The 72,089-nt window shown below is 38.6% G+C and overlaps 2 protein-coding genes across 5 annotated transcripts; one reads left to right on the forward strand and one right to left on the reverse strand.

Annotated features, from left to right (window-relative positions):
* Window positions 1-11,282: 11,282 nt before the first annotated feature.
* LOC127516797 (uncharacterized) lies at window positions 11,283-36,131 on the forward strand. Of its 4 annotated transcripts, none has more exons than XM_051901672.1 (2): window positions 11,283-12,533; window positions 35,650-36,131. In XM_051901672.1, the coding sequence occupies exon 1, from the start codon at window positions 11,592-11,594 to the stop codon at window positions 12,528-12,530; it is 939 nt and encodes a 312-aa protein (XP_051757632.1). In that variant the 5' UTR covers window positions 11,283-11,591; the 3' UTR covers window positions 12,531-12,533; window positions 35,650-36,131. The 4 variants fall into 4 exon arrangements, with proteins under 4 accessions (XP_051757632.1, XP_051757630.1, XP_051757631.1 ...); XM_051901670.1 differs by lacking the exon at window positions 35,650-36,131 and adding an exon at window positions 15,644-16,013; XM_051901671.1 differs by lacking the exon at window positions 35,650-36,131 and adding an exon at window positions 15,652-16,013.
* Window positions 36,132-38,393: 2,262 nt separating this feature from the next.
* Window positions 38,394-42,922, reverse strand: LOC127515671 (uncharacterized). Its single transcript, XM_051899556.1, has 5 exons — window positions 42,476-42,922; window positions 41,366-41,556; window positions 39,731-41,291; window positions 39,195-39,392; window positions 38,394-38,453 (listed from the first exon to the last, which is right to left on the reverse strand). Exons 3-5 carry the CDS (start codon window positions 40,733-40,735, stop codon window positions 38,394-38,396), a joined length of 1,263 nt encoding a protein of 420 aa, XP_051755516.1. The 5' UTR covers window positions 40,736-41,291; window positions 41,366-41,556; window positions 42,476-42,922.
* Window positions 42,923-72,089: the final 29,167 nt, after the last annotated feature.

Genomic DNA, 72,089 nt, shown 5'->3' on the forward strand with positions numbered 1-72,089 from the left:
CCAACTGGTATGTGACCTCATTAATCTGTCTTAAGATTTTAAATGGGCCTACATACCTTGGGCTGAGTTTTCTTCTTGGTAGCCGCAACTTGAGGTCCCGTGTGGAGAGCCAGACCCTTTGTCCAGGTTGGTAGGGAGGATGTGGGCGACGTCGCCTATTGGCCTGGATCTCCTGGTTCCTGATAGCCCTTTGCAGACGTACATGCGCACTATCCCACACCCTCTCACTACGACGAATCCAGTCATCAACTGCGGGTACTGTAGAAGGTTCTCCTGACCACGGGAACATGGGGGGTTGGTATCCCAGCACACATTTAAATGGAGTGAGACCAGTGGAGGAAAGTTTTAAAGAGTTTTGTGCATACTCTGCCCATAGTAGAAACTCAGACCAGCGATGCTGTTCACGACCACAGTATGACCGTAGATACCTGCCAATTTCTTGATTCAATCTCTCCACTTGACCGTTGGACTGAGGATGGTATCCTGAGGTCAAGCTGACATTGATGTCCAGCTGTTTACAGAAAGCTCTCCATACTTGTGAGGTGAATTGCGTTCCCCTGTCAGAAACAACATCTTCAGGTATGCCATAAACTCTAAAAACATGTTAGAAAAGTGCTTGAGCGGTTTCCATGGCAGTGGGGAGGCCTTTCAAAGGTATTAGACGGCAAGCTTTTGAGAAGCGGTCAATGATCACAAGAATTGCTGTGAATTCGTTTGATGGCGGTAGATCGGTGACAAAGTCTATTGAAAGATGTGACCAGGGTTGTTGGGGAATGGGCAAGGGCTGTAGCAAACCGGATGGTAATTCTTTTGGTGTTTTGGACTGGGTACAGACTGAACAGGACTTGACGTAGTTAGCCACATCTTTAACCGTGGATGGCCACCAGAATGAGTTTTGTGTGAGATGGAGTGTTCTTGAAATACCTGGATGACCTGAGCAGAGTGATGTATGGACCCATTGTATGACCCTTATTCGGAGATTTGTAGGAATGTAGTGCTTGTTAGGAGGACAACCTTGTGGCGTTGGTTCATTCTGTTGCTCTCTTTGGATCTCGTCCATCAGATCCCATGTAATGGGTGCAATGATAACTGATGAGGGTAGAATAGACTCAGGTGTGGATTCTGCTTGTGGATGATCATGTCGTCTGGATAGTGCATCGGCTTTGCTGTTCTTGCTACCTGGATGGTAAGTTACAGTAAACTGGAACCTCGTAAAGAAAAGTGACCAGCGTGCTTGGCGAGGGTTTAGTCTCTTTGCACTTTTGATGTATTCAAGATTCTTATGATCTGTGATTACCTGGAATGGGTGGGTGGAACCCTCCAGCCAGTGTCTCCATTCTTCGATTGCGGCTTTCATAGCTAGAAGTTCTTTATTGCCAACATCATAGTTGCGTTCAGCATCGTTGAGTTTTCTAGAGAAATATGCACATGGATAAAGCTTGCCTGGCTGTCCGTGACGTTGAGAGAGTACCGCACCGATTCCACTGTCTGAGGCATCGACTTCCACAACAAACGGCAGGTTGGGATCTGGATGTTTGAGGATGGGTGCTGTCGTGAAGCTGTTCTTAAGTTCTGTGAAGGCTTGGGTGGCACTCTCAGTCCATTTTAATTTTATAGGTTTACCTTTCAGTAGAGAGGTCAGTGGTGACGCTGTAATACTGTAGGTGCGGATGAAGCGTCGGTAGAAATTAGCAAATCCTAAGAAGCGCTGAAGTTCCTTGACTGTAGTTGGTTGAGGCCATTCCGTAACTGCTGTGATCTTGGAATTGTCCATTTCTACACCATGGTGCCACGAGATGACTGGGTCGTGAACAGATAGCCAAGGGTATCCTAGGATGATTTCATGGCGTGGGGAATCAATCACATAGAATGAGATGGTCTCCTGATGGAATAGTCCCACCTGAAGTTGCATGGGCAGAGTTTGTTGAATGATGCCATCTCCAATGGGCTTGTTGTTGACAGCGTTGACCTTGAGTGGTGGATTGCAGGGCTGTGTGGGGATGTTGAATTTTTTTATGAGGTCTTGATGGATTAAGTTCAATGCAGATCCGGAGTCAATCAACGCTGTGAATTCAAAAGAATCGTTTTCAGTAGAAATCTTGACACTGGTAGTGAGGGACTTGGCAGTAAGGAGCAAAAGATTGTCAACACTCACCCGGCTGCTAGCATTGATGTTCCTCCGGGCCTTCAGTGGACATGCAGCGTTGAGGTGGCCTGCCTCTCCGCAGTAAAAACACAGATTGTGTAACAACCGTCTTGATCTTTCTTCCATAGAAAGCCTTGTAACTCCTAGCTGCATGGGCTCTGGGTTGGATTGAGCAGTAGATTGGACTGGGTTGGAATTCTGAGGCATTTGCTGGATTGACATGGTTCTCATTGATGGTAACTTGGATTTAGCAGGGTTATTGCGCATGAGATTATCAATCTTGATTGCTAGTGTCACATATTCAGAGAAAGAGTGGTTTTCACCCTTGCATGCCAGCTCTGCCTGTAACTCAACATTCAAACTGCGTTGAAATACGGCCTTGAGTGCAACGTCATTCCAACCACTCTGCGCGGCGAGCGTTCTGAATTCAATGGCGTAATCAGCAGCTGATCGGTGGCCTTGAGTTAACTGCATGAGCTGGGTTGAAACATCCTTCCCTCCCGCTGGATATTCAAACACATCTCTGAGAACGAAATATCTTGTTGAACGAAATATGTATAGGGTGTTTGGAACAATTGATTAGTTCCCCAGACTGCCGCGGCCCACTCGATCACTTTGCCAGTTAGTAGTGACATGAGAAATGCACATTTTTTCTCATCAGAATCAAAATCATCCCCTTGATGCTTGAAAAAGATTTCTACTTGACGGAGAAATCCTTTACATTGCTCTGCTGAACCATTAAACTTATCGGGTAAAGCAAAGCTTACCTTCTTTGGCATAGTGGGCGGTAGTGATCGTAAATACTGCGTGAGATAGTCGTTAACCGCTTGCGCTTTGCCCAGTTGTTCTTGGTATTCTTTGAGGATGTCGCTCTGATAAGCAAACGCGGCCTGCAGATTAGAAACTTCTGCGATGGCGAAGTATTATGTAATGACGCTGAGGCGGCGTTAGAATTCATAATGTAATCCACAGCAAACAAATCCAAATCAACAGGCAGGTAGCATAAACGTGAGGCAGGCAGAGGTAGAAACACAATAAAGCAGTCCAATCCAAACAACAGAACAAAGGGGAAATCCAAAAGGCAGAAACAGAACTAAACAGGCAATGGTCATTCACAAGATAGTGATTTGGGACAGACATTATTTTATTTATGCAAATTCTCAAAAAGAATTCTGGGATGACCTTTATGTTTGGTTTAATTTGAAACATGTAATACGCGTAATATGCGACTTTGATTTTAAAACCATAAAATATGTGTCTTTTTCTTTCAATTATGATGGTGAATTTTTTGGTTAACAATATTGTGCTGTTGGCCAATTACTTTAAACATGAATGCAGATTCTTTAAGAACACTCCCACTGTAATGATGGGTCGGCAGAGCGGGGATCCATTTGCAGCTTTATTAAGAATAGTAGATACACAGGTTGACAGGGGCAAAGGCAAGAGCATAAACAGGAACAGGCAATGGTCGAGGCAGGCGGCAGACAAACAGTATCAGGTCACAGGCGGAGATCAGGGCAGGCGGCAAGCAAACACAGTCCAGTATACAGGCAAGGTTCAGGGCAGGCAGCAGAGAATCACAACGGGTAAACAGTCCAACAGTAACAGAATAAACAATCCACAAGAAAATGCTCAGAGATGATCACCGGGGCAAATCAAGACTTCGCAATCAGGTGGTGTGTGTGTGAGTCTTTTATAGTCCAGGTAATGATCTGCAGGTGTGTGTGGCAATTGGTGATTGGTGTGGAGTGTGCATGTGGTTGGAAGGGAGGATTATGGGAAATGAAGTCCAGGAACTGACAGGAACAGACGGTGATCGTGACACCCACATTCATACTTTTCCATAAAGATTTAATGATCTTCAAATCTTTCAGACTTATGTGTAACAAAAAAAAAAAGCTCTTAAACTCTGTAATCTTCTGAAGGTATTCTTTGATGTTAACCCCTTGTGTAACATGTTATTTATGTGTTTAATTTTGTCTTTTTTTTTTTTTTTTTTACATTTCTTTAGTTTTATGTTTGTTACAAATTCCTAATTTTGGTCTAGGGCTAGAAGGAGTAACATTGAAATTGCGATCAATATTGCATGTGCTGGTGATGGTGGCAAAAGACAAAACACACGCTACACAACTGCCAATAAACATAATTTATTTTACAATCAGAAGAAAAGGCGTGAGATAATGATATTAACGATATAAACAATGGAAAGGTAACAAAATAGCAAAAAGAAAAATATGTACAATATTTACATAAACAATAGAAGAAAACTAAAATAATAAACCGGGGAAAAAGACAAAAGTGGCGCCAAAGAAAAGAAAAGAACAAAACAAAATCAATCTAACTCAAGTTCAACATCTAACCCAACTAATGGAAAGAAACATAAGAAAAGCAAGTCTTCAGCTTATTGTATGCCATAACTTACCTACTCTCTCTAAACAAAACAAAACATACAAAAGTGGCACTCACTCCTAAACTGATGTGTCTGTACATGGAAGTCACTAGGTGTTGCAACATGTGCGTCACGTGACACACTACCTGTCCATTTTCCCATAGGGCGAGGAGAAAATCAATATAATCAAAGTAAGAAATGATAAGAAAACAAATGGAAAAAGGAAACGAAATGACAACTCAAAACTGTACAACATAAGAGTGTCATTAAACAAAGCAAAATTAACAAAAGGGCAGATTAAACAAACACAAAAGAACAGGAAAGCAAAGCTGTCTGTGCGTCCGTCCTGTCGCCATACAGGATTGGCAGCGGAAAACATGCTGTCACGCAAACTAATGAAGATTGACAGCTTCCCGAACCAATAGCCGTCCCGTGTAGGCGTGCCTAAGAAACTAACAGGAGGAGGGAGAGAAAGAGAGAGAAAACACACACACAGGCACAAACAAGTACCGGGACGTAACAATGTTGTTTATTCTGTTTGCTGCCATTTGGACTTGGCTTTGTCTTTTTGAGGTTTGTTAGAATTGTTTGATCTTGTATGTTTCTTCAAGCAATAAATACAAGTTTGAGCATGTTGTTCACATGATGTATAACAGGTAGGCCTATTTGATTGTGTTTAGCAGGATATCATGTCATTACTGGAGCAAGAGCTCCGCCTGCTGGTTTAATTTCATTCTGTATTCCTCAACTCCCAATTCAGTGTTGCTTTATTTATTGTGATTTATTTGTAAGCACTGCATTTCATGTTTGAGACGTTTATTTAATAATTCGTTGTTATTTCTTTAATTTAGAAACCACACACACTGAATATCATAAACCAACTGCTTGTGGATTTGATTGGAATAAATAAATGCTTGGAAACAGAAGCTGTCGTGAACGTTTGCCTATGAACCTTCTGATCGAGGTTGAGGTCTAGATGTTGAAGCCAGTGAATCCACGCACATACATCTTTAACAGTATTAGTATAATAGTCATCTTATGGTCAGATAAATAACATTGAGCCAAAAGTTATAGAAATGAAATTACAGTAATGAGTGATTGACATTTCAGCACTTCAGCTCATACTTGCAGGTTTTTGAGAAAAGCAAGTAGAAAAGGAACAAACGTTTGTAACCTCTCACACAGAAACCCATCTTATAGCTATGATATCCATCAGGAAAAGCCACTCAGGACAGGTACAGACTTTAGGACCTGAGAATACTACTACATTGTTCTTAGCGCACTGTCTTTCTTAAAAAGAAATCAAATCATTAATCATAATTTGCCTGGCTGTTTTTTGAACTTTTTTTTTTTTTTTGTGTGTGTGACATTAATTAAAATTTGTTGTCTTTTTGATCAGCTGCTGTAGAAGTCAAACTGAAATCTGAGTAGTAAGTATGTTTTAATCTCATATCACCTCTGTTATAGAGATTTTTGAATCAGGCCTAATGGAGGGGGATCGGTCACTCTTCGAAAGAAAGCTGCGAAATAGACGCTATTTCCCAGGCATGCAAAGCAAAACAAGGACAAGTATAAGCTACTTTGGACAAAAATATGTCAAAATATCAGTCTTTTTACTACGAGTTTTTACTTAAATGCAGTCCGTTATGTCTTAAGCAAACATAAACAGTTGGAAAATGTAATTGAATGCTTGTCAGTTTCTATTGTGTTTCTGTCCGAACTCGGGTCTCCGGTGTGAAAGTCAGACTCTCTATCCTTGAGCCACTGGAGGACGCTGAACCCAATAGTAAGAGGTTAAGATTTTATTAAGATTTATTTTAATAAAAGTTCAAGCAAACAAAAATCCACAACTGGAGCAAAAAACAGCAAATTGTGATTCTCAAATAAGAGAACCAGTCCAAAAAGGGCAGTCCACAAAAATATTCAAAAGATCTTAAAGCAAAAAACTACAGAGGAGAATGTCCACAAAAAATAAAACAAAGAAAGTTATAATCCAAAAGCAAGACATAATAAAATGTCTCAGAGTTAAAGAACACATACTCAGACAACTGGCTTTAGAACAACTAAACATCAAGCAAAGAATCTGGGGGACAGAGCCACTTAAATACACACAGAATCGAATGAGACACATACTGTAATAACACTGATTACTAGTTGAGTAAGCTGGGCATGAGAGCACTATGAGGCCCTCTAGAGGCCAAAACACAACACAAGCAAAACACTGACAGGTACAGTCGTTTAGATGCGAGAACTTTCACTGTTCTTATAGTAAATACTCTAGCACATGTTCTACACCCTCAAACTCGAAACTGTTTTACAAATTGATTCATAGCCAAAAACTCCTTATTTTTGCAGAACTGAGAAGCAACTGCCTAGGGAAGGTAGACCAAAAGTCTTTTCAAAAAATCTTTTGTCAAAGGAGACAATTTGATTTGTAACAATTTGATTTGCACATCAAAATCCTCAATCGTCTCCCTGAGGGTAACGTTAAAATTCTCATGTAAAATGTGTGTCATCAGCAACAATTTTCTTTGCTTGTCTTAAAATAGATACCTCATACAGCTCCTGTATAGGTTGTTGTACAATTTTTAGAGCAGTATGTACACATTACGATTTTGATTGGACAGTCAGGTTTCCATACCGTGCTGTAATACCATATCTTATCAAACTCTCAAAGAGTGATAAAACAGAAATACAGTAGTCAACATTTGAAGTGGATCAAGACCTTTCATCAAATTGTCCTAAAACCTTCTTCTTAGGACAACTTAGTTCTTAGGATCTCAGTTCTTAACTTTTTTGATCCACTTCAAATGTTGACTACTATAAAAGCTTCTGATTTACCCCAAACACTTTTAAATCTAGAACACAGACTGTTGATGTGAGAAGACCAACATAAACTGTATAACACCCAAGTATTTATACCATTAAACCTGTTCAATAATATTACCATGTATTATTACAGGGCTATGATCTCTCACATATGAATATGAATTCATAATCAGTTCTTTGGTATTTGAACTTTTGGTAACACTTCAGAATAACTCACGCTATGAAGCATTAGTTAAGCATTAGTAAAAAGTTAGTTCATCATTTATAAAGCATTAATAGACATTAGTAAGCAGTTTATAAATACACCTATAAATGCTTTGTTCTTGATTTATAAGCATATCTATAATGTATTTAATAAATGTATTTTCATACTTTATTAATGATCAATTTATCATTTCTAAATTAAGTATTACATTATTTACAAACCAGTTATTTAGGAGTTGTCAGTGGTTCATAAGATCGTTTATAAAGTGTAAGGAAATGATTAATAAACAATTTAAACATACATTTATACATCTTATTATTTAGACATATAGTAATAGTTACTCAGTGTGTTAATAAATGCTTTATTAACACATATTCCTGCTGTAATTGATGATTAATTCAGGTAGTTATAAAACATTTAGTAGTTGTCAGTTAACCATTTTTGAGAGCTCATCTAAAGTGTGGACTATTCATGCCTCGTAAAGCTTATATAAAGTAGATTTAAAGGATACAGAACATAGAAATATTTATTTCAAGGCAAAAAATTAAACTTTACGATGGGTAACTTGATATAAAATTAAAAGTAAACCTCTGCAATTTCACAGAAAATAAAAATCCCTGTACTCCTCCAGAAAACATAACTGTGCAGTAAAATGAAACTAAGCTTTTGCAATCTGATATAAAAATACATTTCTGTAAAGTGTAAACATTGCTGAATAAAATTTTACCAGTGCCAACACTGGATTACAGCAGTGCCAAAATACAACAAATAATGTTTTTATAAAACAATAATAATGTAATAAAATATTTCACAGTGTCAAAACTACCTCAGTACTCACTTTAAATCATTAGAGAACAGCAGTGCAGAAGATCACTGAGCCTTTAAATCTCCTTTATAAAAGCTTTACGAGGCATGAATAGTCCTCACTTTAGATGAGCTCACAAAAATAGTTAACTGACAACTACTAAATGTTTTATAACTACCTGAATTAATCATGAATTACAGTAGGAATATGTATTAATAAAGCATTTATTAACACACTGAGTAACTATTACTATATGTCTAAATAATAAGATGTATAAATGTATGTTTAAATAGTTTATTAATCATTTACTTACATTTCCTAAATGATCTTATGAACCACTGACAACTCCTAAATAACTGGTTTGTAAACAATGTAATACTTAAAGTATGAAAATACAGTTATTAAACACATTATAGATATGCTTATAAATCAAGAACAAAGCATTTATAGGTGTATTTATAAACTGCTTACTAATGTCTATTAATGCTTTATAAATGATGAATTGACTGTTTACTAATGCTTAACTAATTCTTCATAGTGTGCAATTATTATAAAGTGTTACCGAACTTTTCTTTTCTAGAGCGTTTCTTATCTTTCTTAGCAGTAGTGTAATGAAAACAAACTTCTCTCAAAGCTCACTGTTGTATTGTATTTCACTGCATCTGCACCCTTCCAGACAATTAGCCTAGTAGTAATATTGCTAAAATACAATAAGTTTAAAGTTAAATCTTCTGGACTGTGTTGTCTCCTTCCAATTAATATTTGGTCCACAAATTCTCAGTGTCCACAGTTTCTTTGCTATATTGTCTTTGTCATACTGTGCTGACTCAAATCACTTATTCTTCATGGTCATAACACACTCGTTGCAGATCAGCAGAGGGCGCTGCAGAGCCACGAAAGACCTTGATGCGATAACATCAGCTCTTCTGCCATCTCCTACATTTTCAGTTCTCAACAGCTACTTGTGAGCACATTGCAACATTCATCCGTGTGTATTTACCAGACAGCAGCGATCTGACCGCAGTGATGGGAGCTGTGGTTAAACTAGACCAGAAAGATTTGGAATGGAGTTTGATTCTAAAAGAAATAAAGTACAGAAGGAAAAAAAAAATTAGCTGAATAATTGTCATTACATTAAATTTCAAAAAAAAAAAAAAAAACTTCACAAAACAAATTCCACTCTTTATTTTTAAGATACATGCCAACAAATCCTTTATTTTTAAGAGTGGTCAGGTATTCAATATTTTCAATGTTGTACTTGTTTCTTTCCTAAAGCGACATCATTAACCAAGGGGACAAGGTTTAGCTGGCCTGATATAACTACACCATCCGGCAGCAAAAAGCATCTTTATCCACCGTTGGACATTCAATAGACGATATGTATTCTGAAATAATAAAATCCTTTGCAACATTTAAATTGCTAATATTCTTTTAGGAGGCTTTTAACAAGTGTCTTATATTTGTCCATCTGCTGCTTGTGATGTGTGTATTTGTGTCATTTTACTTTATATTTCAATAAACATTTAAAAAACAGGCTGAAAATGGATTGGAGGAATAAAGGAAGCTGCAATGCATGTCTATAGTCTTCATTGCTTCAATGATGTACAGCGTCAGCAAGTATGCTTCAGTTCTGCACTAAAAATCACAGTACATGATGGGTACAAAAAGGGTTAACAATTATACAGGGCACCAATTATACAATTATACAGTATTTGGACAACATGGCAGGCACCACTTATTTAGGGTATAGTGCAGGCATATATAGGGAGTAGGAAACCATTTTGAACATGTAAGAATTGAAAAAAATGAAAATAATGAACAAGATCTACATGCAGGAGTGAAAATAGCTCAGAGGCCTCACTGCGATTCACACACACATACAGAGAGCTCTGTTTAATTAGTCCAAGAGTTTGTCATCGTTTGGCACCAACAATACTGTGTTGTTTTCTACTAGTGACTGTGTAAAGAGCGAAAAGGCACACTGACACGTACTCTAGTCCTAATGAAGTGAGCCAGCTGTGCATTTTCACATCCTGAGACAGCTGATAAACAAAACGAGCTCCATCACTTTAATAAACCTCTCGCTCCGTCTCTCTCCTCTGTCTTTTCATTCAGTAATGAAATCTATAGACTATTATAATCCTGTGTGATTTGTGCTACACTGATATGCTCTCATTAACACAGTCAATTTCCTTACTACTACTCAAACCGGCCTCTTTTCCTTCTTAGTCTCACACTTACTGTTATCTGATATGCAAAAAACCTGAATTTCTCCTCATTTTATCCATTGTCTTTTCTGGCATATGGTCATGCCAAAAATTGGTACTACAAATGTGATGAACATATCAAGCAACATGTAACATTTAGCATATTTTCACGACTATTGGCAGAACTGTGTTATTTACATTGTAATACTGTGATGACCAATGAATTTTCATTTTTTGATTTCTCAATGCTATTGATATAATAACAGGAAAGCCTCTCACCTCTCTTTAACTGAAAAAATGGCTGGTTTTTGTTTCAGTAATGAAATGAGAGTCTTTACTTAGAGAGAGAGAGAGACAGATGGAAGATGCGGGACAGTGACACTCTAGAGTAGACAAACCACACTGACTTAATCGTTATAGAAAGCTGCCAAAGGACAGAGAAAAGGTTTAATATTCATATAGAGGAGAGAGACCAGGAGATGGTGTCTGTGTCTGTGTGTGTGTGTGTGAGAGGTTCAGGTTTGAGTGGCAGGGCAGTAGATTGCATCTCCTGTGCAGGGGATCTCTGAGAGCACAACCGAGTTATCTGTTTACAGCTCTGAGACAGGCTGCAAGAGCACAGCTATCAACACACACAAAATGTATGTATGTGTGTGTGTATATATATATATATATTATATATATATAGGAGCGGGCTAATTCCAAGCCACATATCGTCACTTCTTGTTTGTTGCTGCCGCGCTGTTTGAGTTAGAGCTCCGTCGAGTTGATTCCTAATTGCTTGTTTTTTTCTTAAAATCAAATTTATAACCTACCATTCTCTCTTTTACGGCGGGGGAACACATCCCCGACACTATTTTATATAAAAAACACTCGGATTGCCTTGATATCGCTAGTTTTATCCGACTTCTCGAACATTCGCTACTAGCTTTAGCCCGTTAGCAATAGCGGCGTGGTCACACTAGCGTTTGTACTCTTCTCACTCACAATATTATTGTTCATCTATACTAATGGCGGGCGTACCGAATGTGTCTCTATCTTTGAGTGCAGGTGAGGACACGTTCGAGCTGCATGCGGTGCAGTTGGAGCTGGAGGCCGTGGAACGACAGATCCGGACCCTTCTGGAGAAACAGGCCGAGCTACGGGAGCGGCGAACAGCGCTGGAAACATCCCGTGCTGACGCTCACCAATCCTCGGTAAGTTTGCAGCGCGATATTAACATTCCTGCTTCCTCTACGCCGTGTACTTCTCTGCACAGGGCCCGAGAACCCAGAACGCGTTCATCCCAGCCCTCGTTCACTCCGGCGCCGTCACACCAGGGACCTTGGGTTCTTCAGCAACGGAAGGCGCGAGCCAGGCCTCGGACCAGGACCTCTCCCCCTCCGCCGCCCCCGGTCTTCGAGGTCTCGACGAGGAACCGCTTCTCCCCTCTTCGCGAGGCAGAACGAGACGCCGTGGTCATCGGAGACTCCATCGTCCGTCACGTCCACGCTACCACAACCAAAGGTAAGGTGCGCAGTCACTGTTTTCCTGGTGCTCGTGTCCTCGATGTCTCTGCGCAGGTTCCCGCGATCCTGAATGGCGCTGAGAGCATCGGAGCTGTTGTTCTGCACGTGGGGGTGAACGACACCAGGCTGCGGCAGACGGAGGTGCTGAAGCAGGACTTCAGGAGCCTGATCGAGACGGTACGAGCCACATCGCCCGCGACGAGGATCATCGTGTCCGGACCGCTTCCGACGTACCGACGTGGACATGAAAGGTTCAGTAGATTATTTGCTTTAAATGAATGGTTAATGTCTTGGTGTACTGAACAGAAGCTGCTCTTTATAAATAATTGGAATCTTTTCTGGGAGCGACCTAGGCTCTTCCGTGCTGATGGCCTGCACCCCAGCAGAATCGGAGCTGATCTTCTGTCGGAGAACATCTCCAAGACGCTTCGCACCGTATGACTAGTAAGTCAAACCTCAAATCTAGTCTATAGAAACTGTGTCTATTCCCCGAATAGTGAGGTTCAACTATAAAAATAAAGGATCTAGAAAAAATCTGATCGTGATCAAACCAGAAATTCGCAAAATTACCGAACAAAAACAATTTCTAAAGCTAGGGCTACTAAACATTAGATCGCTGACACCTAAGGCGGTTATTATAAATGAAATGATCACAGATAATAGTCTTGATGTAATTTGCCTTACTGAAACATTGCTTAAACCAAATGATTATTTCGGTCTTAATGAGTCTTGTCCACCTGGCTACTGTTATAAAAATAAATGCCGTCCGGTTGGCCGTGGCGGTGGTGTTGCAACAATCTATAGAGAGATTCTTAACGTTACCCAGAAAACAAAGTACAGGTTTAATTCATTTGAAATTCTCGTGCTAAACGTTACACTCTCAGATATAAATAAAAAGTCGCTACTATCTCTTGCTTTGGCTACTGTTTATAGACCTCCAGGGCCTTATGTTGATTTCCTAAAAGAGTTTGCAGACTTTCTCTCAGACCTATTGGTCAACGTTGATAAAGCGCTGATTGTTGGAGATTTTAACATTCATGTAGATAATACAAATGATGCGTTAGGGGCTGCGTTTACAGATTTACTAAACTCGTTTGGGGTCAAACAAAACGTCACTGGACCCACTCACCGTCTTAATCATACACTAGATTTAATTATATCACATGGAATCAATCCTACTGATATAGAAATTCTACCGCAAAGTGATGATATCACTGATCATTACCTTGTAACATGCGTACTGCATACTGCTGATATTTGTCAAATTGCGCCACGATATCGACTAGGTAGAACAATTCTTCCGACAACTAAAGATAAATTCACAAATAAACTGCCTGATCTGTCTCACCTGCTCATTGTACCCAAACACACAAATGATCTTGAGAAAATTACTAGCAGTATGTGCACCACTTTCACTAGTACATTAGATACTGTTGCACCGATGAGATTAAAAAAGGTTAGAGAGAAAAATACTGTACCATGGTACAACAATATTACTCACGCTATCAAAAGAGAAACTCGTAATCTAGAACGCAAATGGAGACAAACTCGTTTAGAGGTCTTTAGAATCGCGTGGAAAGACAGCTCGTCCCGTTATAGAAAGACTCTAAAAGCAGCCAGGGCCGAACATCTCCGCAAACTCATAGAAAATAACCAAAACAATCCAAGGTTCTTATTTAGTACAGTGGCTAGATTAACAAATAAACAGACATCACCAGAACAAAACATTTCATTACAGTTTAGTAGCGATGACTTTATGAATTTCTTTACTGAAAAAATCGAAAGCATCAGAAATACGGTTCTAAATGTACAACCCTTGACAGAGATTTATGATTCAGCCTCAATTATCGTCCCTCAAGAACAGTTGCAGTGCTTTACAACTATAGGACAGGAAGAGCTAAATAAACTTATCACAGCGTCTAAACCAACAACATGTTTATTAGATCCAATACCCACTAAACTACTGAAAGAATTGTTACCTGTAGCAGAAGAGCCTCTTCTCAATATTATTAACTCGTCTTTATCTCTAGGTCACGTTCCAAGACCGTTCAAGTTAGCAGTTATTAAGCCTCTCATTAAGAAACCACAATTAGATCCAAATGTATTGGCAAATTACAGACCCATTTCAAATCTTCCATTTATATCGAAAATATTAGAAAAAGTGGTGTCGGTCCAATTGTGCTCCTTCCTGCAAAAAAATGCTATCTATGAAAAATTTCAGTCAGGATTCAGGCCTCATCATAGCACAGAAACTGCGCTCGTTAAAATTACAAATGACTTACTTCTAGCTTCTGACCAGGCTGTATCGCAATACTAGTGTTACTTGATCTCAGTGCTGCGTTCGACACTATAGGTCATAAAATACTCCTAGATCGACTACAGAATTACATTGGTATCCAGGGACAGGCATTACGGTGGTTTAGGTCGTATCTATCAGACCGTCACAATTTTGTTTATTTAAACGGGGAAAAATCTAAGATAACAATAGTAAATTATGGAGTGCCTCAAGGATCTGTGTTAGGCCCTCTGCTATTTTCAATATACATGCTGCCACTTGGTAATATTATAAGAAGACATGGAATTAGTTTCCACTGCTATGCCGATGATACTCAATTATATATTTCAACACAACCAGATGAAAACTCTAAATTATCCAATCTGACAGAGTGTGTTAAAGAAGTAAAACATTGGATGACTAGTAATTTTCTTCTATTAAATTCAGATAAGACTGAAGTATTACTTATTGGGCCAAAAACCTGTACACAGAATCTCTCAGACTACAATTTGCATTTAGAAGGATGTACTGTTACTCCATCCTCGACAGTTAAAGACCTGGGTGTTATATTAGACAGCAACTTGTCCTTTGAAAATCATATTTCATATGTTACAAAAACAGCCTTCTTCCACCTCAGAAACATTGCTAAGATACGGAATATGTTATCTGTTTCAGATGCAGAAAAGTTAGTTCATGCTTTCATGACGTCTAGACTAGATTACTGTAATGCATTACTAGCTGGTTGCCCTGCTTCCTCAATAAACAAGCTACAATTGGTACAAAATGCAGCTGCTAGAGTTCTTACCAGGTCAAGAAAATATGATCATATAACACCAATTTTATCATCTCTTCACTGGTTACCTATTAAGTTCCGTATCGATTATAAAGTACTGCTAATGACCTATAAGGCTCTAAATGGTTTAGCTCCTGTGTACTTAACCGACCTTTTATCGCCCTACAATCCTTCACGCTCTTTAAGATCACAAAACTCTGGACTTCTGGTTGTACCTAGGATAGCTAAGTCCTCTAAAGGAGGGAGAGCATTTTCACATTTGGCTCCTAAACTCTGGAATAGCCTTCCTGATAATGTTCGGGGCTCAGACTCGCTCACCCAGTTTAAATCTAGATTAAAGACACATCTCTTCAGCCAAGCATTCACATAATCCATCTCATATCAGATCAATTGCACATGACTATCTTTGCTTAATGTTATGAACAGCAGCTATGCTAATTATTCTCCATTTGCTTTTCTGTTTTACCTCGGGACGCCCGTCCCGAGGTGACTAGAGAGTACATCAGTTTCAGTTTGGATCCAGCCTCTTAAGAAGACCTCAGATGACTAAAACTTTGGAAGAGACGGCGCCAACTCCTGCGATGACTTCAGAAGATGCAACATCTGGATCAACACGCACATTCACATTCTATAAATCCTAATTATTGTTAATATGTAATTCATTTTTCCAGGAGCTCTTTGCTTCTACCTCCAATTAAATTGCTAACAGTGATTGTATGTTAATCGCCTAAATTATTACATTATTAGCTAACTGCAGTCTCCAAATTGTAATGTTGATATGCATTCTCTGTAAAGCTGCTTTGAAACGATATGTATCGTGAAAAGCGCTATACAAATAAATGTGAATTGAATTGAATTGAATATATAAAATAGGTAATCACTGTAGGTAATCACAGCCGTGCTGATACAGAGCCATAATCATTACGAGTGTGATATTGCATTTATACAACAGTTCAACGGCACGAGTGTGTAAATAAATAAGAAACAACAACGGAGTGTCTTTAACACAATCTATTGTGAGGAACTACTTCCTTCCGCCACGGATTCAAATCTCAAGTTGACAGTTTAACAGTTGAGCACAATCCTCCGTTACTAATTCTACAACATCACTTTAGAACTAGTAAGGAAGGAACGTTGAGTCACTTCATTGAAACTCACTGTAATATGTAGAGTATTATGAGAGAGAGATCGCCTGAGTGAGTGTATTACCTGCATCTAGCTGATATTCTTCAGGACAATCTTATATTCATAATCACAAAATCAGTTTGAATGTCCGCTGAGGAAAGCGATATCTTTGTCTTTGTCCTTTTAACATTTAAGAGGATTTCACATGACAGCGCTAGTCAATGCATTTGTCAGTTGCATCTGGTAAGATGATGTTTAAAGTAAAAATAACCTCCTTGTTTCCTTGTTTCAGTCCATTTCAATATAAAAGTCTTTGCGACTGACTGACTCACTCATAAAGACAGTCTTTGCTGCCATCTATTGGCGTATTAATGTAACTTTCACTAAAGTCGAAATCACTAACGGACTCTTAATACAGCATGTTATTTATATAAAATATTATTTATGGAACAATAATATTTAAATTAACAGCAATAGCCATTATAACAGTATAAGAAGTAAAATAGGAAATAAAAAAGCAAACAGTTCAGTCAAACGAACAAAAGCAGCGCTCTAGTTAGTGCAGGATTTAATTCCAATGTAAATATAAACTTATGAAACTTAATATAGCCCTTGAGCCAAATCTATTAGGTCTGGAACAAGTAATAGATTAATAAGACCAAAGATTGTCCATTTGATACACCCAAAATTAATTATACTTCACGTTTAAACACTATCTACATAATAGCCAGTGGCAGATTCCCAAAGCACTGGCCGAGATGAAGCAGTTCTCTGCGGATACATGAGCGCTGAACGCTCGCTGACAGCCTGAAGCTCGCATCTCCGAAAACATCTAAACAAATTGTAAAATAGGCACCGTTTACATATAAATCGCATTATTTGAGGTCTAAACAACAGCATTCTCACCTAAAAACTCTTAAAACTACATTCCGTTACAAAATAACAGTAGTATCTATAAAAATATGGTGGGTTTGCTCATCCGTCAAAATCTCTTTTTGGATGTTAAAGTTTCTACAGCATGTGTTTTTTTCTGCTACTTTCAGCCCGACGCAGTTATCATTTTCACATCCTGCGCCACGTTGTTTAAATAGCAAATGCGCTCGTATCCATCTGTTCACCCATGGGCGTGCTGGTCTGAAAACGGGGTGTGTTCAGGTGCATTGTTGGCGTGTTGCTATTTTGAGGAACTGAAATAGACTGCATCAGTCTGCATGACCAACTGAAACCTGCTCTAAAGTCAATGGTACAGTGTTTTTTTTTTTGTTGTTGTTATTTAAAGAGCTTGTTAGTTATATACGCCTATAGGCGTGTGTACACTTTGCTTATTATACACACAGGGACGGAGCAGCACACAAACATGCCAAATATTAAAAATCTTTCTTCGCTAGAGAAGCGTTCAGTTCTTCCGCTTGTAAATTCCACCATGTAAATAGTGAATCCGCCATGGCATGAGCACAACTGGCTTTTAAAGGGAATGGGAGATGAGACTCTGATTGGTTTATTGTACGTTACACCCTAAACACACCCATCACTCATTAAGAGAACAGAACCCTTCAAGACCATGCGCCGGGTGTGCTGACTGTTTTTCCCGTCCTTAAACTAGCAAAAGTAGATTCGAACATGTCCTAAGTGCACCTGCACCATGCGTTTTAGACCATGAGCTTAGATCATTAAAATAGGGCCCTGTATGTTTACAGTCATGTATAGTACAGCAAAAGACATTTCTGAGGAAATTCTCTTCCAAAGTCTTTACCTTTAAATGAAAAAAGTAAAGGGAGTCTGTGTTTGTGCTTTAGTATGCATAGTTGTGTAATGAACCTTGACGATGGCCACGCTGTGCTTAATGCAGGATAATTCTGGCCTTTCCAGGAGGAACACTCATGATTTATTCATGACAGTCCATCCGTCTGTTCCTGATGCTTGTGTGCCAAGATCGCTCTCTTACAAATACTCAGAAGAACCTGTAGCTTTGAAGACACCAGTGCCAATAGCAGTAGAATTGCGTCGTGCCGGAGGTGAGTCAACTGGGTCGTGATACGCCGTCATGTCTGATACTTCTAGAGTGTGACTCAGCATCATAATGAGTTTATGACATCTTCAGCTGAAGTGTATGTTCAGCTTCATATATATATATAAAATATTTATTACTTCCCTTCCTTTGAAATCAAATATCTGTGATTTCTTGTTGCATTGCTGCATTAAAAATCAATAGGCAAGTCACCACATAATGGCGAGTTAAAAAAAAAAACTTTTAGGAAAATTAACATCAATTTATGAAGTAAACTTCTGTGATGTTCTTTCAAATTTTTCAGTTGTATTGACAATTGAACATTTAAGTCATTAAGTCATTTTGAAATAGGGAAATCAATGTGTCACAGTTGGTCTCAAACACAAGGCGAAATGAAGAAGAGTAGATGAATACAGGCTTTAATGATAACACGTAGGAATAACACAACCATACAAGGACGAGAACGGACGAGGAATGAGGATGAACACAAGGCTTAAATACATGTAGCAAACAAAGGGAACTTAACAAGGTGAAGAGATAATTAGACACAGGTGAATCAAATAAACTAATGAAACAGAATGGGGAAAACTAGGTCACAGGGGAAGCACAGAAACATGAGGATTTGTAACAGTGGATACAAACAGAAAAATAACTGCAGAAGTGGAGGACTGTTACAGTTGCTATAGTAGCAAAGCACGATGCAGACGAGGATGACGATAATAACAATACTTTAATATAACACAGGAGATTCCAACAGGGTAGATAACATAACTCACATGTGAACATGAACATGAACGAGAACGGACCAGGAGTGAAGGAGAACACTGGGTATATATACACATGTGACCAACAAAGGGAACTAAACAAGTTGATGAGTTAATTAATGAGACACAGGTGGATCAAATGAACTAATAAAACAGGCAGGGGAAAACTAGGTCACAGAACACAGTACATGTAACAAGGACATGAGTGAAAAGTCTATTAAGAATTGCCCCGCCTCAAACCCTCCCCTTCCCCCCTTTTTTTCTTTTTTTTCTTTTTTTTTTTTTTTTTGCTTGACAAAAATGGTACTCAAAACAATCAATTAATCTTAACTTTGGTTTTCTAAGTAAAAAAGTCATGGTATGTGAATAGTACAGCTTACTAGATTTTTACAATTAACTGTGCTATTTTGAGACCATGAAATATGAACTAAAATGTGCTTTTAACATACTATCTCTGTATTTAAAAAATTTATTTAGTTACCACTTGTAGTAAACTTGAACCCATAATGTACTACAAGTGTTAACTAAATAAATATATTTTTTAATACAGAGATAGTATGTTAAAAGTATATTTCATGGTGTGTCAAAATAGCACAGTTGAGTACACTTAATGTTCTTTTAAGATTATCTTAAGAAGTACTAAAGAAGAACTTTTAGTATATTAAGTACAAAATTAGTGCATGAAAATAGAGCACTTTAAGTACATTATAGAAACGTACTTTTTTTTCACCTGGGATTGTCTAATTCTCTAGGATCAAGTTGTGTTTTTTTAATAAGAGTTTTAATAATAGTCAGCTTAAAAGTTTTCGGTACGTATCCTAGTGACAAAGATGAATTAATGATATTAAGAGGAGGATCTATGACCTCTGGAAGCATCTCTTTCAATAGCTTAGTCGGTATAGGGTCTAACATACATGTTGTTGATTTTGATGATTTAACAAGTTTAGACGATTCTTCCTCTCCTATAGCAGCGAATTAATTGAATTTTTCCTCAGGGATACTACAATGCTACTACCGAGTGTGCTCGTTGTACCATTGTGTTGGACTAATTTCCTTAATCTTCTTTAAGCGCAAAGGAGCACGTTCCGTGTAATAGAATCGCCAATAACCAGGGCACTTTCAACAGGATTCTCAGTGGCTGCGTCACTGAGTGGGGAGAACCTGTTTGATGTTCTAATTGGAACAGAAGAGCGGTGTTTTGTCCCGCGACTATGCTGTCTCACAGTCACCCAGCTGCCCTGCTGCACGGGCTCAGCCGGAACTGAAAAATGTACGGGGTTTGATAAGCTAGTCACATCCAAAGCAGTCTCTATAGCCCTTACATTCTTACTATCCTCGATTAAAGTTTGGATGCACGTCTCTAATTCTGAGATTTTCTGTCAGCCTGACTATCTCCCTGCATTTATGACATCTGAATTTCTCGTCGCTGACAGAGAAAGCTATACTGAACATGTGACAGGCAGTGCAAGTAACAATATAAGGAGAGGATGACATAACTCACCGTGTTTGTAGACTGATCCGACTCACCAGTTGATTTGATGGACTTGTAGAAAAAGGAGAGCGCGAGAGAAAAAGACGGTAGGCACGGATGACAAGTTAATGCTAACGTTTTGTGATAGCGATTTAGATTAAAGATTTTTTTAAAAAGTCAAATTAATGTGATAGGCAATATTAGACAATATCAGATATATGGTGATGATAATATAAACAACAAGGAATGATAGTAAGAGATTCAAAACAAAGCTATACGGAGCTACAGACGCAAACCACTGAGCAGCGAGGCAGACCGGAGCAATCAATCAGCCCTGTCGATCAGGAGCAAAACTATACCCTGTGAAGGCCTCGTCGACAAGACAGCCATCGGCAAAGATCCTCAGCAGAGACCACAAGAACCAGACAGGTCCTCTGCACAGACCCTATGACCAGCTTCAGCTCCATACCGGAGTGATGAATCCCATCTTCAAGCAGATGGAACTGGATGATTATTGGAATGCTACTGATCCTGTAATACTTGTAATACTACCTGAATCATAGTCATGCAGTGCTTGTTTGTTGGCCAGATGAGAACTGAGCGACTGAGTTTTTTTCCTTCATTCTGTCACCTGTTGGAGTTTTCCTTACCACGGTCGCCTCTGGCTTGCTTAGTCAGGGACACTTAATATTTATCAATATCATTGATCTGACTGTACTGACACTACTGGATGAGAACTGAACTGAGCTGGACGATGACATCACTGTTTTCTTCTGAACTGCTTTATAGCTGAATTGAACTAATTTTATATTTGATGATCTTTACACAGTTTAAATTAAACCGAATCAACACTGAAGTGATTTCAACTGAATAATGACTGTTTTCTATTGTCTTTACAGCAGAATTATGTTCTTTTTCAATTACTGATTCAGTATTTTCCTGTTGATCACTGTGAAGCTGATTTTTTGCGCTTTTGTTTTTGGAAATGTATAATCCAGCAATATTTGTAAGAATAGTAACTATTTTTGAAGTGTTATCAAGTGTTAATGTTATTTTTTATATTGAATTACTGTTATTGTTAATAGTTGTAAATAGTCTCCTTGAGAAATAGTTTTAAAATAAAACTAGAATAAAAATATAGCAACAAGCGGTTATCATCATGGTCCAAACACCAAGACTCTGCAGTTATACAATGTCTCTTTTCAAATATAAGTCTTTAAGTATCTCTTTATGGAAGTATTAATCTATGTACTGTATTAAAAAAGACAATTAATAAGCAATCTCTTTGCTATAATGTTTCCAATACCATTAGATATATAAAATTTGAGGTAATGGTTTTGTGGAGATTTCTTTGCAAACTGATTATACTTTAATTACTTTTGTTAACCTTTATGAAACTATAATGAATTTCAATGCAGGTTAGGTAAGTCAACCTATAGAACCATTTACACAGATTTTAAATTACGAGACCAAAAAGGATTTGTTATCTTGTTAGCCAACATTAGTATTACGGCCATCTCTCATTCTCTAGCTGTTATGATTCTCGTGATAAAGACACAAGCAGCTACAAAAATCTTTGAAAACAAAAACGTTTCCATTCGTTACAGTACTAATATACTTTTAATAGCTTAAACATTCCAGCTTTTTTTTTTTTTTTATCTATTTGTGTGGAGTGTAAGTGTAATGTATGGAGCGGGGCAACGGAATTGGAGATCCACGTGCAGGCTTTATTCATAAGAGCATAGTCGTACAGGAAGTAGGTCAAACACCAGCAAACATTAACCAGAAGGCAAGGCAAGAGAGTAATCCAAAACACAGGCAATGGTCAAGGCAGGCAGCAAATGATCAAAAACAAGAAATGAGTCCAGGGTCAAAAAACACAGGCAAGGCAAGGCAGAACAAGGAAACCAGGAAAACAGGATAACATACGACTAAATACTCAGCAATGTGTGTGTTAGAGTGCAGCTTATAAAGTGTCACTGATGGGAAACAGGTGTGAGTGTGTGATTAGTTCATAGATGGGGAATTGTGGGAAATGGAGTCCGTATAACCAAGCTGATGAACACAGACCCAGGGCACACGTAACAGAGCCCCCCCTCAAAGGAGTGACTTCCAGGAGAGGAAGATGGCCTGAAAACTGAAGCAGGGCAGACGACCAGGGTGAAAGTGGCTGGACAGACGACCAGGGCGAAGAAGACTGGACAGACGACCAGGTAGACAGAGTTGAAGACCCCCACGGCGGAGCAGATGACCACCAAAGCAGTTCAGACGGGCTTGAAGACGACCACCATTGCAGCTCAGATTGGTTTGAAGACCCCTATGGAGAAGCAGACGACCACCACTGCAGCTCAGAGGGGCTTGAAGATCCCCACGGTGGATCAGATGACCACTACTGCAGCTCAGACGGGCTTGAAGACCCCCATGGCGGAGCAGACGACCACAACAGCAGATCAAGTAGCACTGGGAACCAACATGGCTGAACAGGAGAAACTGAAACATGAAGCACAGAGAGGTTAGCATTGGCCCCTAGGGCCATGACAGTGCAGGCAGGGAGCTCAGATTGGAACGTCCTCTCTGGTCATGTTGCGGCGGGCAGGCAGTTCAGGAACAATCTCTGTGGTTATGTCGGAACAGACAGGAAACTCAGAGACTACCTCTGTGGTCGTGTCAAGGCAGACAGGAAACTCAGGGATGACCTCCGTGATCATGTCAAGGCAGACAGGAAACTCAGGGACGACTTCCGTGGTCGTGTCAAGACGGACAGGAAACTCAGGGACGACCACGAGGCTGGATTCTAGGACTGGGACAAACTCTGGACTGGACTCATGGACAGAGGTGCACTCAGGAATGGACATATAGATTGAAGCTCAGGAGCGGATTCATGGACTGGAGCGTGCTCTGGGACTGGAGTTGATGTGTGCGTAGCCCACACACACCAAATGGCAGTGGCCATAATGGCCAATGCTGCAATGCGTGGCAGCCATCTCGGCTGAGGGCTCAGGCGCGGCAGCCATCTCAGCTGAGGGCTCAGGCGTGGCAGCCATCTCAGCTGAGGGCTCAGGCGTGGCAGCCATCTCGGCTGAGGGCTCTGGAAGATCTGCTGAGAAGTGACGAGGCTCTGGAATGGCTACAAATACAGGAACGGACTCCATTGCAGCCATCACAAGAACAGGCCCTGGTGAGGGAATTACTGGGTTTGGATGTACGGAGAGTATCGGGGTCGCGATAATCAGAGTGGAAGGCATAGAACTTTGCAACGGTACAAACTCCACTGCCACCGGAGCTTGTTGAAGTTGCCCCCCCATAAAGTCTCTTAGACTGCAACTGAACTTCCCTTCAGGAAACCAGGATTTTATGGGCTCATTTAGGCCAAAATGGAAAATGTCCTTCAAAGCCACACCATCAAATGGAACTAGAAAAGACAGCTCACAGAATTGGTGAACACATTCCTCAATAGATAAGTCTCTTTGCCGCAGCTGTAGTAGCTGGTTGACTAGATCCATGGTTGAACTGGAAACGCTCATAAAAGCCGCTGGATCTTGGTATGGCTGAGTATTCTGTAATGTATGGAGCAGGGCAATGGAGTTGGAGATCCACGTGCAGGCTTTTTTATTCATAAGACTGTAGTCGTACAGGAAGTAGGTAAAACACCAGCAAACAGTAATAAGAAGGCAAGGCAAGAGAGTAATCCAAAACACAGGCAATGGTCAAGGCAGGCAGCAAATGATCAAAAACAAGAAATCTGTCCAGGGTCAAAAAACACAGGCAAGGCAAGGCAAGGCAAGGCAGAACAAGGAAACCAAGAAAACAGGATAACATACAACTAAACTCAGCAATGTGTGTGTGTTAGAGTGCAGCTTGATGGGAAACAGGTGTGTCACTGATGGGAAACAGGTGTGAGTGTGTGATTAGTTCCTAGATGGGGAACTGTGGGAAATGGAGTCAATATAACCATGAACACAGAGCCAGGGCACACGTAACAGTAAGTGATTCGCAGGCAGCAGAGAATGACGTCACTGGCAGAGTCAGACGCTTCTCTTTCAAATCACACAGTGCGGCACACAGCTCTCTTTATAGGCTGTCTCTTTCTAGCGTATCCCAGTCTGGTTTTGTTCCAGTGTCATGAAACCCTTGTAAGAATATCGGTCACAGGCTCCATGACAGTGCATACCTGATGGGATGATGGTGATGTTAAACAAAGACAGCTGTCAATCATGGCATCTTTATCCAGTCTCATGAAGTCCCGCAGGGCTCTTCAGTCCACCGTACGCTCGGTTCTCTGACTGGATCTCCTCTGAATCTCTGAATCACTAAATCTGAGAACAAAAATTTCACAGTGTCCAATAACTTTCAAAGGGCATAATTGCCAATATATATAACTGTTGTTATATAAAAAGAAATTTACAAACAAATTACAAACAATACAACAAATACTATAGAGATACAAATTAAATAAACTTGTTTTTCAGATACAGTAGGTTTATTTATCATGTATACATTTATTTAACATATTTTGTTGTTTTATTAACATTAATGACAAATATAGGCTACGGTCCCTTTAAGACCGAATCCATGGATACTGACACATATCCTGTTTTCACCCAAATGTTTACGTCCACTTAAGCCATAACCGACTGTATTTACGTGAGATACTCCACACGATGGATATTTTCACAACTATATGTTTTGACCATTCAGTCGCAAGGAGAACTGATCGCGAGAGAACTGGGATCGCGCACAAGAAAGAGAGAGAGCGCGCAAGAGGGAGCGCTTCTGGTCTGTCATTCAGCGCGATTCCACCCATCCCGCCTTCACTGATCGATAACGAATTGTGATTGAAAGCATGCAGTTCGCAATGTGTGTGTTGTCATCATTAATTTGAAGTATTTCAACTCCCTTGAGGACATTGTTTCTGCTGCTGCCGCCGGTGTCTCTGTGCACGGAAAATTCTGTCAGTTACGTCACGTGAGGTATTGGTCTTTGGTATCAGGGGTATTTTTACAAGTACAAGTACATGAGCTTGGTATCGGCCGATACCGATACTGGTATGGGTATCGGTGCATCCAAAAACCCATTCTGAGTGATGTCTGAAGACTTGTGCTGAACATTTCCTTGCAAGTTACAGAGACCCAAACTGTAAGAAGCAGAGATAAAAGCAATATGGACCAGTCAATCATGAGCCCACAATCCTTCAGAGCAATGGAATCAAATCTCGTCTAAAAAAAACAAAAAGTGTATTGTGGCAAAAATAACTAGTTATAACCATAAATACGCTGCTAAATAAACAATACAATATAAAACTGTGTGAATGTATTAAAGGGGTTATGAACTGAGAATACAGATTTTCCTTGATCTTTTGATAATTAAAGGGGTCATGAACTGCACTGGTTTATTGTTTTATAATGTTTCCTGGGGTGCACTTATAATGTTAGTATGCTTTTTACATCCAAAATTGTCATAATTCATGAATAAAAGGCATTTTTCCTACTCTGATTTTAGCCTCTGGTTTGAACGCTCCGTTTTAAGGGGCGTGTCTGCTGTGAGACTTCAGTGTAAACGCCCACTGCTGTGATTGGCTAACATCTTTGCATATCTAAATATCCAAGTATTACTCTCTCTTTTAGCGTGTTTTTACTATTACAGCTCTAAGGTTAACTAATCGTGAAAAGTGTTGCATTATATTTAGATCGTGGCATGAAAGGTTGCAGAGATGAACATTGTAGCCAATCACAGACAATGTTGAGCGCATGAAAGCAATCTCGTCATTGCAACTCAATTTCTGTACACTAACAAATGCTTTCATCTTCACTAACAGTGCAAACGCGATAAAACTAAAAGATTCGTTGAATAAAACGGGAGTTTTGCGCGTCAGTCACTGATAAACTCGCTGTTTGATTGACAGCTTCAGCACGCGCTGCTCCAACGAATACAAAGGGGGCTTTCTTTGAGCTTTCTTTATATAATTTGATCACCGTTAAATAACAGATTATTTTCATCCTACTAAGAGAAACAACGCAAGTTGACGTTTAGTCACTGGTTTGATTTACTGACACACAGACAAAGAACATCTGACTGTACATGAATCATTACATATCAGATCAGGCATTAGATTTAACACAGTGACTTACATGTTGCATTACTGTCGAGTCCAGGCACTGCACAATATTTTGTAATCCTCAACGGCATGTTTATTGCTTGGTAGCTCGATCTGGTTTAGCACCACATATGTTACTTATGCGCAATTCAGTGGGCGGGGCTATACGGGCAGGGATGAAGTAGGCGAAGATCTTCTTCTGCAGAGGAGGTGCTTGCTGCCCTTTGACGTCATAGATCCCCACTTTGTAAATCCTGTCGTTTTCTGGATCTGGTGTCAATTAAAGCTTTTATTGGACTAACAAGGAAGTTTTCAGCTCTAAAACTTACAGGATATTCTTATAGTATGATGACCTCTTATATGTCAAAAGCTCAAGGAAAATCTGATTGCTCATGTCATGACCCCTTTAAAAGGTCATTATACTAGAAAAATATCCTGCAATTTTCAGAACTCAAAACTTCTTGTTATTCCAAAACCAGCTTTTATTGAAACCAAGGCCAGAAAATGACATGATCTGAAAAATGTGGAATTATGGTGTCAGAGTGCCGCCTTTGTAGAAGAAGATCCCATACAAGATGACAGGACTAAAAATAACATTACCTTCCAAAGGATCCTAATGCTAGGAAAATGTGAAAGTCTTGGCAGAGCATTATTTGTTTGTATTCGGTTCATTTCAAGCTGGATTATTTGGCAATTCAGTCACAACTGATATAACTGTGTCTCCAATTTATGCGCAGGCTTTGCAAACAGACTTTTTACAATATGTATCTGACACCAACTCACACATCATGTAAGTAACAATTGTAATTGTAATTAGAAATTATCTAATTGTAATTGTGTAATTATTTTGTAAATTATAAGTTCAGACAGATTTTCTTTGTCTCAAAATTTAATAGTATTTATGCATCAGTAGGCCTAAATCAAGCCAGTGACTAAACGATCAACTACACATTTTTTTCTCTTAGTAGCATGTAAATAATCTGTTATTTAAATTGTGATTAAATTATACAGAAAGCGATCAAAGAACGCTCCCTTTACAAATTGTTGGTGCTGTCAAGTCAAGTCAAGTCACCTTTATTTATATAGCGCTTTTTACAATGTAGATTGTGTCAAAGCAGCTTTACATTGATAACTGGTACATTGTTTGGCTGCACAGCATCTCTTAAAGAATAGTGTCAATGCAGGCAGATCAAAAGCACTGTTGAATATCAAATGTCAAGTCAAGTGTCCCCAACTAAGCAAGCCAGAGGCGACAGCGGCAAGGAACCCAAACTCCATCAGGTGACATCAGGTGGCAGACAAGTGGCAAATTGGTGTTAAAATGGAGAAAAAAACCTTGGGAGAAACCAGGCTTAGTCGGGGTGCCAGTTCTCCTCTGGCCAACAGTGCTTTGTTACAATTCAGGTTGCTATCATAAGTCCAATAGGATCGCAACATTAAAAGTATTTATTTCAGTTCCATCCAATTGAGGATCGTATTCATCACGCCGGTATGGACGGTTGTTGAGGAACTGTGTCGTGGCTGTCGTGTCGATGAGGCCTTCACAGGGGATGATCTAGTTGACTCAATCTCTGCTGATACTTCAGGGCTGCGTTGTGGTCGTGTCAAGGTGCAGGTCCTTGGTCTCACCTGGATACGGCCCGGATCCGGTTGACTACGGTGAACCTCGGGATAAACAGAAAGACTAATATTAGCGTAGATGCCATTCTTCTTCTGATGTAACGAGTACATCAGGTGTTATAGGAAGTGTTCCCGGTTCCGGCTGACCTAATTTATGCAGCCTAATAATCCTTTAACGGATTTGGAAATATAAATTGGTAATGTGTTATGTGTATGCCAGGTTAAAGAGATGCGTTTTTAGTCTAGATTTAAACTGACAGAGTGTGTCTGCTTCCCGAACAATGCTAGGAAGATTGTTCCAGAGTTTAGGTGCCAAATAGGAGAAGGATCTACCACCTGCAGTTGATTTTGATATTCTAGGTATTATCAGCTGGCCTGAATTCTGAGATCGCAATAGACGTGAAGGACTATAATGAATTAGGAGCTCGCTCAGGTACTGGGGAGCTAAACCATTTAGTGCTTTGTAAGTAATTAGCAAGATTTTAAAATCTATACGATGTTTAACAGGAAGCCAATGCAGTGTTGACAGAATTGGGCTAATATGGTCATACTTCCTGGTTCTAGTAAGAACTCTAGCTGCTGCATTTTGTACGAGCTGTAGTTTATTTATCAGGCGAGCAGAACAACCACCCAGTAGAGCGTTACAGTAATCTAGCCTTGAGGTCATGAACGCATGAACTAACTGTTCTGCATTTTTCATTGAGAGCATATGTCGTAGTTTAGATATATTCTTAAGATGGAAGAATGCGGTTTTACAGATGCTAGTAACATGGCCTTCAAATGAAAGATTGGTATCAAAAAGCACACCCAGGTTCCTAACTGACGACGAAGACTTAACAGAGCAGCCATCAAGTGTTAGACAATATTCTAGGTTATTACGTGAAGAAGTTTTTGGTCCAAAAATTAGAATCTCTGTTTTTTCTGAATTTAGTAGTAGGAAATTACTGGTCATCCAATTTTTTATATCAGCTATGCATTCCGTTAATTTTGTGAATTGGTAAGTTTCGTCAGGGCGCGAAGAAATATAGAGCTGAGTATCATCAGCGTAACAGTGAAAACTAACGCCATGCTTCCTAATGATATCTCCCAAGGGTAGCATGTACAGAGTGAACAGTAACGGTCCTAGTACTGAGCCTTGTGGTACTCCATATTGAACTTGTGATCGATATGACATGTCTTCGTTTACTACTACAAACTGATAACGGTCAGATAAGTATGATTTGAACCATGACAATGCAATTCCACTAATGCCAACATAATTTTCGAGTCTATTTAAAAGAATATTGTGATCAATAGTGTCAAATGCTGCACTAAGATCCAGTAACACTAATAGAGAGATACAACCACGATCTGATGATAAGAGCAAATCATTAGTAACTCTAATGAGAGCAGTCTCAGTACTATGGTACGGTCTAAATCCTGACTGGAAATCCTCACAGATACCATTTCTTTCTAAAAAGGAACATAGCTGTGATGATACTGCCTTTTCTAGTATTTTTGACAGAAAAGTGAGATTTGAGATCGGCCTGTAATTGACTAATTCTCTAGGATCAAGTTGTGGTTTTTTAATAAGAGGTTCAATAATAGCCAGCTTAAAAGTTTTTGGTACGTATCCTAATGATAAAGATGAATTGACGATATTGAGAAGAGGGTCTATGACCTCTGGAAGCATTTCTTTCAATAGCTTAGTCGGTATAGGGTCTAACATACATGTTGTTGATTTTGATGATTTAACAAGTTTAGACAATTCTTCCTCTCCTAAAGCAGTAAATGAATTGAATTTTTCCTCAGGGACACTACAATGCACTATCTGACAGCATGAGTTTCTGGACACTTGTCAAAACTCTCGCTATAAACAGTGACTGTCTTTCACTACACACTGAATCTCTTACTATATTTACATTGTTAGTTATGGTGAAAACATTTAGAGTGCAGAAATCGCCTTGCAATGACGAGATCACTGCTTTCACGTGATCAACAGACTGTCATCTGCTCAATGCTCATCACTGCAACCTTTCATGTAATGGGAATAGATCTAAATATAATGCAATAATCAACACTTTTCACGATTCATTAATCTTAAAGATTCTACATGTAATACTTATTTTAAATGCAAGGATGTCAGCCAATCACAGCAGTGGGCATTTACACTGAAGTCTCGCAGCAGACACGCCCCTTAAAGCAGAGCGTTCAAATCAGAGGGCTAAAATCAGCGTTGAAAATAATTTATTTCTAAATTATTATTTTTTTAATGTAAATTAACATATTAACCTTTTAAATGCACCTCAGGAAACATTATATAATACAAAAATCCAGTTCATGACCCCTTGAAAATTTTTAATTTCAATTCTAAAAGAAAACACTTAAAAATAAAGTTTAAACTGACTAAATTAAACCAGAGGACCATATGCAACCTAGATAGAATGGTCTTCAGACATTGTCTTGGACAAAAGACATTCAATAATTTAAAGACTTGTTTAGTCTTGGAAGTTGGCAGAAGCCCAAGAGAAACACTGTTTTATATCTCATTGACAAGCATAAGCTATTGTATAACCATATGAGCCATGTTTATGTTACAAAACTGAATTCAAAATAGCCAAAAGCAACTGGGTGATTCTCATGAAATCTTTATTTCAAGGTTTTCAAACATGAAAAATTTTCAAAAAGTTTGTATCAACAAATTTCCTTTTTAGACATTAAGAGCAGGGTCTGAAGTGTTTGTGATCATTTTTGAACATATTTTCTAAAACAAGTCCTTAAAAATCTCATTACCACAACAGTCTGCAAATGTCAATACCATTGGGAAAGCTAATACATTTTCACATTTTTAAACATTGATTATTAACGGCCATGCACAGTTACATGAAACTGAAATAATATATATTTTTTAATTTTTATTTGATTTTCTCATTACCGCAACACCTGCTGCCATTTGAAACCAAATATTTTTTTATTATTTTATTGAAACCTGATATATTTTCAAAATTATATTGCTGTCAGGATACAGTCAGAGACAGACAGTTAAGTACAAATCAACAGTTCTTTATTTAGAGACAGAGGCACGGATCTGGCAGACGGGACAGCAGGTGAGTGAATATAACAAGCACGTGAATCAGTAATGACAGTGTGTTTGTTGCAGGAATGGATAGAAGCAGGCTGGATGATAGACGTAGGACGGTGGATGACGGAACATCTGGAAGGTAGGTCGATGCAGGTAAGTATCAGGAAAGGAGTCTGTATGGTAAGCTGAGACGTACACACATCATGACATCCATAGACAAGACCAGACCACTGTGGGGAGGAAGGTGACTGCTTAAATAGGGACTGCAGATGAGTGTAAACGAGGGTGATGGTTTGCAGGTGCCGGTGATTGATGAGTGAGTGCAGGTGAGGAACAGGAGGGATGCTGGGAAATGGAGTGCAAGTGCTGGTGGCTGTGACAATTGCAAACGTGAAAGAACATATTGTATATTCTGCACATGCATTTAAAAGCAAACTAATATTTTTCCATTTATTAAATAAATATTAAATAACTTGTTGCGGTAATGATACATAGGTTACGGAAATGAGGTTGCTGATTTTGGTAATATCAATCATGGATTTAAGTTCAATCAGTTTGATTTTGCAGTGCTTCAAAAATATAGGATTATGTAGGCTAAAAACTGAGAACACACAGTATAATGTGCATTTAGCAATACAACATGCACCATCCATTTATCAGATTAGTTTTAAAAATTACTCATAATTTAAGAGAATAGTAAAGAAAAACAATATTGCTGGAATCATCCAAATGATGAACAGCAAACATTGATAACATCGATATCAGATTTGACCAAATTTAAAGAGCTCAAACATTTTGCATTAATATTGGGATGTCATTACCAACATTTTGCAGCATGTTATTCAGTCCTCATCAATCCTCTCAGCAGCATGAAAAACAAGGCTTTTATTAAAATTCTGAATAAATTGTAATGTAGACGCATGCATTTTCTGTAAAGCTGCTTTGAAACGATATGTATTGTCACAAGCACAAATAAATGTGAATTAAGTTGAAATACACATTGTGAGAACTGAACTCTGAACAAAAACTTGCTTTTCAAGGGGTGAGTGGATTCTAAAAACAACTGATTGACCATTGCATTCAAGAAAGCAACAGATGTGTCTGTGATTAGCTCCTGAGCTCAATGCTGCAAAATGCATTGTACATAGAAAACTTTAAAGCTCTCCAAAGCTCAAACACAAATACACCCTGGAGCATTTGCCAAAAATGTTTTGCCATTATTAGTATACAAAATAATTACACTGGTGGAAAGTCTTCATGTGCCAACATGTTTGTGGGCATCCACATTTGTGTAGACTTCCTGACACTGTAGGTTCCTTTTTTTGTAAACCTTTTCTCTGAAATTTGTCACACTAGCCTTTGCTAAAGTTTTCCAACAGTCAGTAAATATTATTTAACTTAACTCATAATATATACAGTATTTAAAAATAGCCTGTATGATCAAATTCTCATTAATGAAACAGAAGTTCTCTCTACCAAAACTGGCCTTAAATTGTTGCGGTAAGTGAGAATAGCTTTGTGGAGGATTAAGGTACCTTAGCATATTTTGTTAAATTCAGAGAAGCCATGATGATTTAGCAAACTTTAAATGTACATAATTAGACATTAATGAAGTACATTTTTCACAGAAAATTGTTGATTTAAAGTTTTTCTAAATGAGGAAAAGGTCCTGTTACGGTAATGATAATCAAAATGTCGTGTACATGGCCTGACATTTTTAACTGGAGAAATATAAAGAGATCTGACTAGCTGGTAGCCATCTTTGAGGTTCTAGCACATGTGTTGCTTAATTCAAAATCAAGATTTATTTATGTGTGTGTGTGTAAAGAGTCCTTTAAAAATGTTGTGGAGGATGAGAACATAGACTTATTTTTCACTTCCAAAAACTGTAAATTTAATAGATCTAATATTGTCACATGGAATTGATATTGATGCTGTTGAAATTCTGCAGCAGAGTGACGACATCTCAGATCATTATCTAGTCTCGTGTATACTACATTTAGTCAAGGCGGCTAAACTGCCTCCATGCCATAAATATGGTAGAACCATCACTTCTACCACTAAAGATCATTTTATAAATAATCTTCCTGATCAGTTTTATCGCCTTAGCATACCAGAAAGCTTAGAAGACCTCGATGTTGTAACAGAAACTATTGCCTCTGTCTTTTCCAGCACATTAGACATTCTCCTTTGCGCTTAAAAAAGATTAAGGAAATTAATCCAATGCCGTGGTACAATGAGCACACTCGGGCCCTAAAGTTAGCAGCCAGAAAAATGGAGCGCAGCTGGAAGAAAACAAACTTAGAAGTATTTCGCATTTCGTGGAGAGAGAGAATGATTGAGTACAGAAAGGCCTTAAAATCTGCTAGATCTGCTTATTTTTCAAAACTTTTAGAAGAAAATAAACACAACCCTAGGTATTTATTTGATACAGTGGCTAAATTAACAAGAAATAAAGCTTCAACTTCTGATGTTTCCAAAGAGCACAGCAGTAATGACTTTATGAACTTCTTTACTTGCAAGATTGATAATATTAGAGAAAAAATTATAACCATGCAACCGTCTATTACAGTATCGCGTCAGATAGTGCATTGTAGTGTCCCTGAGGAAAAATTCAATTCATTTACTGCTTTAGGAGAGGAAGAATTGTCTAAACATGTTAAATCATCAAAATCAACAACATGTATGTTAGACCCTATACCGACTAAGCTATTGAAAGAAATGCTTCCAGAGGTTATAGATCCTCTTCTTAATATCGTCAATTCATCTTTATCACTAGGACACGTACCAAAAACTTATAAGCTGGCTATTATTAAACCGCTTATTAAAAAAACCACAACTTGATCCTAGAGAATTAGTCAATTACAGGCCGATCTCAAATCTCACTTTTCTGTCAAAAATACTAGAAAAGGTAGTATCATCACAACTATGTTCCTTTTTAGAAAGAAATAGTATCTGTGAGGATTTCCAGTCAGGATTTAGACCGTACCATAGTACTGAGACTGCTCTCATTAGAGTTACTAATGATTTGCTCTTATCATCAGATCGTGGTTGTATCTCTCTATTAGTGTTACTGGACCTTAGTGCTGCATTTGACACTATTGATCACAATATTCTTTTAAATAGACTCGAAAATTATGTTGGCATTAGTGGAATTGCATTGTCATGGTTCAAATCATACTTATCTGACCGTTATCAGTTTGTAGTAGTAAACGAAGACATGTCATATCGATCACAAGTTCAATATGGAGTACCGCAAGGCTCAGTACTAGGACCGTTGCTGTTCACTCTGTACATGCTACCCTTGGGAGATATCATTAGGAAGCATGGCGTTAGTTTTCACTGTTACGCTGATGATACTCAGCTCTATATTTCTTCGCGCCCTGAGGAAACTTACCAATTCACAAAATTAACAGAATGCATAGCTGATATAAAAAATTGGACCACCAGTAATTTCCTACTACTAAATTCAGAAAAAACAGAGATTCTAATATTTGGACCAAAAACTTCTTCACGTAATAACCTACAATACTGTCTAACACTTGATGGCTGCTCTGTTAAGTTTTCGTCGTCACTTAGGAACCTGGGTGTGCTCTTTGATACCAATCTTTCATTTGAAGGCCATGTTACTAGCATCTGTAAAACCGCATTCTTCCATCTTAAAAATATATCTAAACTACGACATATGCTCTCAATGAAAAATGCAGAACAGTTAGTTCATGCGTTCATGACCTCAAGGCTAGATTACTGTAACGCTCTACTGGGTGGTTGTTCTGCTCGCCTGATAAATAAACTACAGCTCGTACAAAATGCAGCAGCTAGAGTTCTTACTAGAACTAGGAAGTATGACCATATTAGCCCAGTTCTGTCAACACTGCATTGGCTTCCTGTTAAACATCGTATAGATTTTAAAATCTTGCTAATTACTTACAAAGCACTAAATGGTTTAGCTCCCCAGTACCTGAGCGAGCTCCTAATTCATTATAGTCCTTCACGTCTATTGCGATCTCAGAATTCAGGCCAGCTGATAATACCTAGAATATCAAAATCAACCGCAGGCGGTAGATCCTTCTCCTATTTGGCACCTAAACTCTGGAACAATCTTCCTAGCATTGTTCGGGAAGCAGACACACTCTGTCAGTTTAAATCTAGACTAAAAACGCATTTCTTTAACCTGGCATACACATAACACATTACCAATTTATATTTTCAAATCTGTTAAAGGATTATTAGGCTGCATAAATTAGGTCAGCCGGAACCGGGAACACTTCCTATAACGCCTGATGTACTCGTTACATCAGAAGAAGAATGGCATCTACGCTAATATTAGCCTTTCTTGTTATCCCGAGGTTCACCGTAGTCAACCGGATCCGGGCCGTATCCAGGTGAGACCAAGGACCTGCACCTTGACACGACCACAACGCAGCCCTGAAGTATCAGCAGAGATTGAGTCAACTAGATCATCCACTGTGAGGGCCTCATCGACATGACAGCCACGACACAGTTCCTCAACAACCGTCCATACCGCCGTGATGAATACGATCCTTAATTGGATGGAACTGGAATAAATACTTTGAATGTTGTGATCCTGTCGGACTTATGATAGCTACCTGAATCGTAACAAAGCACTGTTGGCCAGAGGAGAACTGGCCCCCCGACTAAGCCTGGTTTCTCCCAAGGTTTTTTTCTCCATTTAAACACCTATTTGCCACTTGTCTGCCACCTGATGTCACCTGATGGAGTTTGGGTTCCTTGCCGCTGTCGCCTTTGGCTTGCTTAGTTGGGGACACTTGACATTTGACTTGACATTTGATATTCAACAGTGCTTCGATCTGCCTGCATTGACCCTATTCTTTTAAGAGCTGCTGTGCAGCCAAATAATGTACCAGTTATCAATGTAAAGCTGCTTTGACACAATCTACATTGTAAAAGCGCTATATAAATAAAGGTGACTTGACTGTATTCCAAGTTCTTCTCGAATTCTGTCCATTATTTTCCCCTGGTGAAAGTGAAGCACTGCAGCGTCCTGCGGTTCCTCCGGTTTGGACACGTTAGCTTTTATTTATCTCTCAGCAATTCATCATGAGTCAGGCTACAGAGCTCACTCTGCTCTACGACCGCCAAACTCTCTAAATGCTGCACATACGACATGCTTCTAATGGCTGCACCATGCTCCCTGTCACGGTGAGAATGAAGAACAGCTGACAAATCTTGGTGGGAGATTTTCCCCATAAGGTAAGTGGACCCTACATACACATTTCCACCCACATTTGCAGGCTCTGACAGCCCATCTACTGCTTCACCATCCGTACGTTCACACGAAAGATGGAACATGTTCTGCACCTGCTCGACAGCAACAGACTCGGCCTCATGCAGCAAAATGTCGTAAGGTGTCCTTGTCAATCTGTGCAAAATTCTCGAAGTCGCAAATGGTTCCCTGCTTAATGCATCTGCCACTATATTTTTTGGACCAGGGATATACTGAATATCAAAATTGTAAGACGCCAGCTTTGCTTCACATGCATCCAACTTGGGCTTTGTGAGAATGTACTTGAGTGGGTTATTATCAGTCCACACAGTAAATCTGTGTCCCCGCAGCCAGTGACTGAATTTATCACAAATAGCCCACTTCATCGACAAAAACTCGAGTCTGTGTGCTGGGTACTTCGACTGCGCATGATTTAAAGACTTGGACGCGAAGGCAATAGGCCTTGCCATGGCACATCCCTCCTGAACCTGCAACAAAGCGGCCCCAAGCCCACTAGTGGAGGCATCCACAGACAACAGAAACGGCTTCGAAAAATCTGGGTGTGCAAGCAGGACCTGACTCACCAAGGCAGACTTCAAACTCTCCAGGGCTGATCTGCAGTCATCAGTCCAATCCGTTGGACAAAGTGTACTACTTCTTTTCAGTCGTTTCACACCCCTCCCCACTCTAGGTCTTTTCTGTCCTGTCAACAGCTGAAACAAAGGCTTAGCCAGCATAGAACAATTTTCTATGAAATGCTGGTAGAACACCACCATACCTAAAAAGGACCTGATCTTACACGCCGATGGTGTAACACAATCACTCTTCATCAAATCCTTCTCAGAAATACTCATAATGGCATCAATTTTTGCTGGATCACTGGCCACCCCCTCTTCAGACACAATATGACCCAAAAATTACACCGACTTTCTCAAAAACCTAAATTTTGAAGGAGACAATTTCAAATTGTGGTCTTTTAGACGCCGAAACACCATCTCAAGCCTTTCCAAGCTCTCCTCTTCTGTCTTCCCGAAAACTAATAAATCATCTAAATAACAAAGAAGGCTCGAGAAGTTCTGGTCACCAAACATAGTCAGCATCATTCTCATAAATGTTGCTGGGTTGTTGCACAGTCCCTGGGGTAAACAACTATATTAATGGAGCCCCATTGGTGAACAGAACGCCGTGAACTTCTTGTCATCTTCTTGCAACGGGATGTTATAGTACCCGGATGTAAGATTCTAAGAACATTCTGTGCCTGTTTTTGTCTTTCTCTGTATCTCTGTCTAGGCATTGCGTCATGCTTAGAGAACATGTTGCTTTTCTTAGAGTATAGTACAATCCCTACTTATTGTATTAACGCTGAGTAGTCATTTTCACTTCCTATATTTTCAATATATATTGATCCTCTGGCCGAATAAACTTTGTATCTTGGTTGAACTACACTTTCTGTGTCTGAGTCTTCCATTTGATACCCGGGTACCCGCTTTTCTGTGCTAGATCGCTCAACCTGAACAGATCTTCTTGAATTGTATTATTAAGTTGAATTATTAGATTCTAACAGTCAGATCCATAGTACTAAAGTACACATTCCCACCCAGCACTGCAAGAACATCTGCTTGGTGAGGAAGAGGATGAGCATCCTTAACCAGGCGTGCGTTCAACCATCAGAAATTAGTGCATTTCCTTAAGTCACCATTTTTCTTCCACACTAAGAACAATGGTGACGCATACTCACTGCTCGACTTCCTAATGATCTTCTTGTCCTCCATTTCATCTAAAGTCTCTTTCAACTTCAAGTAATGGGCAGGAGAAAGACGCTGGTATGGAAGACGAAAGGGCCTGTCATCTGTAACTCTGATACAATGACAAAAACCCTTCGCTTCGCCACAGTCCAAACTGTGCCTGGAAAACACACACTCATATTTTTCAACAAGATCTACCAACTTGTTCTTCCAAAAGGGAGACACTTCACAATCCCTGACATTCAGGTCGCTCAGCCCCAGGTCATCCAACCTGCTGTCACCTACCAAACTTTCTCCAGATGTAGAGCCACCCACTATAAGACTACCACATGACCTGTCAGAACGTACCGCACCTGCATTTTGACTAAACACTCTGTCGGTGGTTTGATCGAGGTCCTCCAAAGCGACGCATGGATACACATCAGCCACCTTTGCATTTTTCCTCAATGCAATTTCTGCGTTGGTTGGGTTGATCATCTTTACTGGCAGCCAGCGATCGCCCCACAAAGGTGAAACAACCCTTCCAATCAGCACATTCCGATTGCGCGCAATGTGAAGTAATCGGTTCGATGACTACTGTGCTCCCTACTGACAGTACTGACCCTGGAGGCAAACAACCCCAAACAAGATGTTCGCTCCTTGGCTGGAGTGTCAAAGCTGACCTCACTCTCAGAGTACCCACCTTGTCGGGAATCGAATCACCCCTCCATCTCTCTATACACGAAAGCATGCGTAAAAATTGGCCATTTTCAGATTGCACAGTCAAGTCAGGTCTCTTTACCACCTTCCAAAATTGGTCTGTATGCTTCATCTGACTTATTAGAGGTTTCAAGACATTTGTGCCAAGTATGATCGGGTCCTTTTGACCCCTCACAATCAGAACCAGGACTGTGAAACTGACCCCGTATACTTCAAGCTTCAGATTGCACATACCATCCGGAGTAGTTTGTTTGCCACCACAACCCACCAAGACAATATCTGAAGAGCTCAGGATATCCTGGTCCAGCACCCCAGCGTCTCCAAGTTGAGGAACTACTTCCGCACTCAGAGTGGTCGCCATGGAGCCACTGTCCAACATCCCCTGAAGCTCAACTTTGTCCTGTAGTAACACACTTGCATAAAATAAACTGTTACTTTCATCAACTTGCATGCTGTTCTGAAAAATGACTGTTTTAGTTTTGCCAATACTCTCACAGAAGAAGGAATAAACCGACTTCGATTCTCAGAGGAATTACTACACAGCCCCACCTCGTCCTCTGCCCGAAGGGAGCTGTCTAGTTTCACTGAAACGTGACTTTGTCATGCTGACCGGAGCCCACCCTGGACTTTATTTTATGACTGTCGCAGTTGTAGCTCACGTGTCCAGCTGCAAAACACTTGAAACAAATTATACATTTTACAATGAGCAGTCATGCTGTGCTCACTGCTTTGACACACTCTGCATTCTTGTATCTTATTGCCCATCCGTTTAGGCCAGGGGCCTCGCACAGGCTGAGTGCTGCACACTAACGCTTTTTCAAGCAAAGACAACACTTTGTCCAATGCGTTCTCGTCAGCTACGCCCACACCCTGTTCAGACTTAGAAGACGAGACAGACACATCAACGTCTGGCTCTGAGACAACCGTGGTGAATTGTTTGACAGCGTGATTTGTCAACTTCCGTTCTCTTAACTCGTCAAGCTGCTCTTGCACCTCAGATGCATTCCATGACTGTACATGTTTACTCTTGAAAACGAAAGCTAACTCTTTGTCAGGGCAGTTACGAATGAACATAACTGCTACCTCTTTGCTCCTGTTATCCAGAGATCTGCCTTCCCATCTTAAACTTTGCTCATCTACATCTGCTGCCTTGTTTAGTGTTATCCAAAAATCCCAAGCGCTCTCGCTGGGATATGGTCTCACAGAATAGAAGTCAGCCAATGGAATACCCGAACTGCTCTGGTCCCCAAAGTGCTGCTTCAAAACAGAAAATACAGAGTCAACAGTAGGAGTTGTTGAACCATTGCACAGCCATATTCTCATTACATCTCTGGCCTGCCCCATAACTCTGTTCATTATCTCATCAACCATTTCAGAATCCGTCACATCAAGTTTGTTCAAATATACCCTCATCATGTCTTCCCATTCCATGACTGAGTATTTGTCTGAACTATCTCCTCTAAAGTGTGGTGGTGCGGACACCTCAGCTTTCAGGATCAAGTTCATTTTTGACACATCAATGACAGTAGAATTTGATGGGTCAGTACCATGACCACTGACACCTTCTTGGAACTTCCTTGCGGATAGATAATATGAAAAATCAGGCCTCATCATACTTTCTCTAATTGATTGCCCAATCTCAATACCAATTTGTTTTACGAGGTTACTCATTTGACCAGACATTTCTGACTCCCGAGGAGCGAACTCATAGTTACTGGCTGCAGCGATTGGACTACCACACATTTCAATTCTCTCATCGGTGGAAACACTGACTGTCCTACCCCATCCTGTACTACAGTACTCAGGATCCTCAAACAGCCTTGTTTTGTCAGGCTTATTCAGAAGACTGCCCCCGCCCTCTACCAGCTGTAAATGTATTGTCCCACCCCAAATCGCTTCGTTTAGCAGCCATTCCCCTCAGACGTCAGAATACACTCTCAAAACACAAAAATATTAACAAACCAAATAAATCAATGGTAATAACCCGTTTTAACTCAGAAAAGTCAAAGAAAAAGAAAAAAAAAAAAAAAAGTTCTTAAACCTCATATAATACACAATTCACTTCTGTTTTATAGTCCTCCAATAAAAAAAAACAAAACAAAAAACAGTCAATTGATGATGCAAAGTACCTTCATTCACGCAGTTCAGTCAAAACAGGTTAGGTGGCAACACTCCGATGATCCAGCACGCTGCTCACTCGATCCAGCTTAGTCACAACTCACCAGTGCAACAGTCTGTACTTCACCCACTGTGTCTTTAGCATTGAATTCCCGCAACACAGTATGTCAGCAGTCTCCTCCTAGGCACAGCTCAATCCGTTAGACATCCGAACGCCACCAAAGAAACAGCAAGATGACAGAATCCCCGTCTCACCTCCAGCTCCCCTTATCGCCAGTCACACTCCACGTCAGCAATCCCGGGGGTCGACAACGATCAACCATTCAATGGGTCACGGCACCAGTTTTGTAGCGGTTGTTCCTCTGCATTGTGTTGATTTTTGATGGTAATAAAAAGGATTTTCCACACAAAGCTGGTTTTTACCAAAGGTGATTTAATTTCAGTGCCTGTGTGGTAAAACACACAAACAGACAGGCACTGTTAACTGCAGCTTTCTCTTAGTTGAGCCTCTCCTCTCTAGTGTCATTGCAGGAAAGAGCAACACACACACACACATATATATAATATATATATATATATATATATATATATATATATTATATATATATTATATATATATTATATATATATATATTATATATATATATATTATATATATATATATATATATATTATATATATATATATATATATATATATATATATAAATAATAGTAATAGTATGAGTAATACAAATATTAATAATTATAAAATTAATAATAATAATCAATTCACAACCTTCTCATTCTTATATACCAATAATTCACAACAGCATTACAGTGTTTCTTGGATACCAATTAACATACCTGTGTGGTAAAACACACAAACAGACAGGCACTGTTACCTGCAACTTTCTCTTAGTTGTGACTGTTAACCACAAAATACATGTTAAGTACATTAGGTAGTTAACCACAGAACACACAATGAATGCAATGTACAATATATATTATTAGGCTAGAATATATCTTTAGTATGCTTAGAAAATATACATAAATATATATACATATCTTTTTTATTTATACATATAAATCTATTATTTATCAATTTGTATTTATATATATATATATATATAAATATTACTTAAATGAGATGTTAGCTGCTTAGCCTCTCACACACGCGACACATACACTTCGCCGCCCTCTCACGTAATGCACTATTCACCCATTAACAGCACTCAAATAAACTACATTTACCAAGTTGATAACTCGAACTAATGGTCAAATATAACATCACATAGAATACTTTCTCACATTTGATCATATAAACATGATATGAATGCTTATAACACAATTTAACATTTGATTAACGGAGCTCATGAAATCGTACCTCTGGTCTCTAGTGTCTTTGCAGGAGAGAGGACGAACTTCCGATTGCGCTGCGATTTGAACCTCTCACCTACGTATGACGTCAGCCAACGTACATACTGATATTTAATAGTAGCACGCAAAGTTTTCAAAATAAAATGCCCCAAAACAAATAATGATAAAAACAAATAATACATATAAAATAACAAAAAAAAAAAAAAAAGATTTATAATCTGGTGTAACAACATATCCCTGCTACACAGGGAACACATTAGAGGGCTAAAAAGACAATTTATATTTATTAAGTATAACAAGGTTGGGTTCCTTAAACTGTCCATTATATTAAAAACGGCTAGGATATATAAGATAATTGGGAAAAAAAGAGTATTGTATTTCGCCATATTTTGTAGTGTAAACATATTTAAGCGCGAATGAGAACCGTTTCGCGAGGGGTATGCCAGATGTGCAAAAAAACAACAACAAACAAACAAACAAACAAACAAACAAAAAATCAAATACCAACCTACCAAACGAATATTCGAATATTCTGGTCCAGCCCTAGTGCAGTCCTACACAAAACTGCACTTATTGTTGCATAGACTGGGGGAAAACTGCATCACTGCAGTTAATTGTTGTAAAGGATCACTGGATTGACATGTGAGCAATGATAAGCTCTCACTGCTGGATTACAGCTCTTGACCTGGTGGGATAAAACTAGAGCCCCTGGTCTCTGAGGCCTGAGATAGCTGAGTTAAAGCATGAATGAATGTGCAGGTTTAGCCTAGAATGACCTGCCCAGTTTCATTGCACCACTTTAATTGCTTTGAGGCTCAGGGAAGGCAGGAGGGAGACCTACAGCATGTATAACTATGATATCTGGAGTCATTAATAAATAATACAACAAGATACCTTTTATCTCTCATGGGTCCGGAAAGGCAAGAGCAGGCAGAGTTCCACTCCTCCACTAACCCACGAGAGCAGACAAACTGATGTGTAGAAATGAGAAAGTAGTGAAAACTGTTGACGTTGAAGTGAGCCACAGCAATGTGTGTCAACTGTGCCACTTTTGAAACTGCAATGAGTAGTTAGAAAAAAGTGGCCTGTAATTGGCTGTTGAATTACTCGTTAGCATGTGTTATCAAGGTTTGGATATATGCCGTTTCTGTGTAAATAACTGACATTGTTCCGAGCTGTTCTGCGGTCGGGCTGGTGGAGCTACACGCCATTTCTGCAAAGCTTCCAGGAAAGCGGCCAAAAAAAACCTCTAGTTCTCATTAGCAACACTGAATTGTGCCATTGTCCTGCTGTCAACACCAGTTCCTCATTAGAATCAAACAAAACCTCATTTTGTCAAACAGCGACGCAAACAGCGCACCTGAACATCAGCCTGGTGCTGCAGTAGACATAGACAGTCAAGCCTTCAGTGTTTTTTTTGTGTCAGCTTATATAAAAACAGCTGTTATACAGAAGGAGTTATCAGTAAAGTTTAAATCTCACCTTCACCAACACTCAGCAAAAATCATGATGATAAAAAAAATCATTTAAAATTTGCACAAGTTCATAATCACAAACATAATACAGGCACGTTATTCCAAATTGCCTTTGTAAGAGAATATCAGCAGGCCGATTAGATTAGTTGGTTAGAGCGTGGTGCTAATAACGCCAAGGTCACGGGTTTGATCTGAGGTAGTCGTAGCTTAATGATTAGCCGAACCCCCAATCGCTCCCCGGGCGCCACAGCAAAAATTGCTGCCCACTGCTCCGGGAGTGTGTGTTCACTACTCACTATTCCTAATGCAAGTGCATTAACTGGACTAAATGCAGTTAACAAATGCAGAGGACAAATTCTGAGTATGGGTTACCATACTTGGCCTTCACATATCACTTTCACATGCTGTGATGTTATGCAGGGAAAAGCTGCACAGATTTGGTCAAACTCATTAGATCAGGTGGATTCAGTACAGCTCTGATTCTCTCTGACAAGCCTGTGTTTCTCTGTAATGTCTTACATTACCACTTCTTAACAGGGAGTCAGGTTAATGCTGCATTTTAAAAAGACAGACTGTGTTGTGGGAAAAACTCTTTTCTTCCATCCTTAGTAAAAGAGCAGGCTCATGAAGAGAGAGAGAGAGAGCATGTGTAAAGACCATGACAAGCTTTGACACTCTAAAAACACTGGGTTAAAAACAACCCTGTCTGGGTTGTTTTCAACCCAAGGGCTGGGTAAATATAGAGAAGTAAAAAATAAACATTTAGAAGTAATTCAAGTGTAATCAATCAGTCTCTGTTGTCCTGTTTCCACCGTAATGGCGCTGGATCTCGTGCCGGAGATGGCTCACGTTCGGCGGGAGAACTGCTAACTTCAGACCGCCGCCTGCATTTCACTTATAGCTGAAAAATGCTGTGACTGACTCCATAACCTGTCCATAAATAATCAGTGTACAATTCTGATAACATATTTTAACACCCTAAGTATTTATATTCTGTATCTTTTTGAATAAAATCATTAAATGTTATGCAAGACATCAGGCATTTCCATCACGCGGAAAGACAGACGCAACACTCGTTTAGGTGACTCACATCGTGTCCCTGTATGTTGCTTTGCATAAAATTAAACGATATACGGAACAATAATGAATTTTTAGATAAAATAAAATGTACACAAACCTGGATTTTACCAAAGACATGCACCAATTTGCTCTGCTCTCTCCTAAAGAGGGCGCAAAAAGCCTGCGATAAATAACTCAATCCCTGGGTTACGTCTGACCCAGGATCTGGGTAACACAAAAACTACCCAAATACTGGGTTGTTACATCTGACCCAGGAGCTGGGTAACACAAAAACTACCCAAACACTGGGTTGTTATGTCTGACCCAGGATCTGTGTAACACAAAAACTACCCAAACGCTGGGTTGTTACGTCTGACCCTGCATCTGAGTAACACAAAAACTACCCAAACCTTGGGTTGTTACATCTGACCCAGGAGCTGGGTAACACAAAATCTACCCAAACACTGGAAAAATAACCCAAAAAATGACCCAAAAGGCTCAACCCAGGACTTTTTTAGAGTGAAGAAACAGCTGAAGACACACAAGCACTTCACTCAAACTATAAACACAAATAGGCTTGCTATAAAAAAGAGAAGAAAATAAATATTAGTAGGCCTGTCGGATTTAACTTAACCTAACCCTAACCTCAATCAGGAACCAGTTCATAGGTATACAGCTGTAACACTACAATACTAATTTTTATGTCTTGATTTCTTTATTTTCAAATATTAAACCGTAAAGCATTTATTTTGGTATTGCTCCAAGACACTGAAAAAACTGTTAACATAAGATGCACATGTAAGTGATACAGTGTATGTACAATGTAAATGTATAATGATAAATGTATTTGATTGAATCGCAATTTGATCCCCCTATTGTGATTTTGATTTTATTTATTTTAATCTTTTAGCCCTACACATACACACACTGAATTCACACAAAGAACATGAAGTAAATAAAAACAAAATAAAAATAAGACAGAATTAACACACAGACACACAGTAAGTTCTGGATGAAAAACATTCACACGTTCACCTTCGTCACATTCTCGTTATGAGGCTGACATGTGAAATGCAGAAAAATCCCAGTAAAATCAATGCATCACTGTTTGCATTTATATGGGTTTCTCAGCACAGACATGCTCATCAGATGAACAGCCGCTGATAGAGGAAGAACGAATGTAGGACGATGTCAAACACATCAGTAGATTAGCAGAGGCTGAGACTCGAGCTGTCATTGACTTCTTTATAAGAGCTAATGAGACTGTATGTGCTGTCCGTGTTTGGGTCGGTTCAACAACGATGTGTTCTGAGAACTTCATTATGTGCAGAGCGAGATGATTGTGACCAAATCGGTTAGATTTGAATGACTGAGGTGGAAAGATGCATATGGGGCACGACGAGGTTCGTACTGCGGTGGACTTCATATAATTCAATAGAATATGATTTTGAGTGCAACAAATGTTTATTTACACCCTTTGGTTGCTTTTAGTGAATTGAGGAGAAAGAGATCATTACAGATGACAGACAGACTGTTAGACCCTGTACCGACTAATTCATCATTGTCACTAGGATACGTACCAAAAACTTTTAAGCTGGCTATAATTAAACCTCTTATTAAAAAAACGCAATTTGATCCTAGAGAAATGATCAATTACAGGCTGTTCTCGAATCTACATTTTCTGTCAAAAATACTAGAAAAAGCAGTATCCTCACAACTATGTTCCTTCTTAGAAAGAAACGGTATTTGTGAGGATTTCCAGTCAGTATTTATCATCAGATCAGGGTTGTATCTCTCTATTAGTGTTACTGGATCTCAGTGCTGCTTTTGACACTATCGACCACAACCTTCTTTTGAATAGACTCGAAAATTTTGTTGCCATTAGTGGAACTGCATTGGCATGATTTAAATCATACTTATCTGACCGTTATCAGTTTGTAGTAGTAAATGAAGAGATGTCATATCGATCACAAGTTCAATATGGAGTACCGCAAGGCTCAGTACTAGGACCGTTGCTATTCACTCTGTACATGCTACCCTTGGGAGATATCATTAGGAAGCATGGCATTAGTTTTCACTGTTACGCTGATGATACTCAGCTCTATATTTCTTTGCGCCCTGACGAAACTTACCAATTCACAAAATTAACGGAATGCATAGCTGATATAAAAAACTGGATGACCAGTAATTTCCTACTACTAAATTCAGAAAAAAAACAGAGATTCTAATTATTGGACCAAAAACTTCTTCACGTAATAACCTAGAATACTATCTAACACTTGATGGCTGCTCTGTTATGTCTTCGTCATCAGTTAGGAACCTGGGTGTGCTCTTTGATACCAATCTTTCATTTGAAGGCCATGTTTCTAGCATCTGTAAAACCGCATTCTTCCATCTTATAAATATATCTAAACTACGACATATGCTCTCAATGACAAATGCAGAACAGTTAGTTCATGCGTTCATGACCTTAAGACTAGATTACTGTAACGCTCTACTGGGTGGTTGTTCTGATCGCTTGATAAATAAACTACAGCTGGTCCAAAACGCAGCAGCTAGAGTTCTTACTAGAACCAGGAAGTATGACCATATTAGCCCAGTTCTGTCAACACTGCATTGGCTTCCTGTTAAACATCGTATAGATTTTAAAATCTTGCTAATTACTTACAAGGCACTTAATGGTTTAGCTCTCCAGTACTTGAGCGAGCTCTTAACACATTATAGTCTTTCACGTCTATTGCGATCTCAAAATTCTGGCCAGTTAATAATACCTAGGATATCAAAATCAACTGCAGACGAGAGATCCTTTTCCTTTTTAGCACCTAAAATCTGGAACTTTAAATCTAGAATAAAAACACATCTCTTTAACCTGACATACACATAACACATTATCTATTTCTACACATCACAGACAGACAGACAGATAGACAGATTGATAATCCGCTGCTAATCTTCCTGATTCTGGCCATTATTCCCTTAAACCCAGAGCTTTCATTTGAATCCTTTTAATGGCTGCTGGGATGAAGTGCTTCTCCACTCCTCACAAATGAGAGATACGCATTTCTCCTGTGTCTGCTTGTTTGTTGTGCTTTCTAATGAACACCGTCCTTACAAATTAATAAGTGACATTGTCTACTCTCAGCTTCTATGCACCAAATTACACCAGGAAGGATTAACATTTCGTTTCTAATGCAAATCTGTTGTGTGAATATATTTGCATGCGAAATGTGAGTGAGTCTGTTTAATAATGTCAGAGTCTGTTTGGGCATTTAGAGCCAAATAAATGGCAGCATGACAGACCAGTATTAGACTCTAAAGATACTGAATAATGGCAAATAAAACTAAAATGATGGTGGCAGAGAACACAACAGAAAGAGATAAAGAGCTTATTTTTTAATTAAGAAGCTATTATTTAATCAATTAACAATTGTTAATTGCTGACTGTTTCATGACAAATATATGAAAATTAAAAGTCATAAAACATTTTATAATGATCACACACTTGAATTTCTAAGTTGTTTCTTTTCAGATTCTTATATGTGCCTTCCTGCAGTACTACAGCGCAAAAAAACAAAAAAAACAAAGGACAGATCTCTGCCATTAGGCTCCTTTTTAACTTTGTTTTTTAATAGAGCGTGAAGCCCTTCAAGACAGTGTCCTTAGAGAAACAGAAGGACAGATAGTAAGAGATGAGCAACAATTACAGGGCAGAATGTAGCGTGATGTGTATCTACACACTGCGTGTTTGAGTCAGCCAGCGTTTGTGTGGCCTTAAAGGTCATCTCAAGGCTCAGTGCTTAGACCCACAGGCTGTTATTTTGCTTTTATTTGCGTCTCTCCTCTCAGCCTGTTTGACATGCAGAAGAGCAAAAGAAGTAAATAACACTGAGAAGTGGAGTCCTTCTCCCTATCCTTTCTTTCACTCTATATGCCAAACCCAATCTGATCACCTTCCTCCTGCTTCTCTCTCTCTCTCTCTCTGATACAGCCTGAAGCTCAACTAATTAAATGCTTGTAAGTGATTCTCCTCTGTTGTGTGTGTTGGACAATTGCAGAGGTCTGATGATTAACACATACACACCTTTCTAAAGTTAAAATGTGGCAGATAGTTAATTATGAGTTTACAGGCCAGTTCTAGTTAAAGGGCAAATCATTGGCTAGAGCAGGGCTATTCAACATGTGTTTATTTTGTGGCCCATGTCATGCTAATTTGAGCCCAAAAGTAGCACGAATATTAGTCAGTGTGATTTTAATTTTGCGTCATTTAAATGCGTTTGTCACTCCTGACTTTGCAGTGTGTAAGTGGTTGATGTTCCTCTTAGCAGCATGAAAAACTAAACTTTAATTCTAAATGCGAATGGATTCCACACAGAAAGTGAGCAAAGAGTGCTCCCTTTATAATGACTGCAGCTGTCTGTCACTTCAGTGAGTTTCTGCACTCACTGCACAATCAATCTCTTATTTACACCATGTTTACACTTTGTTGGTTAGAATTAGAGGGTATGTGAGCGTGCAGAACTCGCCGAACAAAAACTCAGTTTTGAGTGGGTTCTGCCATTGCGCTCATGAGCTCAACAAACATCTCTACACTCTACTACTAAAATGCTGGGTTAAAAACAACCCAATTTGGGTTGAAAATGGACAAACCCACCGGGTCCTTGTATCATCTGATCATTTCATTTCCTATTTGAAATGAAATAACCAGAAAGAGAAAACGGCACCCCCTTCTGCCGATTGGTCAAGCAAATATGGTCATGTGATGTCATCAGCCATTGTTCAGGTCTGTTCAACAAAATAATAGTCCTCTGGCTCTGCTGCTATAGCAGTACTGCTTCTTAAACTGTACAGGTCATGTTCTAGATTGGGCTTTCTTCTTAACGCATTTCACAGAAATATTTATATCAGAAATATTAAATATCAGTCTGTACCCAGCCTGTTTTATTTAGCTGTGCGCAGTTAAATCTGTGTGGTGAAGCTGCGCTAGACAGTGCTGAGCGGGTAAACGCAGCAATCATAACTTTTCTTATAGACAGTATACGCTCAGTTTTTGGGTGGTCACTGCAAATACTGTAATGCCATTCGGCTGAGGGTGGGTACCACTGATGGTGAAATTAAATTTTATTGAAAATGTAATCATAGCCGCGATAATGAGACAGATGATTGACAGGACGATAAGATAACTTTTGTTAACAAAAAAAAAATTATTATATATATATATATAGTTTAATATAAGTGAATTTGTCTTTGTTTTATTGTTTTTTGTTGTTTTCAATCAAATAATAGTGAACCATAATAGTGAGCCTTCGTTTTAAAGGGTTATTTCCAAATATCTTTTATTTATTTGTTATAATGCGTTTATTTTATGTCATCCGTATTAGTTTGGTAATACGCAAGTTGTTTTTTTTATTATTTATTGTACTATTTTATTGTTGTTGTGTTTTTATTAAAAATAATAATGAACCAAAAACTAAGCATTCGCTTGAATGTAATTAAGGTGAAAATCCATAGTCTAGGTCTTTCATTTATTGTGTTACAACGCGGGTAGCCTATAGGCTATCATGTCATCCATCTTGTTCGTTTTATTAATAACGATGTTGTCAAACATTAAAGATCAAAATCGACAGAAGATATTAACAAATAACACTGGTGTTGTCATAAGTTAATTAATCAGTGGGAAAATTTCCTCATCGGCACATATTCTTAATGTTGGCTACATATTACAGATTTACTGTTGAGCAGTGATGAAAATAACGGCGTTATAAATAAACAGCGTTACTTTTTTCAGTAACTAGTAGGCTAATCAAACGAATTACTGTTTCCCCCATTACAACGCGTTACCGTTACTGACAATAAAATGCGGCATTACTATAATCCGCGTAGGTAAATTTTCGTCCGAATAGGCTCTCTCTCAGCCATAGGACCTGCAAAGTTTTTCTCTGGTGTGTGTTGGGGTTAGTCATACACAAATATAATTTTAAACTGATAATAATGTACGATGATGCTCTGTTTGTGTATCTGTGTCTGAGCATGCGAGCAGAGCACGAGCTCAAACCAGAATACCTTTTGTGACATGCTGGATTGAAAATATGTGAAAAGTTTTTTCTAGTCGACTAGTAGTTGTTCATTTAAGCCATTAGTTGACTAATCACATTTATATTAATTTAATTTCTTAAATACTGAAGAGAAAAAACAGTAGTGTGTTTACCCACTACGCAAAGCACGCAATTGCGTGGGGCCCCGCAGGCATGGGGGGCCCCTGCGATTTGTGTAGTCTACGTGATATGCAGGTATATGCCGTATACCCACTAGGAAAGGTCAAGGCTTTTAGTATACCCATTTAAAAAAGCGCGAGGAAACGGATTTGGCGCTCTTTAATGTGGCGTGATTGCTGCCTCAGTTCAAGAGAAGTGGCAGCCTGAAGTGCACATGAACTGATCCTCTTCTCCGCTTTAATACCAGTTACAGCGCGAAATAAACATGAATGAACATCTCAAGGCATGCTAAAAGATACAGTTCAACTTACTGAAATCCGTATCATGTCTCGTGTAATTATTTAATCAGCGTTCAACCGCAGAAAGACATTAACAGCTTGTAAACAAACAAACGTAACGTCACATTTACCTCAGAACAACATATTCAGCGACCATAAACTCGTTAGTCAGCTAGAAAAATGAACTCTAGAGAGGAACATTTAGCTAAATATAGGCTATGCACCATATCACATATTAATTATATGTTTTAATGTTCTTTAATAGCCTATATAATGCATGTTTGAATAAATCCATCAAGTTGACAGCCACCATTTAATGTTTAGGTATATTTCAAAAAACGAATTGGAGTAGAAATAATTTTAAAGTTAGTAGGCCTATTATAACTTTATTATTATTAAGGGCCAAGCCCCAAAGGGGCTGCAGCCCCTATTGTAATTGTCAGTTTTATTATTATAATTATTTTTCCCCACTGGGAGTCTATGGCAGCCCTATGAACCGTAAGTAGGAAAATTATGAAATTTGGCACACTTGTAGAGATGGTAATGTCTAGTAATCTGACCAATTTTGGAGTATCTAGGACCAACTCTATAGCGCTATAAGTCTATAAGTGTAATGAAACTTAGTACATCTGATTTGACTCTTCATGCTGATGCTATTCAACATCTTACATTAAGTCTCCGCCCATTACAGTAGTGGCCATTTTGAAAAGTACAGCATTCAGTTTTTTTTGCTACTCCTTCAAATTTTGCCCAATTCTGTCCAAACTTTGATCAGATGATCTTTAGACTGAGCCACACAGAAATGACTGAACAGATTTTTTTTATTCATCTTTGTTCAAAAGTTATGATGTCACGAACTTAACGAGGTCGACCCGAAATTGGTTTAGAAGTTGTATCTCAGCAATTAAAACAAAAATTGGTAAGCTTCATCAGCACCATGATCTGAGGGTCCATGCCAAATTTGGGAACAGCACCGCCTACAGGTCATGAGATATGAAAAATGGCTATTTTGGCCAATAACTTTTGAACAGTTTGTCAGAAAATCAAGATCTGTGTCTATGGATTCCTTGGGCCATGCTGAATCCGTGGATATCGATTTTGTCAACATCGGATGAAACACATAAATTGCAATATCTTTTAAACAATTTGACATATCTTCACAAAAATTGGTATGTATCATCATCAGAATGTCCTGAAGGTACCTGAGAAGTTTCAACATAGCGCCACCTAGTGTTCCAGAGATATAAGGAATTTTGCAAAAACACTTATAACTTTTGAAAATATTGTCCAAAATGTATATGCTTTATATCATTTTATTCCCTGGCTTATGCCGATTCCAACGAAGTGTCATTTGTCATTTTCCTTAAATGTACCTGTCCGCCATATTGAAGTATATGAAAAACAGTTTTTTCGCTACTCCTATAAATTTTGTCCAATTTTGTCCAAAATTGGCTCAGATGATCTTTGGACTGAGCTGCACAGAAATGACTGAACGTATTTTTGATATTCGCTACCGTTCCCAAGATATTTGTCTCTGAATGTGACTTTGCCTGTATTTGTTGTCTTATGCTAGTTAGCTTAGCACAGTAATCGCTTAGCTAACCAATTTCCATTCTTTCTAATGTGGCTCTTCAGCTATTAGGTTAACCAAAACTTAGGTGGCATTAAGTAACTTTGCAAACTAATCTGGTTAACATGCTAAGGAACTTTTTTTGTGAACTCTTTCTCATACTGAAACCTCTGCTCAGCAGACTGATGAACATGCATGACTGATTAGCTCAATGTGTTACACCATGGATTCCGAATGCTTTGCTTTGTGGGTTCGAAACTCAGTGTGACACATGCCCAGACCGCATGAGGTACTGTGGCAGGAGAAGATGCAGAAGTTGCATCTGTTCAAGGTGTTGTGCCTAAAAAAGATCTAATCTGAAGTTATCAAATACAACATGCAGTGCATTTATGTACAGATTCATTGTTCTTCTTCTTCCCGAATGGTAGTCAATGAACCATAAGTAGTAAGTAGTAATGGTAATTAAAAGTAATTTGATAGCGCCACCAGCAGTTCAAAAATTCATTTTGGTAAAGGTTATAACTTTTGAACCCTTTGTTCCAGAAAAATGAATCTTAGTACAACTGATTCCTCTCTTCATACTGATCACATTCAATGTCTTACGTCAAGACTTCACCCAGTACAGTAGTGGCCATTTTGAAAAGTACAGTATTCCATTTTTTCACTGTTCCACGGATCCCCCTCCCACCAAACCCCCTGGAACATGATTGCGGGGCCCCCTCCCAGAGATTTGCTTAGGGCCCTCAATAACCTAAACACGCCCCTGAGAATAAACCATAATAATGAGCATTTATGTAATATAGGCTATATAGCACTCAAGCGCATGCATAAAGCTTGCCATAAAGAACCGGCAAAGTAATGATTATGAATGTGACAAAAAAACAGCAAGGAGATATTTTAATTGTTTATTAATAAACTAATGTTTTCTGAATCAGTGTCGACTGAAAAGATGTTGACATTGCTGACTCTCATCATCGCATAGCGGACGTGCCCAGAGAGAGAATGCACATTTGATTAGGATTACATAATCAGAGAGGAGCCTATTTCTTTTCGTTTGGAATTATTTTATTTAAAAGTAGACATTTCAAGCTTTCTATAGATATATTTGTCATGTCTGTGAGGCAAGCAGCCTAAACGCTGAGTTTCTGTTCATGTAGCCTATAAGACGCGCTCCAGTTCACGTGCAAGTGATCGAGCTGGCGCCTCCATGTCATGATTATATTGTCTGCTATATTTGCTTCTTATTTATGAAATCCAGGCAACTGGTTGTTTAAACATTGATTAAAATTAAGATACAATTTTTACAAAAGGAAATTCACTTTAAAGAAAGGCTTTCTACAAAACAAAACTTAATGAAGTAGTCAAAATTGAAATTGAGTGAATTTTTTTTTATAACTCATCCGTTTAAATCATATTAAGCCTTAAATGAGTCTAGCCCTCAAGGTTGCGATTATCGACACAATCCTCATCGGAAAGGCAAAGGGGGAGTTGTTGCTGTAATTTATAGTAATATCTTCAGTATTACTCAAAAGTCTTTCAAATACAATTCCTTCGAAGTGATGGTGCTTTATGTAACGTTATGTAAGTTGACATTTGTGCTGGCTACTGTATACAGGCCACCAGGACACCATACAGACTTTATCAAAGAATTTGCTGATTTTCTATCGGAGTTAGTACTAGCTGCGGATAAAGTCCTTGTTGTTGGTGATTTTAATATCCACGTAGATAATGATAAAGACGCATTGGGATTGGCATTTACAGACATTCTAAACTCTACTGGAGTTAGACAACACGTGTCAGGACCCACTCATTGTCGTAATCATACTTTAGATCTAATATTGTCACATGGAATCGATATTGATGATGTTGAAATTCTGCAGCAGAGCGATGGCATCTCAGATCATTATTTAGTCTCATGTATACTACATTTAGCCAAGGCTGCAAAACCGCCACCCTGCCATAAATATGGTAGAACCATCACTTCTACCACTAAAGATCGCTTTATAAATAATCTTCCTGATCAGTTTCATCGCCTTAGCATACCAGCGCTGTCTAGCGCAGCTTCACCACACAGATTTAACTGCGCACAGCTAAATAAAGCAGGCTGGGTGCAGATTAATATTTAATATTTCTGATATAAATATTTCTGTGAAATGCGTTGTTGCACAGAAGAAAGCCCAATCTAGAACATGACCTGTACAGTTTAAGAAGCAGTACTGCTATAGCAGCAGAGCCAAAGGACTATTATTTTGTTGAACAGACTTGAAGGACGGCTGATGACATCACATGACCATATTTGCTTGACCAATCGGCGGAAGGGGGCGTCTCAAGACAGCCCATGTGTGCAAATTGAATTTTTAAGTTTTTAAAAGTGAACCGTTTTTTAACTGTGAACCAAAAGACGAAAAATCAAGCCGAAATCTCGTTTTTCATTTTTTTATTTATTTTTTTTGAAAAAACAAATAAAGGCGCTGTTTTCTCGTTTCTGGTTATTTCATTTCAAATAGGAAATGAAATGATCAGATGATACATGGACCCCAGTGATTGGGTTGTTTTAGCAGTTGGGTTTGTTTTGTTTTAACCCAGTGGTTGGGTTAAATGTTTGCCCAACCTGCTGGGTAGTTTTATTCAACTCAACTATTGTTTAAAAATTACTGTATTGTTTGCTTAAAATTAACCTAAAATATGTTGGAAATTAACATTTATTAATATGTTTAATAAATTAACATTTATTAATAAGTTTAATGAATAATAATTTAATTTAATTTCCAACCTATTTTAGGTTCATTTTAAGCCAGCCATGTAGTCATTTTTAAACAATAGTTGGGTTAAATAAAACTGCCCAGCACGTTGGACAAACATTTAACCCAACCTTTGGGTTAAAACAACCCAATCGCTGGGTTTGTGCATTTTCAACCCAACTTGTGTTGTTTTAACCCAGCATTTTTAAGTGTTGATTGGCTACAAAGCTCAAAGCTGCAAAAACACGTTGTAAATAGAAACCTTTGATGATCCAAACACAAATACGCACGGAAACGCTTGAAAGCAGTGAGTTGGTACTCTGTAGCCTATTATACCAGAAGGAACATCACATTTTTACAATTTCAGTACCAACTTGGTACTCAAGTACCGCTACTGTTGACAACACAATTCAAACAAGAAACAAACTCCTTGTGTACCAATAAAAACTTCTGAAACGCTCAAACATAACTGAAAAACATTCCAAATTTGTTTCAAAGTATTTTTAAGTTTTAAAAAGTAGTGTTTTTTTTTTTGTTTTTTTTTAACAAAATAATAATACTAATAATAACTAAATCTTTGTAAAGTGAACCTGACTATAAGAAGGCCCTATATAAACACACAGCCTGCAGGTGCTAGTGTGAGCGAGTGTGAGAGGAGGACTGGTCAATCCCGGCTGTTTCCCGGCCAGAGACACTGGGAGATGCTCCAGCATCCACACAGATCGCTGCACGTTCTTAATAAACCCTGCTCTGATTCATACGCATACTTTATTATGCAATATGAAACTATAATCAAATAAGTGACAATTGAGATATTGATGATCATGGACATTATTTGAACCTTTCCACAATTTCCGCGGGTGCAATATGAAGACAGAACTACTCTGTTCCAACCTTATCCGCTCTCATTTCTCCCGTGTTCCCTGGAGACTCGAGTGAGACAGAAACACCTGCTGAACACCAACACTGACATTTCAAGTGCTCTCCTGTAAATGTCGGCTGTGTTGATTTAGAGCAGTGAGCTGGATGCTGGACGGCGAAACGCTCGGCACACATTACATTTCATCCACAGATCATTTAAGAGCCCTATTCACGGATCATCACTGCAGTGCTGTTGCTCTTCAGCAAAAATCCTTCCTTAAAAAGACAACATCATCGTTAACCTGTGAAAACATTCAAAAAAAACACATTTCTGAAGTGAGAGATAATCAGCAGGAAATACATGCACAGCAGGACATTGGGGTTTGAATGGATCATCATGAACAGTCAGGTTATGGCATTACTTTACTTAATAATTGAAAAAAAATATTAATATAAAGAAATTAAATAAGATAATATCTTCATTTCATGTTCTATCTGTATGTTCAAACTCAGTTCCAAACACATTTCTGCTGCTGTGAATGGCTGTTCATCATCTGATCAATGATCTAGAACGCTCAGGAGCAGCACAAGAAACATAAAAACACAGAGAGATGAATAAATAACAGCTAACAGACTGAGCCACAGGCCGTTTCTTCATTGGTGACAATGAAAGGCATTGTTAAGTCGAGCTCCCGTAGGAGATGAGCGTCAATCTCTGGGTTTAGGATCTAATTCCAGATGAATCACAGCTGCAAAGTTCATTATTCAGTTCCTAAAGCATGTTGGACGAGGGCGTTTCAGTCAAATGTTCACGCTGATATTCTTCTGTGCCTCATTATGCCACCAAAATAGGCCTCTGCCCGTCAGTAATGTGGAGGAGAGGAAGGAGAGAAGGGTTGTCAGGCATGTTTCAGCCGCTGCTCTGCTCTTTTTCTTGGGCTAAGTTGTGGACAGCTGTGTAGTGCTCAAGCGTTTGAGAGAAAGAGTGCGCACTTACTGCCGCCCCCTCACTTGTGAAGGAGACATGGAAAGACAGAAAGGAAGAAAAAAGAGGGATTCGTTTTCAAAAAAAGCACAAGTGAAGAAAAACAAAGCAACTGAAGGTGAAGGAGTGAACGAAAATGTTGGTGAATTTAAGAACAACAAATTACGATTTTTGCTCAGATCTGATTCTTTTGTATAGCTGTTCACATTGTCATTGTAAATGTGGCCAATATCAGATTTCCAGTGTGAACAGATCATGGTTCTGAACTGATCTGCATGCGCAAAAGAACAATACAAACGGGGTTGCCAGGTGTTTACCACAAAATCCACTCAATTGCTTCTCAAAACTAGCCCAAAACTAGCCCAATCGGGTTCCGTGGGGTATCCCAGTAAAAATTGGTTCCAGGGGTCCCACAGGGTTGCAAAACAACCCACGGAAACAGTGAAAAAGTAACCCAATTCTGCGGGAAAAATCACGGACTTGGCACCACACACAGTACGCTGTTATACAGAAGTAAACACGGAGGGCATTAAAGTATGCGATTACACGTTTATTTATAGTGTGATCTACCGCTGAAGCCAGCGAAATTATGCACAGGCAATATGAAAAATAAAGACAATTATGTGACAAAAGAGAGAAGAGTTTTGAAACTTTTATGATATAAGCCCTCATGTTTTGCTTGTATTATAGAGCTGCGAGTTCTGCCACATCACTGCCTTTCTATCTTTGAATAGATTTAATCTCTAGTGACGTAAAAATCGCATATTCACACTGCGGTCTCACTGCAAAACATCTGACCTGTATCGGATTACATAGTACCACATATGGAAGTGGCAAGAATCGGAATTGAAAAGATCAGATTCCATGTGGTTTGTATTGTTCACACTGTCATGGGGAAAACAGATATGAGTCACATGTGGGCAAAAAACAATCTGATTTGGGCCACATTAACCTGCAGTGTGAACGTAGCCTCAGACTCTACTTGTATACACTGATGCTAAAATGCACTAAAACATCACAAAGCACACTTTTGTTTGTCCCTTCTCGCAGCTGCCAAACACTTAAATCAACTTTAAATCGGAGCAGTTGAAATGCCGTTGAATTCGAGCGCTGTTCCCCTCCACACTTCCTGTGTGCTTCTCATTTCCTGTCTCTCTAATGATTAGTGCTCTTCTTTAATGAAGCACAGGCACAAACACGCTATCTATAGCGTGTGTTTAGAATCTCTAGATGACATTTAAAAATCTAGTGTGTATGAAAAACATCAGTATATAAGAGTTGGTTCAAAAAAGAAATCCAATTTTATTAATCGGGTACTAGTGCCCATCCCTAATCATTAAAGCAATTATTGATCATGAAAATGATGATTGTGTGACTCTTCATTTCCTGATTTGGTGATGGTGGTATTTTGAGGTCTGATTGGTTAGCCGAAGGCAAGCAGAAATGAGCATGACATTCGTGTTCTGAGCTTGGAAAACAGTGTTGACACATCAACCAAATGAACCAAACTCTGACGTCAAACGAACCCCGATGCACACCAAAAGGGCTAGTCCTAATTTGTCTTCTCATCTGATCCCAGATCAGTGGAAAACCCCAAGACGTCACTGTAAATGCCCTATCTAACAGAATATATCTAACAGAATAGCTAGCAAACATTTGACCTCTGAACCCTGGCTTTGAGCTCAAGGGTAACGTGGGGAGAGAGATGAACAGAACACTCCTCTAATTGACATTCCTGGTGTCATCTTCTCAGTCCCTGCTGATTAGACGCTGAACATATCACCAGCAGAGAAAATTAAATATTGATCTATTTTTCCCTCCGTACTTCTTTTTTCCTTTCTCGTTCCCTCACAATGACAGAATTTCATTGGAATTTGTCAGAGCTGGGAGGTGAAAAGCACAAGTGACACTTCAACTGTTGCGCTGGACATTTGCTTAATATTGTCATTCTGCCACAATCTGACATTAGCTTATCCAGCGGTCTCACTCAGCCAGGCCTGTGATCAGGCACGGAATGCCATGAAAACTGTATTAAAGACAAGATGAGGACAGGTACGAATGAAATTCACCTAGACTTTGAACCAGTGTAATCTACTGCCATGAAACCCGATGGAAACACGTCTGCCCTGCAGCAGGTACATCAGTGTATTATTCTGATCTCTCTCATCAGACAAGGAATATGTACACAAACAGCATGTAATCATTATTCAAGAAAATTACAACAACAAAATTTGTTGCTGCATTTCAGCATGTTATGTTTTGATCTCTACAGGAACAGTGTGTTCTCTGGGTTTCATTAGTGATGTTTATTTAAGGGTCAGTTGGTCATAAACTCAACCTGTGTCATCCAAACATGCAAAACAAATGATATAGTTCTTATTAAACAAAACAAAACAAAACTTTGACAACACAAATAAATTCATGTTACATTCTGCCTCAAAAGTATTCAAAGTAAATTTGAATTACCACTTTACTTTAAGTTACCTCCCAGAATAAATCACATTTCAGTATTATAGGTTAAAAAAAAAAAAGTTAAATCGCAAAACTAAATGATATTGACAACTGAAAGAATTCTGAATCAGCTGTTCAAAATTAGATTAATCAATGTACAGTTTTCTGTTCGTGACTTCAGTAAAACAGTCTTACTTTTCACCATTTTTGTCTAATTATTTTGTAAGTCATGAAATCATACATCATTTTCAACAGATATGTTTTGTATGTAATTACATTAGTATCCACTAGAAAAATATGCTGTATAAATCCACATCATAGAATCATTTCTTTTGCTGTTCATTGCGTTCATACAGAAGAGGTTTTATTGAATGTGTATCTAAACTGCATCTGATTTGATTAAACACATTTAACTGGCTAAAGACTGCTGACGTCATAGATGTTTGAGTCAAAATGTCAGTTATAGGCTAAATATTTTATCAGTAAATGAGTAAAACCACAGAGGTGTTACAATTAATCTCTGCCTGAAACATCGTTTGAGGGACCTTTGTCTTCTGTTTGTTCTGTTCATCAGCACAATTGTTATAAAAGAAATATCAGTCAACTTTCAGTCTCTTATGTACATTGTTATGTTTATATTATCATATTTAAAATATCCTGAAAACATCATGACTGTTCATCTTGTAATTGTTTACAGTCCTATACGTACATTGTTGAAAGAATATACTGTAACTGTGTGGCATTTTGTTTTTGGTGAATTGTCACCTGCCAGCAATACAGAAATCTCAAATGAGTGGAATAAAGAAAACTGGAATAAGTCTAGATAAATGTGTGCATTTCCAATATACTGTAGCTCCATGCTCTACTGTCTGAGCGACAGGAATCAGCTGACATCTGAAAACATCCAAACACAAACACCTTCTAATCAAATCATTTGATCTCACAATGCTAATCTATGCTAGTATGTGCTATCAGTGATAGCATGTGACAGGAAAGGTTTACGTGTTTGTTTTGCAGGATATCAGCATGAAGTCACTCTATAGCTGACCTTTACACAGATACAGCACTCAGAGTGTAAAAGAGAGGCCCTGCGGTAAATGGATGAAATGTTTTGTCCCACAATTTCCCGCCATCAAAGCTTATAGCGCTTGACGGGACTCTGTAAAGCTTCATATTGCGATTTGCTAACTAATCTCTCGCCCCCGCACTCAGACCATTCTCTTCACCGTCATGAGCAATATCTGGGCCTGAAATGACTGACCTTTCAGTTTATTGACCATTAGGATGATGGGCCAAAAAAATGTTATTGTCAGATTCTTCTTACTGTTGTAGATAAAAGTGCCATCAGACAAGATGAGAGAGAGAGAGAGAGAGAGAGAGAGGTTGAACAGATCTTTATTATTACTTTAAACCCAGTATTTACAACAACATTGTTACCAGTTTCATTTTACCTCAACAACAATTAAAGAGTAAAAAATAACAACCCATCATCAATAACACATAAAATCTCATTAATACCCCAAATTCCTAAAAAACTCTCAACATCATTAATCAAATTATAATAAGAAAATTCAATTTTTATCTTCCCTTTTATCATACATTTCAACATTATTTCTGCATCTATTGAACCAAGTTCCAACTGCTTATTTTCCCTTGTTTTCCACATTGCAAGCTTTGCTGTACCAATTAAATAATTTAATAAACACACTTTTCCTCTATCTTCCACTTTGTATTTTAGTCCCCCAATTAAAACTTTGTGGGAAAATTCCTCACCAAAACCCTGAAACCAAGCATCAAGCAACCTAAAAAGACCTCTGAGTCTCAAACATCTAAGAACAAATGTTCTACAGTTTCTTCCCGCAACTGCTGGATTCAGGTGTGCTACATGTCTGTTTGTGGCTATCTGTCAATAACCCTCCACTGCAGATCAGCTGTCCGCTTCTCAATGGGAGGTTTATACAGGGCTCTCCACCTATCCCTCACTAGGAAGTCTGGCTCCATTGTCTCTGTCCACTTTGAAAAACTCTGCGTGCTGAGTGAGTTCATGTGAATAACTTTCACTGTAATATAGTACAATGCTTTTTTCGACGCAATGTCCAGCTCTTCCAGCTGCGGAGTTTTGAAAGACAATATAGATCCATCATGTTCTTCTTGTTCTCCACTGACAGCAGGAATTATTTTTAACTTTGGAAAAACTCCTTTCAGCTGTTGTGCAAGTTCATTCAAATTTCTCCCCACCTTCAAGACTTTACTCCAAGCTTGTAACATTGACTTGTAAAAGAAAGAGAGATTGTCCAGCCCAACTCATCCATTTTCAATAAAAACAAGGGTTTATCTAGTCCAAAACTTTCAACTTTCTGCAGGAATGCACATGCAGTCTGTGTCCATGCTAAATCCTCTTGATAGAGCAATTTATGTACTGCTTGCAGTCTGAAAGCAAAAACTCGACTCTTTACATCCACCAGACCTTGACCTCCTTCGTGGACTCGTAAGTAAAGTACCGCAGCGTCCAGTGTTCACCACTCCAGAAAAAGTCTACAATTATCCTCTGTATATTACAGATCAGTTTATTTGGTGGTTCCAGAACAATAACTTTGTGTCACAACGTGGAGGCTGCCAGATTATTTGCCACTAAAACTCTCCCTCTGTAGGATGATTGTGGTAATAGCCATTTCCACTTAGACAGTCGAGCTACTACCTTCTCCAGTACTCCCTCCCAATTCTTTTTTTTTAAACTTTCCTTACCTAAAAAAACACCAAACACTTTTATACCCTCCCTCCCCCAAATTAATCCTCCTGAAAGTTTTGGAGGTCCGGTGTCTCTCCACCGGCCAATGATAAACCCCTCACTTTTTATATCGTCAGCATAAGTAGACATATAGACTTTAAAAGTTTCTTTTACGCCTGCAACTGAAAAACAACTCAAATTTCTCAATTACAAGGCTATACAATTGTCCAGAGAGAGGACAACCCTGTCTAATACCTCTTGTGACTGTTACTAGGGCAATTATTCCTCCACCAACCTTAATCAACACTGATACATCAGAATATAACAATTTAACATATGAAATAAATTGATCACCAATTCCAAAACTCTTTAACACCTTAAAAAGATAGTCATGGTCCACCCTATCGAATGCTTTTTCTTGATCTATTGACAGGACACCCAAATTAGAATCATTTATACAACCATAATCAATCATATCTCTTAAAAAAAACAAATTGTCCATTATTGATCGCTTTGGTATACAATATGTTTGATCTTTATGAATCAACATGTTCAAACAATTTTTGAGCCTATTTGCTATAGATTTTGATAATATTTTGTAGTCCAAACATAATAAAGACACTGGCCTCCAATTTTTAAAAAATCCTAAATCTCCTTTTTTTGGTAATGGCAAAATTACAGCCCTTCTACAACTAACAGGAAGTACTTTATTTTTAAAACATTCAAGTACAACTTCATAAAAATCTTCCCCTAATATTTCCCAGAAATGTTTATAAAACTCAGCTGTTAATCCATCTATTCCTGGAGAACGACCCATAGACAACTGCTGCACTGCTTCTGTTAATTCCCCATATGTAATTATATTGTCCAAACCTTTATTTTCCCTTGCTCCAACTGTAGTAGATCTTTAAGTAAGTCATTTGCACTATCAGGATCACATTTGTCACCACTATACAACATAGAAAAAAAATCCACCGCCAACTTCCTCATTTCACCCAGACTTGTTATATTTCCATTTGGACAACGAAGATGATGCATCTGTTTATATTGAACAGTCTTTTTTTTCCAGGTTAAAGAAATATGAAGTTGGGGCATCCATGTCCTTAATGGAACAAATTCTCGATCTTACCAGTGCCCCTTTCACATGTTCTTGTAACAAAGTTCCAAGTTCTTTCCTTTTCTTGTTTAAAATTGTCCCATTGTTCTGTACTCCTCTGTTATTTATCAAGTCCTCTTCCAAACACTCAATTTCTTTTTGCAAACTTTGTATAGTTTTTTTTTTTTTAAAAGAAAGAGTATAAGCGTATAAAAGTATAAGCAGAAACATTTTGACAAAACTCTTTAATTTGTACCTTAACACATCCCACCATTGACTAAGGTTTTCAAAATCACTTTTTTTCCCCTTTCCATTTTTCCCAAAACAGCTTAAAACTATCACAAAAAAACATGTCTTTTAACAATTTTTCATTAAAATGCCAATAATACTTAGGTCTTGAAGTTTGCTTTCAAAAGTGATCAAATGATGATCAGAAAAAACCATTTGGCAATATTGATGCATTCATTACCCTATTTTCCACCATCTTACTTAAATAAAATCTATCCAGTCTAGCCCCACTAACCATATTTTCTGCTACTTTAATCCATGTATATCGTCTTATTCCTATATTCCTTCTCCACACATCTATTAAATCATATTTTCCCATTATATTGGACAGTGATTCACCAGAATGACTATGTGGCTCTTCACCATTTCTACCAATTAAAAAATTAATAATACAGTTCCAGTCCCCTCCTAACACTAACCAAGTACTATCATCAAATTTTTGAAGCACTTTATCTAATTTACCAAATCTCTTACTCTTTCCAACCCATTATTTGGAGCATACACATTCACTAAAACAAAAACATGTTCCCCATACTGTGTTTTTAGTAATAGTACCCTTCCTTTTTCAATCTCTTCAGTATATAAAATATTGACATTCAAGTCTTTTTTAAATAATATAGCTACTCCTGCACCATTGTTTGTCCCATGACTCAATACCAAATTTCTTTCCCACCATCTATTCCACTCAATTTCATTTTCATCATTGCTGTGAGTCTCTTGTAAGAAAATAACATTAACCTGATTTATATTTAAAAACTCAGATACTACTGCCAATTTACCCCTATCTCTTCCTCCATTTATATTTAAAAAACCCACTTTTAAGCTCTCCATAAAGAAGTTAAAATATACAGTGGACAGAGACAGAACGAAAAAAAGACAACACGTTATAAGAGTCACCCAGTGTATTTTAACCATTACTTTTTAAAAATAGACGGCCCTTTGTTTTTCCTCAGCTTCATAATAAGTTTAGATTAAACCTCTTCGGTTTGCTCAATGCATCATAACTCACTGTGTGCTGTAGTACTTTCACTGAGACAACAAACTTTTCCACATCTGGGAAAAAATCTTTCACCTCAACAGCTTTACCGAAAGTTGTATCCAAGAAGTCATTAATCTCATCCAAAGAATACATCTCCTCCATATTTTGAGACCCGATCTCAGAAATATCCGAAAGCATATCATCATCCCTTATTTCTTCCTCTCTAACCATCTCAGGACAACTCAACACCTTATTCATCTCCACATTGACCACTTCCCCTGTTTCCACAGTTTTGTCAAAAATCTTTTTTTTCTGTCCTAAACTACTACATGATGCAATATCATTTCCCCCACTTTCTTTTATTTCATTAAGAGTCGTTTGCTCTCCAGCATATTCAGTTGTCAGACAAGACTGGAACTTCAAACGGGACCGGCTTCTATGGTCAGACGAAACTAAAAAAGAAAAAAGAAAAAAAAAGAGCTTTTTGGCAGCAAACCCACCAGATGGGTTTGGTGCACACAGGGATAAAAAGTACCCCATGCCCACGGTTAAATATACTGCTGGATCTTTAATGTTGTGGGATTATTTTTTTGCTGGAGGTCCTGGACATCTTGTTCAGATACATGGCATCATGGATTCTATCAAATACCAACAGATTAAAAATAATAATAATAATAATAATAATAATAATCGGACCAATAATGGGCCATGGTTGGATCTTCCATTGGGACAATGATCCAAAACAAACATCAAAGCCAACACAAAAATGTGTGTTGTAAATTGACCCATTTGTTTCCTTTTTTCCCCTTTATTTTACTTTGTACTACATTTCCCACAATTCCTGGTAAATTACATTACCATATATGGTGCACTACATTACCCACAATCTCCTGGTCAAGGTCTATAAATAGACTTAATTTCCTTTATTTGTTTTTTTCTGCATTGGTGAGGGGTGGGTGTTTGAATGGACATTTGTTCTATATCAGATGTTAAATATCCAGAGTTCATCAGAATTGTAGAAACTTGGTGGTGTGTCTGATTAAAACACTGGAAAAAGTTCTAGTCCTTACAGTCTTTAATTTATTGAGTTCAGGATGCTTAAATCTTGAATACTTTGAACAACCCAAAGCACATGGAGATACAGGGAGCAAATTCACATGACAGATATTAAGAGAAGGACAGAATTAACAGGATGGGATGAACAGGATGGATAAGATGATCAGGATGGATAGGATGAACAGGATGGTCTTTAGTCACTACAAACCATACAAAAAGATAATCAGACTCATACAAACAATTCATAAATAAACATTAACAATATATATTCAATCCAAGATAATTATTAAACCCGATCCAAATAATTCAAATAAACAAATTCAAACCATACAATTGTCAAAAACAAACTTACTTAATGCATCATGTGGAAAGGACATGATAAAGGACATATATAAGCATACTGAGTGTTTGTATGTTGTTGAAATAAACTTTCATATATAGATTAGACATACAGTATATTGATGCATGCATGGCATTAACATACAGTTAAATATATACATCCTCATATATCATGAGGATGTATATATGTGCTAATAATATATTGCCTTACATGAAACATATATGACATCACTACTTGGATATAGGGACATATATGTACATATATTACATTTCTGTATGGGTGGAACTGTGTGTACCTGTGGAACTTTCTGTGGATGTTTATTGCCTGAGATTATCGTGCCATTGATGACTTTGAGAACGCTGGACACATTACAACAATGGAGGGTTATGACAAACTGCGTTGGAAATTCAGGTTTTTCTCTCACACACTATTGACTGATTTGAATGAACTGATGATGTTGTGGAGGGTGAAAAACATTTGTTGTTACTTGTTTGCCACGTAAATATAACCACTGCAAAAGCTCAACGGATGCTACCTCTTTATAGTGGTTTCGTTCTATCTTTTGAAATTTATGATGGTATGTTACAATTTAACCAATGAAAAGTATTGAGAACTGGTTCTTTAATAAGTACAGTTTTTTCATTACTCAAAAAACACTATATGTGACCCTGGACCACAAAACCAGCCATAAGTTGCATGGGTATATTTGTAGCAATAGCCAACAATATATTGTGTGGGTCAAAATTATCGATTTTTCTTTTATGCCAAAAATAATGAGGATATTAATCATGTTCCATGAAGATATTTAGTAAACTTCAGCTTTCCTACTGTAAATATATCAAAACTTTATGTCTGCGAGTGTATATGCATTGCTAAGGACTTCATTTGGACAACTTTAAAGGCGATTTTCTCTCTATTTTTTATTTTTTTATTTATTTATTTATTTTTGCACCCTCAGATTCCAGATTTTCAAATAGTTGTATCTCGGCCAAATATTGTCCTATCCTGACAAACCATACATCAATGGAAAGATTATTTATTCAGCAGATGATGTATAAATCTCAATTTCAAAAACTTGTGGTCCAGGGTGACATATAAAGGCTAATGTTTTATGTACTTGAGGAGCGGGGAAGAGTGTCATAGTCTAGCATCACTGAGTCATGAGCTACAACTCACATCATTGCTGTGTTTGAAATCACCCCCTATACCCTCATTCACTATTCCCTACATTTCCTTAACTGTTTATTCCACACCGACATAATGAGTTGTTCTGCAGTAAACTGTACTAAACGATTCTGTGGGATTGTTGGCGGGGCCTTGATCGCGCGTGGCTACACTTCATGCTCACTACTGCGCAGACTCAGGTCCTGAATCAGCATGAGATGTCAGCACCATATTGGGACATTGGTGGCTTCACTTTTCTACAGTGGAAGACTGGAGGTGCAACGTCTATAATTTTTTACAGTCTATGGTAGCCACATTGGTAAGTGGATGGATGGATGGATGGATGATTCAGCTGCGGGCGCCATCCTCTGGTCAGATGCGGGAATTCATTCGGCCTGCGGCATGACTCTCACATTGCATTATGGGTATACATCAGTTGTACACTCATTATTGCGGTGCATTGTGGGATTGAATGAGTGCACTCGGTAACATCTACTATGGTTTCGAACACCACTACAAATTGCTGTACCCTCAAACAGTGCCCTATTTAAGGGTATAGGGGGCAATTTCAGACACAGCCCATGGACGATGCATCCAGAATTGGTTGGAAATCGATTAAAACGTGACAATTCAAGTCAGCTGAGATGCTAAATGAATCGCGATTACTTTTGGGGGTGGTGGTTTATATGAATGTATATCTGGGGTTACTGGGGTCCGTTCTTCGTACCTCGCTTAATACATCTGAGATGATTTGACAGATGCCAGATCTTTTAATCGTGATAACTGAACTCTGGCTAATTTGGTTCTTCAAACGAATTTGCAGATTGGATTAAAATATCTGGATTAAGATGTCTGAGATTACTGCGTGTTCTTGTGTTCCTTGAAAAAGGCAGATGTATTGATACTCGAAACCACGATCAGCAATGCAGCGATTGGCTGGCGTTAAGACAGCAACGTAGTGACATCATATAATTAAAAAAGACACCTGACGAAAAACTTGACGAATTTATGGACCTTTAGAAGAAAACAGCTAAGCAACCAAAATGACATATAATAGTTAAATGAAATGTGCACGCTTTTTACATAATTCCCAATTATTTATATTCACGATTTCTTGTATTTGTACAGGCTGATTATTCCCTCACGAATAAATCTCTTAATGAGTAAAACTATTATTAATTAATTATTAATTAATTAGTTATTATTAAATATTAAAACATTATCATATTTGGTAACACTTTAGTATAGGGAACACATATAAACTATTAAGTACGACTTTTCTCTCAATAAACTCCTAATTTACTGCTTATTAATAGTTAGTAAGTTAGTTGTTAAGTTTAGGTATTGGGTAGAATTAAGAATGTAGAATAAGGTCATGCAGAATAAGGCATTAATATGTGCTTAATAAGTACTAATAAACAGCCAATATTCCAGTAATATGCATGTTAATAAGCAACTAGTTAAAAGACCCTAAAATAAAGTGTTACCTAATATTTATGTTACCTATGGTCAGATCAGTAATGTTGTTGAATATTAAGTGTCCCCAACTAAGCAATCCAGAGGCGACAGCGGCAAGAACCCAAACTCCATCAGGTGACAGAATGGAGAAAAAAACCTTGGGAGAAACCAGGCTCAGTCGCTCAGTTCTCCTCTGGCCAACAATGAACAGTGCATGATTATGATTCAGGCAGCGTTACAGGTCAGAAGTCAGACTGGTTCGGAACATTCAAAATATTTAATCCAGTTCCTTCTGCATGGAGATACGATTCATCCAGAATATCAGCATTCAGTTCGCGCAGTAACCCTCTTTTCCTGCTTGGACCTGCCATTTTGTGTCTGTGGCTGCTTCCTGTTGCTATGGTTACTTCCGCAGTGAAGTAAGAAGGCTCCATTAGATGTTTCAGATAATCACCCACCACCTGCACTCGCTCTCGCTCTCCTTTAGTGTGCAGATGAAACAGCTCTATTAATTTGCAGTGAATAAGAGCAGGCTCTAGATTGCTTCTCCCACACCCCAGTGTCGAGTTGAGGTTTCCATTCCTGAATTCTGTGCTAATGTGGTTGTATCATTCACCTCGTCCTTCGGTGATTACACACATTCAAACACGACAATAACTGCAGACAGGTGTAATGCTTCAGTACTCATAACTGTATTAGCATATTTTGAAAGAAAGACAAACAAGAAATGAGAGTGGGCTTGTTCAGGGCATACTGACGAGCACACACACCATTAATGGAGTTTGACCTTTCCATTAAAATCAACCCTGACCCACCTGTCAATCAATCTTCCAGCCTTTGGCCGCTTTCGGTTGCCCTTTAGGGGTCAATGGTGCGTTCCAGACAACTTTCCACCACCTACTTAAAAATAATGACTGGGACGGCGCTCTAAATTCGATCATTTTCAACCTCAGTGAGAAGCATTATTTGATGTCATTTTCAAGATGGCGTATCACTAGTCACAACTATGTTTTTAAATGTACTTATCTGGTAATCAGAAATGACTAGGCAGGTCATGGAAAAAAGATTTGGTTATAGAAATACAAGATACAGGCCTGCCGCGGGTGGCGGGGGGATTGGTAAGGCCCTGTGCGAACTTGATGTGCGGGGCGGGGGGGCTTGCTATAGTAACAAGGGTCTTGTAGTGATGAACAATTTGTTGTTTGTGTTGTGGATATTTAAGACAAAATGTTTGTTTCGCTTCGTATATTCAGCTTAACAGCTGTGTAACTGCACTGCGCACATATATTTTTGACACTTAAATTATATTCTAAATTATGAACTGGTAAAACGCATTTGCAAAATGGTCTGAAACTCTGAATCCACTCGCATTCATTTGTACTGCTCTCTTACTGAATCACCTGAAGCAATTTCTGTCGGTAAAACAGACACAACGCTGTTTTGTTTTTCTTTTTTCCTTTGTGAACATGCGCTAAATGGATGCTTGACAATTTTATTGCTTGTTGTAGCTTTCAGATTTAAAAACGTTTAAAACGAGATAGAGTAGGATACACTTGTTCTGCGGTGCCGTTGCTCTCACTGATGGTCCGAAAGGTGCGTAATAGTCAGGATGTATATGCTTATTTAACTTTTTAGTGTTAAATAAAAAACCCTTTTTTGCGTGCCGTCAGATGAAATCCTGCTGGCGTCCATTTTTTCTCCGTCCATGCAACAAACGATTGCTCCTGTCTGCCTCGCTGCTCAGATTGGTTTGCGTCTGTAACTCCGTATAGCTTTGCTTTGAATCTCTTACTTTTATTCATTGTTGCTTATTTTTTTATTACCTTATATGTAATATTGCCTACCACACTAATCTGACGTCGCTAGCTTGTAATCTTTGAATCTAAATCGCTGTTACAACGCATTTGCATTTGCAGCGCTAGCTTGTTAACTTGTTAACAGCCTGTCGCGCGCTCCTTTTTCAACGCGTTCTTCAAACAGCTGTGGTAAGTCGGATCAGTCTACAAACACGGTGAGTCATGTCGTCCTCTCCCAGCATTGCTACCTGTTCCATTTGCCACATGTTCACCATAGCTCTCTCTGTCAGCGACGAGGGATTTACATGTCATAAATGTAGGGAAATAGTCAGGCTGACAGAGAGAATCTCAGAATTAGAGACACGCATCCAAACTTTAATCGAGGATAGTAAGAATGTAAGGGCTTCAGATACTGTTTTGGATGCGACTAGCTTAGTGAACTCTGTACATTGTTCGGTTCCGGCTGTAGAGCCCGCGCAGCAGGGCACTTGGGTAACGGTGAGGCGGCCCAGCCACGGAAAACACCACTCTTCCGTTCCAATAAGAACATCAAACAGGTTCTCCCGACTCAGTGATACACCCACTGAGAATCCTGTTGAAAGTGCCCTAGTTATTGGCGATTCTATTACACGGAACGTGAAAATAGAGACACCAGCCACCATAGTCACATGTTTGCCGGGAGCCAGAGCACCTGACATCAAAGCTAATTTAAAAGTGCTGGCTAATGCTAATCGTAAATACTCTAAGATTATTATTCACGTCGGCACTAATGATGTTCGACTTCGCCAGTCGGAGATCACTAAAATTAACATTAAAGAGGTGTGTGAACTCACAAGTACAATGTCAGGAGAAGTAATTTGCTCTGGCCCCCTTCCTGTTCGTCGGAGTGATGAGATAGTTAGCAGATTATCATCACTCAATGGCTGGCTGTCTAAGTGGTGTCCGCAAAATAATATAGGTTTCATAGACAATTGAAAAAGTTTTTGGGGCAGACCTGACCTGTTAAAAAGAGATGGTATTCATCCCTCCCGGGATGGTGCTGCTCTTCTCTCTAGTAATATGGCACATAGTCTTAGAACTGAAA

The sequence above is a fragment of the Ctenopharyngodon idella genome, chromosome 7 (assembly GCF_019924925.1).
Source record: "Ctenopharyngodon idella isolate HZGC_01 chromosome 7, HZGC01, whole genome shotgun sequence".
Lineage (NCBI taxonomy): Eukaryota > Metazoa > Chordata > Actinopteri > Cypriniformes > Xenocyprididae > Ctenopharyngodon > Ctenopharyngodon idella.

Excerpts from the sequence above, each read along its gene's own strand:
- LOC127516797 (XM_051901672.1), top strand. The coding sequence starts at position 11,592 with ATGGCGGGCGTACCGAATGTGTCTCTATCTTTGAGTGCAGGTGAGGAC.
- LOC127515671 (XM_051899556.1), bottom strand. The coding sequence starts at position 40,735 with ATGTGTGGTAGTCCAATCGCTGCAGCCAGTAACTATGAGTTCGCTCCT. Across the intron at positions 39,393-39,730 it reads ATAAGATACAAGAATGCAGA|GACAAAGTTGAGCTTCAGGG; the intron begins GTGTGTCAAAGC and ends GTGTTACTACAG. Across the intron at positions 38,454-39,194 it reads TGAAGCTTGAAGTATACGGG|GCACAGTTTGGACTGTGGCG; the intron begins GTCAGTTTCACA and ends TGTGTTTTCCAG.